Source organism: Helianthus annuus, chromosome 17 (assembly GCF_002127325.2).
Source record: "Helianthus annuus cultivar XRQ/B chromosome 17, HanXRQr2.0-SUNRISE, whole genome shotgun sequence".
Taxonomy (NCBI): Eukaryota; Viridiplantae; Streptophyta; class Magnoliopsida; order Asterales; family Asteraceae; genus Helianthus; species Helianthus annuus.
Window position 1 is genome coordinate 108,255,065 of NC_035449.2, and position 72,089 is coordinate 108,327,153.

At 38.1% G+C, this 72,089-nt stretch overlaps 1 protein-coding gene and 1 long non-coding RNA gene across 6 annotated transcripts; one reads left to right on the forward strand and one right to left on the reverse strand.

Moving 5' to 3' along the window:
* Nucleotides 1-20,931: 20,931 nt before the first annotated feature.
* On the reverse strand, nt 20,932-22,979 carry LOC110922345. The gene is made up of 3 exons (XM_022166663.2): nt 22,692-22,979; nt 21,907-22,366; nt 20,932-21,440 (listed from the first exon to the last, which is right to left on the reverse strand). Exons 1-3 carry the CDS (start codon nt 22,849-22,851, stop codon nt 21,083-21,085), a joined length of 978 nt encoding a protein of 325 aa, XP_022022355.1. The 5' UTR covers nt 22,852-22,979; the 3' UTR covers nt 20,932-21,082.
* A 21,882-nt stretch (nt 22,980-44,861) lies between these two features.
* LOC110920861 lies at nt 44,862-59,769 on the forward strand. Of its 5 annotated transcripts, none has more exons than XR_004885987.1 (7): nt 44,862-45,132; nt 47,893-48,794; nt 48,893-49,413; nt 50,488-50,640; nt 53,401-54,919; nt 55,994-56,146; nt 58,907-59,769. It is a non-coding gene; the product is annotated as an uncharacterized LOC110920861 (long non-coding RNA). The 5 variants fall into 5 exon arrangements; XR_004885986.1 differs by lacking the exon at nt 44,862-45,132 and adding an exon at nt 45,232-46,129 and having other exon boundaries at nt 47,888-48,794; XR_004885984.1 differs by lacking the exon at nt 44,862-45,132 and adding an exon at nt 45,232-46,129 and having other exon boundaries at nt 47,893-49,413; nt 53,401-54,300; nt 54,399-54,919.
* Nucleotides 59,770-72,089: the final 12,320 nt, after the last annotated feature.

Genomic DNA, 72,089 nt, shown 5'->3' on the forward strand with positions numbered 1-72,089 from the left:
GTTTATAATACATGCATCTCGAGGTGGTTCTCATTCTAGTGGTCCCCTATATATATATATATATATATATATATATATATATATATATATAGTGCTCGTGTGAGTGCCCTGTTTTCCCAAAACTCGGTTAGAAGACTTGCCGATTAAGATGTCATCCCGGTTGTTCGTAACTTACCAGGTATGATGTTGATGCTTTTACTCTTCGACCGTTTAAAGCGAGATTTCTTCTTCTTCATCCTCAATGAATCCTTGATAGAGCTTCAGCCGTTGGCCATTGACTTTGAATGGAATTCCATTCCGATATTTAGTTTCTACTGCACCGTGTGGGAAAATATGGGTGATGGAAAAAGGTCTTGACCACCTAGAATTTAATTTACCAGGAAACAATCGCAGTCGTGAATTAAACAATAGAACCTGATCTCCTACTCGAAATTCATTAGGTTTAATGTGTTTATCATGCAAATTTTTCATTCTTTCCTTATAAATTTCAGAGTTAGAGTATGCATAATTCCTTAATTCGTCTAATTCATTTAATTGACAAAATTGATTTTTACCGGCAAATTCTAAATCTAAGTTTACATTTTTAATTTCCCAGTAGGCTTTGTGAGCTATTTCTACTGGCAAATGACAGCGTTTTCCATAGAGGAGCTTATATGGGGTTGTACCTATTGTTGTTTTATAAGCAGTTCGAAAAGCCCATAAAGCATCATCTAATTTATCGACCCATTCCTTTTTATTTAACCCTACGGTTTTTTCGAGTAATCGTTTTAAACCTCTATTAGTCACTTCGGCTTTTCCGTTTGTTTGAGGGTGATATGCTGTTGAGACCCGGTGATAGACCCCATATCTTGTTAAAAAATTTTCGAGTTGATGGTTACAAAAACGGGTACCTCTATCACTTATTAATGCTTTAGGTGTGCCAAAACGAGAGAATAATTTTTTCAGAAATCTTACCACGACTCTTCCATCTTTTGTTGGAAGTGCCTTGGCCTCGACCCATTTAGACAAGTAATCAACCGCCACAAGTATATATTTGTTTCCTTTTGATGGTGGGAAATGTCCCATAAAGTCGAGTCCCCACACGTCAAAAATTTCACAAACAAGAATGCCATTTTGTGGCATTTCATTTTTTGAAGAAATATTACCTGATCTTTGGCAAGCGTCACGTGCCTTTATAAGACTTTGGGCGTCTTTGTAAATGGTGGCTGAATAAAACCCTGAATCAAATACCTTTCATGCGGTACTAGCGACACCGTGATGTCCTCCGTATGGACCTTCATGATAATGGCGGAGAATTCTTCTTACTTCGCTACCATGTACGCACCGTCGGATGAGTTGGTTGGCAGATATTTTGAAAAGATAAGGATCTTCCCAAAAGTAATGCTTTACATCAGCAAAGAATTTTATTCTTTGGTAATGTGGCCATCCTTTGGTGATTATACTGCTAGCTAGGTAGTTAGCATAGTCGGCATACCATGGTTCTTGTCTGTACTCCACCATTTCTATGGACTCTGTTGGAAATTTTTTGTTGATTTGCTCGTCCTTGGTTGCCTCCAAAGCTGGGTCTTCTAAGCGCGAAAGATGATCTGCTGCGGTGTTTTCTGCTCCTCTTTTGTCTTAGATTTCAATATCAAAAAATCTTGGAGGAGTAGAATCCACCGAATCAAACGCGGTTTAGCATCCTGTTTCTTGAAAAGGTATTGAATGGTTGCATGATCTGTATAGACTATTGTTTTAGAAAGAACAAGAGAAGAACGAAATTTATCAAAAGCAAATACCACAACTAGTAACTCTTTTTCAGTTGTTGTGTAATTTTCTTGTGCATCGTTAAGTGTTTTACTAGCATAATAAATTGGGTGAAAATGCTTTTCTTTTCTTTGTCCCAAGACTGCTCCAACTGCAAAGTCACTTGCATCACACATGATTTCGAAAGGTAATTTCCAATCAGGCGCTATCATGATAGGTGCATTGACTAGCATTTCCTTGAGTGTTAGAAATGCTTGATTGCAATCCTTATCAAAGATGAAAGGGGCATCTTTTTTAAGTCATTTTGTTAGAGGCCTTGAGATTTTTAAAAAGTCTTTGATAAACCGTCTATAAAATCCGGCATGCCCTAAGAAACTTCTGATTGCTCTAATGGAGGATGGTGTTGGTAATCGAGTAATAGTGTCTATTTTTGCTTGATCAACCTCCATTCCTTCGCTTGAGATTTTGTGACCGAGTATTATTCCCTCCGTTACCATGAAATGGCATTTTCCCAATTAAGGGCGAGGTTAGTCTCCTCACATCGGGATAGCATTCGTTCAAGGTTATCGAGACATTGGTCGTATGAATCTCCAAAGATAGAAAAGTTGTCCATGAAGACTTCCATTGTCTTTTCTATCATGTGATGGAAGATGGCCACCATGCAACGTTGGAAGGTTGCGGGGGCATTACATAGACCGAATGGCATGCGTCGATAAGCTAAAGTTCCATAGGGACATGTGAATGTTGTCTTTTCTTGGTCTTCGGGTGCTATCGGGATTTGAAAGTAACCAGAAAAACCATCCAAGAAACAATAAAATTTATGACCGGATAATCTTTCTAACATTTGGTCAGTAAAGGGCAAAGGAAAGTGATCTTTCCTTGTTGCTTCATTTAACCTTCTATAATCTATACATACCCTCCATCCTGTGACGGTTCTTGTTGGTATTAGTTCATTTTTTTTGTTAGTTATTGCCGTCATACCTCATTTCTTTGGAACTACTTGGACGGGACTTACCCAAGGACTATCGGAGATAGGGTAGATAAGTCCGGCGTCAAGTAATTTGATGACCTTGTTTTTAACCACTTCTTGTACATTTGGATTTACTCTACGTTGAGGTTGTATTACCGATTTGTAGTCGTCATTCATTAAAATTTTGTGCGTGCACATGGAAGGACTTATTACTTTAATATCTACAAGCTTCCAAGCGATCGAATTTTTGTGTTTTTTCAAAAGTTTAATTAATTTTTCTTTTTCTACACTACTTAACTTAGATGAAATAATTACAGGTGATTTACCATCTTTCTCTAGAAAAGCATATTCCAAATCTTTCGGAAGTTCTTTGAGCTCAAGAGGTGGGTCTTTAGGAGACTCCTTATTTGGTTGCTCACTTCGATCAAGAACTTTAAAAGTTTGTTCTTGGCGACCTCTTCTTCAACAAAGTGGTCAATTTCTTGATTTGTATTGGGTGGTTCATCTTCATCTTCAATTAGGGGGTCCTGATTGCCGAAAGGATATTTCATTGAACGCTCAAGATCGATGCTCCTTTTGAATGCCCCTAATTGAAGAGATAGATTGTTGTACCTCCGGTTTTTCAAAGCTTCGTGGGTTTTTACAAAAGGTCGTCCTAACACTAGAGAAGCGTCATCGAGGATGAGAAAGTCGGTTGGGATTACCATTTGATTTGTTTGAACCAAAACATCCTCAACTACACCGATTGATTTTATTACTTTCCGATTGGATAGAAAAATGGGTATTTGAAGTGGAGAAAAATCAATAATACTTAATTTTTCGAAAATGTAATTAGGCATTATGTTAACACAAAGATCTTTATCAATCGTGACATTACTAATAAAGGAATTTTGAAAAAAAAAACATGGAACCGGTGTAATGTTGACTTCAACTGGATCTTCTTTTATTAGCAAAGTTTGATCGTTAGTTAACTTAATACTTACCGTTTCGTCAATTTTAGTGTTAGTGTTTAACTCTTTTAAAAACTTAGCATGAGTGGGTACTAAACAATGATTTTCAAAAGAAGGTGACAAGAGATTATATTCTTCAAAATTAGACTCTTCTTGGATGTTAATGTTGATGGACTCACCTTTTTCGTTGTTTAACTCATGCGTCAGTTTTTCACTTATTTGTTCTTCCATTTTTATCTCTTCAACTATCTCTTCTTTATTTAATTCTTCTCTTGCGCGGGACTCACCTTTTTCGTTGTTTAACCCTAGCGCGAGATTCTTTTATATAGCGCTCGATAGTTTTAAGGTGTTTTAATATCCTATCGGTTACTTCGGTGATAGAATAAGGATCGGGATTTTCAAAGCTTAAATCCGGTTGTTCGATCCTTGGTTCCTCATAGTACTCATATGAAGTAGATGGTTCATACCATTGTTCTTCATTGTAAGTATATGATGGATAAGGGTCGTAATTTTGTTCTTCATAATATTCAAATGAGGTGGGTTGTTCACGCCATGGTTCCTCATAATAAGTATATGAAGGTGGTGGCTCATATCTTGGTTCCTCAAAGTATGAGTATGAAGGCTCATACCGTGGTTCATCAAAATATGAGTATGAGGGAGAAGGTTCATACCTTTGGTCTTCATAGGATGTGTATGAAGTTGATGGCTCGTACCTGGGCTCCTCATAGTAGGTGTATGAAGTGGATGGTTGAAATGAATCGTAATATTGAACCGAGTGCGGGTTACCACAATTAATGCAATAGTCTCCCCTATAATCATCCCTAGTGCGAGATTCTTTTATATAGCGCTCGATAGTTTTATTAATATCCTATCGGTTACTTCGGTGATAGAATAAGGATCAGGATTTTCAAAGCTTAAATCCGGTTGTTCGATCCTTGGTTCCTCATAGTACTCATATGAAGTAGATGGTTCATACCATTGTTCTTCATTGTAAGTATATGATGGATAAGGGTCGTAATTTTGTTCTTCATAATATTCAAATGAGGTAGGTTGTTCACGCCATGGTTCCTCATAATAATTATATGAAGGTGGTGGCTCATATCTTGGTTCCTCAAAGTATGAGTATGAAGGCTCATACCGTGGTTCATCAAATTATGAGTATGAGGGAGAAGGTTCATACCTTTGGTCTTCATAGGATGTGTATGAAGTTGATGGCTCGTACCTGGGCTCCTCATAGTAGGTGTATGAAGTGGATGGTTGAAATGAGTCGTAATATTGAACCGAGTGCGGGTTACCACAATTAATGCAATAGTCTCCCCTATAATCATCCTCCTCATAGGTGTAGTTGTAGCCTCCTGAGTATTGATCCATAAGAATCACTCAGCAGACCACAACCGAGTCTCGAGACTAGAAAACAAAAATAAAAATGGAAATAGAGGCTGGACACGGCCCCGTGTTCAGTGAGCACGGCCCGTGTTCAGGGTCTGTATCTGGGCGTTTGAATAAAAGTTATTGGTTTTATTGAGCACGGGGGCTTGTTCAGTGAGCACGACCCCGTGTTCAGACTCTGTAGCTGGGTGTTTTATGAAAAATATGCAGCACGGCCCTGTGTTCAGTGAACACGGCCCGTGTTCAGGCTACTGTAAATGCAAACTAAACTAAAATGCAGAAAAATGTTCGCACGTTTTAAAAAGGTTTTAAAAAACGGATCAGGTCGTCGATTTTAAGCTTTCTTAAAATCCTTGTGTCCCCGGCAACGACGGCAAAAACTTAATGTGTGTGTGGTGTTATATTATTTTTTATATATATTTTAAGCCCTTTTACACTTTTTAGCCAAGTTTTAAATTGATAAAACACGATATTTACTAACACTAAACACACAAATGGGCAAGTGCACCCATCATGAGCGTAGTATAGTGTTGGTAAGATACCGAGGTCGTCCAAGGACACAAGAGCTTTTAATACAGGTTTATCCACAACGTCTAATCAAATCAAAAAGTTAGAAAAAGGTTTTAAACTAGAAAAACAAAACTAACTAAAATGCTGAAAAATAAAATAAAAGTAAAACAGATAGACAAGATGAATCACTTGGATCCGACTCGTGTGTAGTGTATGTAACCTTTGATTATTTCCACACTTTTGCACTTTTTAAGAGATTATCTTAGTTATTGTAGTAGGCCCCTCTTTTGAAGGTGAAGTTACCCCCAACCCAGTAGTTTGAGTCAGCAAGGATACAATCCTAAAGGGTCGGATTATTGAAAGATAATTAATTAAGTTATTAATGCATAATTTGGTAGGCCCCCTTTTGAAGGTGAAGTTACCCTCGGCTAAGTAGTCTGAGTTAGCAGGGATACATTCCTAAATAGCCAGGTTAAACTTTTAATAGTAGCTTACTTATGAGGGGATCAAAGAGTTTGGACCCCCGCCATCCAATACCGGTGGGTATTGAAGGAGGTCCTACTAAATTTGACCGAGGTCCTTTGCAGGATCTATACACTAAACAGTGGCAAGACTCTTACCAAACTGTTCCCTTAACCCCCGACCAGGTAGCCAACATATCTCCATATAGACCGTGGAGATATGAATGGTGAAAATCTTTTATTTTATATAGACAGTAAAATAATGCCAAGACACCACGGACAAACGATATGGAAGAATCACCTTTAACATAAGAAACTAGTTATTAAAGTCATTAATACATAACCAAATAAAAAGTGTGAAAAGGTTAAAAATAAAAAGTATTACACTAAATACTTGTCTTCACCAAGTGATGTAAGAGACTTAGGCAAACATGGCCTTTGATTGTCAAGAACTCTTACGATCAATCTTGGATCCCGAGACGACTCACACACTCTATGATGGATGATGGATGATGGATGATGGTGTTGTGATGGTGGTGGTGGGTGGGTGAAGTTTGAGAGAGGTGGTGTGACAAGGGATGGTTTGCAAATGAGCCAAGCACCCCTATTTATAGCCTGAACAGCAGCTCGAGCACGATCCCGTGGTGGGCGCTGTGTCCGGGCTTCTGTGCAGGCTATAAATAGGGGTGCTTGGCTCATTTGCAAACCATCCCTTGGCACACCACCTCTCTCACACTTCACCCACCACCACCACCATCACAACCCACATCCACCACCATCATCCATCATAGAGTGTGTGAGTAGTCTCGGGATCCAAGATTGATCGTAAGAGTTCTTAACAATCAAAGGCCATGTATGTCTAAGTCTCTTACATCACTTGGTGAAGACAAGTGTTTAGTGTAATAATTTTTATTTTTAATCTTTTCGCACTTTTTATTTGGTTTTGTATTAATGACTTTAATAACTAGTTTCTTATGTTGAACGTGAATCTTCCTTATCATTTGTCCGTGGTGTCTTGGCGTTATTTTACTGTCTATATAAAATAAAAGATTTACACCATTCATATCTCCACGGTCTATATGGAGATATGTTGGCTACCTGGTTGGGGGTTAAGGGAATGGTTTGGTAAGAGTCTTGCCTTGTTCAGTGTATAGATCCTTCATGGACCTGGGTCAAATTTAGTAGGATCTCCTTCAATACCCACTGGTATTGGATGGCGGGGATCCAAACTCTTTGATCCCCTCATATGTGAGCTACTATTAAAACTTTAACCTGGCTACTTAGGACTGTATCTCTGTTGACTCAGACTACTTAGCCGAGGATAACATCACCTTCAAAAGAGGGCCTACCACATTATACATTAATAACTTAATTAATTATCTTTCAATAATCCAACCTTTTAGGATTGTATCCTTGCTGACTCAAACTACTGGGTTGAGGGTAACATCACCTTCAAAAGAGGGGCCTACTACAATAACTAATATAATCTCTTAAAAAGTGCAAAAGTGCGGAAATAATCAAAGGTTACACTAAACACAAGTCGGATCCAAGTGATTCATCTTGTCTATCTGTTTTTATTTTTATTTTTATTTTTATTTTTCTGCATTTTTAGTTTTTATTTTCTAGTTTAAAACATTTTTCTAGACTTTTGATTTGATTAGACGTTGAGGATAAACTGGTATTAAAAGCTCTTGTGTCCTTGGACGACTTCGGTATCTTACCAACACTATACTACGCTCACGATGGGTGCACTTGCTCATATGTGTGTTTAGTGTTAGTAAAATATCGTGTTTTATAAATTTAAAACTTGACTAACGTGTAAAAAGGGCTAAAAATATATATAAAAACATACGACACCACACGCGCATCAAGTTTTTGGCGCCGCTGCCGGGGACACAAGGATTTTAAGAAAGCTTAAAATCGACCGCCTAATCAGTTTTTTCAAAACCTTTTCAAAACGCACGCACATTTTTTCTGCATTTTAGTTAGTTTTGCATTCACAGTTGGTTGAACACGGGGCCGTGCTCACTGAACACGGGGCCATGCTGCATTTTTTTATAAAAATACCCAGATACAGAGTCTGAACACAGGGTTTTGCTCACTGAACACGCCCCCGTGCTGCACAAAACCAATAACTTTTATTCAAACGCCCAGATACAGATTCTGAACACGGGCCGTGCTCACTGAACATGGGGCCGTGTCCAGCCTCTGTTTCCGTTTTTATTTTTGTTTTCCGGTCTCGAGACTCTGTTGTGGTCTGCTGAGTGATTCTTATGGATCAATACTCAGGAGGCTACAACTACACCTATGAGGAGGATGATTATAGGGAAGACTATTGCACTAATTGTGGTGACCCGCACTCGGTACAATATTGTGATTATTTCAACCATCCACTTCATACACCTACTATGAGGAGCCAAGGTACGAGCCATCGACTTCATACACATCCTATGAAGACCAAAGGTATGAACCTTCTCCCTCATACTCATATTTTGATGAACCAAGGTATGAGCCTTCGTACTCATACTTTGAGGAACCAAGATATGAGCCACCACCTTCATTTGCTTATTATGAGGAACCATGGCGTGAGCAACGCACCTCATATGACTATTATGAAGAACAAAATTACGACCCTTATCCATCATATACTTACAATGAAGAACAATGGGATGAACCATCTACTTCATATGAGTATTATGAGGAACCAAGGATCGAACATCCGGATTCAAGCTTTGAGGATCCCAATCCTTACTCTATCACCGACATAGCCGATTGGATAATAGAACACATTAAAACTATCGAACGTTGCATACTAGAATCTCGCGCAAGGGAAGAGGAGTCCCGCGCAAGAGAAGAATTAAATAAAAAAGAGATAGTTGAAAATGTAAAAATGGAAGAACAAATAAGTGAAAAACCGACACATGAGTTAAACAACGAAAAAGGAGAGTCCGACAACGTTAAAATTCAAGAAGAGTCTAATTTTGAATAAATTAATCCCTTGTCACCTTCTTTCGAAAATCATTGGTTAGTACCCACTCATGCTAAGTTTTAAAAAGAGTTAAACACTAAAACTAAAATTGACGAAACGGTAAGCATTAAGTTAACAAATGATCAAACCTCGCTAATATAAGAAGACCCATTTGAAATCAACATTACACCGGTTCCATGTTTTTTTCAAAACTCCTTTATTAGTAATATTACATTTAACAAAGATCTTTGTGTTAATGTAATGCCAAACTCCTTTATTAGTAATGCCAAATTAAGTATTAGTGAATTTTCTCCACTTCAAATACCCATTTTTCTATCCAATCGGAAAGTAATAAAATCAATCAGTATAGTTGAGGATGTCTTGGTTCAAACAAATCAAATGGTAATCCCAACCGACTTTGTCATCCTTGATGACGCTCCTGTAGTGTTGGGACGACCCTTTGTAAACACCCACGAGGCTTTAAAAAACCGGAAACACAACAATCTATCTATTCAATTAGGGGCATTTAAAAGGAGCATCGATCTTGAGCGTTCAATGAAATATCCTTTCGGCAATAATGACCCCCTAATTGAAGATGAAGATGAACCACCCGATACAAGTGAAAAGATTGACCACTTTGTTGAAGAAGAGGTCGCCATAGAACAAACTTTTGAAGTTCTTGATAAAAATGAGCAACCAAATAAGGAGTCTCCTAAAGACCCACCTCTTGAGCTCAAAGAACTTCCAAAAGGTTTGGAATATGCTTTTCTACACAAAGATGGTAAATCACCTAGAATTATTTCTTATAAATTGTCTAGCTTAGAAAAAGAAAAATTAATTAAACTTTTGAAAAAACACAAAAATGTGATCGCTTGGAAGCTTGTAGATATTAAAGGCATAAGTCCTTCCATGTGCACGCACAAAATTTTAATGAACGATGACTACCAATCGTTAATACAACCACAACGTAGAGTAAATCCAAATGTCCAAGAAGTGGTAAAAAATGAAGTCATCAAATTACTTGACGCCGAACTTATTTACCCTATCTCCGATAGTCCTTAGGTAAGTCCCGTTCAAGTAGTTCCAAAGAAAGGAGGTATGACAGTAATAACTAATGAGAAAAATGAATTAATACTAACGAGAACCGTCACAGGATGGAGGGTATGTATAGATTATAGGCGATTAAATGAAGCAACAAGGAAAGATCACTTTATATGTCCCTATGGAACTTTTGTTTTTCAGGTTACTTTCAAATCCCGATAGCACCCGTAGATCAAATGTTAGAAAGATTATCCGGTCATAGATTTTACTGTTTCTTGGATGGTTTTTCAGGTTACTTTCAAATCCCGATAGCACCCGAAGACCAAGAAAAGACAACATTTATATGTCCCTATGGAACTTTTGTTTATCGACGCATGCCATTTGGTCTATACAATGCCCCCGCAACCTTCCAACGTTGCATGGTGGCCATCTTCCATGACATGATAGAAAAGACAATGGAAGTCTTCATGGACAACTTTTCTATCTTTGGAGATTCATACGACCAATGCCTCGATAACCTTGAACGAATGCTATGCCGATGTGAGGAAACTAACCTTGCCCTTAGTTGGGAAAAATGCCATTTCATGGTAATGGAGGGAATAGTACTCGGTCATAAAATCTCAAGCGACAGAATGGAGGTTGATCGAGCCAAAATAGACACTATTTCTCGATTACCACCCCCATCCTCCGTTAGAGCAATCAGAAGTTTCCTAGGGCATGCCGGATTTTATAGGCGATTTATCAAAAACTTTTCTAAAATCTAAAGACCTCTAACAAAACTACTTGAAAAAGATGCCCCTTTCATCTTTGACAAGGACTGCAATCAAGCATTTCTAACACTAAAAGAAATGCTAGTCAACGCACTATCATGATAGCGCCTGATTGGAAATTACCTTTCGAAATCATGTGTGATGCAAGTGACTTTGCAGTTGGAGCCGTCTTGGGACAAAGAAAAGATAAGAATTTTCACCCAATTTATTACGCTAGTAAAACACTTAACGATGCACAAGAAAATTATACAACAACAGAAAAAGAGTTACTAGCCGTGGTATTTGCTTTTGATAAATTTCGTTCTTATCTTGTTCTTTCTAAAACAGTAATCTATACAGATCATGCAGCCATTCGATATCTCTTCAAGAAGCAGGATGCTAAACCACGTTTGATTCGGTGGATTCTACTCCTCCAAGAATTTGATATCGAAATCAAAGACAAAAGAGGAGCAGAAAACACCGCAGCGGATCATCTTTCGCACTTAGAAGACCCAGCTTTGGAGGCAACCAGGGACGAGCAAATCAATGAAAAATTCCAACGGAGTCCTTGGAAATGGTGGAATACCGAGAAGAGCCATGGTACGCCGACTATGCTAATTACCTAGCTAGTGGTAAAGTCGCAAAAGGTTGGCCACATCATCAAAGAAAGAAATTCTTTGCCGATGTGAAACATTATTTTTGGGAAGATCCCTATCTTTTCAAAATGTGTGCTGATCAACTCATCCGCCGATACGTACATGGTAGTGAAGTAAGAAGAATCCTCCGCCATTGTCATGAAGGTCCATACGGAGGACATCATGGTGCCGCTAGAACCGCACGAAAGGTATTTGATTCAGGATTTTATTGGCCAACCATTTACAAAGGTGCCCAAAGTCTTGTCAAGACATGTGATGCTTGCCAAAGAACAGGTAATATTTCTTACAAAAACGAAATGCCACAAAATGGCATTCTTGTTTGTGAAATCTTTGATGTGTGGGGACTCGACTTTATGGGACCCTTCCCACCGTCAAAAGGAAACAAATATATACTTGTGGTGGTAGATTACTTGTCTAAATGGGTCGAGGCCGAGGAACTTCCAACAAATTATGGAAGAGTCGTGGTAAGATTTCTGAAAAAATTATTCTCTCGTTTTGGAACACCTAAAGCGTTAATAAGTGATAGAGGTACCCATTTTTGTAACCATCAACTTGAAAAAAATTTAACAAGATATGGGGTCTATCACCGGGTCTCAACAACATATCACCCTCAAACAAACGGACAAGCCGAAGTGACTAATAGAGGGTTAAAACGAATACTCGAAAAAATCGTAGGGTTAAATAAAAAGGAATTGGCCGACAAGTTAGATGAGGCTTTATGGGCTTTCCGAACTGGTTATAAAACCACAATAGGTACAACCCCATATAAGCTCGTCTATGGAAAAAGTTGTCATTTGCCAGTAGAAATTGCACACAAAGCCTACTAGGCAATTAAAAATGTAAACTTAGATTTAGAACATGCCGGTAAAAATCGATTTTGTCAATTAAATGAATTAGACGAACTAAGGAATTATGCATACTCTAACTCTGAAATTTATAAAGAAAGAATGAAAAACTTGCATGATAAACACATTAAACCTAATAAATTTCGAGTAGGGGATCAAGTTCTATTGTTTAATTCACGACTTCGATTGTTTCCTGGTAAACTAAAGTCTAGGTGGTCAGGACCTTTTTCCATCACCCATATTTTTCCTCACGGTGCAGTAGAAATTAAATCTCGAAATGGAATTCCATTCAAAGTCAATGGCCAACGGCTGAAACTCTATCAAGGATTCATTGAGGATGAGGAAGAAGAAATCTCGCTTCAAACGGTCGAAGAATGAAAGCATCAACATCATACCTGGTAAGTTACGAACAAGCGGGTTGACATCTAAATCGGTAAGTCTTCTAACCAAGTTTTTGGGAAACAAGGGCACTCACACGAGCACTAAAAAAAATTAAATTGCCCGCCCATGGGGCCGTGTCCGCACAACTGTCGGGATAAAACCCCTTTTCGAAACAGTTTCTTCATTTCCACACGCCCCGTTTCCCCGAAAACTCTCTAGTTCAGGCGATTTTTCTACAAGATTTCGACGTCTCCTATACTTCTAACAACATCAAGATGTCCAAGAAATTCACGCTGTTCAATGCAAATGAGTTGGATGCTAAAGCAAGATACGACGTGCTTCGAACCAGGCCGGAGGAATACCCACGAACAGTATGCATGGATCTTCTAGGAGCAGCTGGTTGGAGGTCCCACAGGTTAACCCTCTTTTCTCACGAACAATTTTCGGCCTACGTGTCGTGTGTTGAACGATTTACTTTCCTTTAACTCTTTTTACTTTCTGCATTTATTTTTCTTTTTAACTTTGTGACATGGATGTTTGAACAATGGTAATTTAGGATGCTTGCTATGGTTTGGTGTAGTGTTTATTGATAAAACAGGTACATACAAGGCTTAGAGTACTAAACATTAGTGCTACTAAAGTCGGGACAGGAAAACCGGAGAAAGAAACCTATTTTACATCTTTGCAGATTGTCTACACGGGGTCGTGTCCAGCCAACACGACCCCGTGCCCATTGCCCTAGACCTGCTGTTTGTCAAAATTCTGCAGACTTTTGCCAGACACGGGGTCGTGCTCAGCTGACACGCCCCCGTGTCCGCCTTCTGTAAGTTCTCGTTACTGGCACTCTGACCACGGGGTCGTGTTCATCCGACACGGGGCCGTTTCCAGATGCCCAGTAACATAAAAATTTGTTTTTAAACACGCTTGTACACATTCAATCAACCTAAAAACTTATTTCTGGGACACATTAAGGACAATGTGTAATTTAAGTGTGGGGGGGATGCTAAAACCTTGAATTTTTTCATTTTTTTTACTTGTCTTGGTTTAATTTGGGAATTTCAAGTTCTAAAAAGGTTATATTTTTACAAATTTACAACCGATAGCGTCATGATAAAAAGAACCAACATAATAAAATTATGAAACGGCATGGCAAATCTAGTTAAAATTTGATTATATATATATTTGATCACATAAAAAGCCATTCCCACAAAAAGTGAGTTTTGTGCCTTTATTGAGCATACAAATATACATCTTTAAACTAAATGCTCATTTTTCATTTCTTGTGTGAATAGCCGCTTGGTTCTTACGACTCTAGAACTTGCCATGACGATACATTCCCGGTCCTTACCAACTTAAACCCGAGTAAGTAAATGATGGAGGCATTAGGACTAACCCTTTTTATTTCTACACCATTATTTTTCTTTTTACCACCTACCCAAAATCCCCCTAGTTAACCACTTTGAGCCTAAACCTTTTCATTTCTTAACCCAAATCAAACACCCTTTGGTACCTAAAACCCTTTTTTATTTTAAACCCTTTATTTTAGTAACAAAGCTCGGTTTTTCTTATGACTCCTTATAAAAAAATGAAGCCAAAAGAAATAAACGATCAAGTTTATCATAAAGAACTTTGTTTGAAGAATTGCTTCATCAAAATAAAAAGTTGCAAAAATAAAAAGTCCTCTTGATATTTACAAAGGTGTATAGTTAAAAGGGATGAGGATTGATTGCTTTGAAAGCTTATGGTAGGAGTATGTTCCATGTCGCTCTCGAGTGTTTCACTAAAATACATCTTCAGCCGAGTGTTGAGTGATCCCCCATGAGGTATGTGAACTTGTATATAAATGGAATTTTAAAAAAGCATGTTATGCCCTAATAAGTAATTTATCTTATGTAATGTTTTAAATAAATCATGACGAATAGGATTGTAAATAAATAAAAGTAAAACTTAATAAAAGAATCTTGGAAATCCCGACACTCTATGACAAGCCAAAAAACCTTCTCTTCTACCTGTTCCATTTGGGAGCGTAAAGCCACATTATAAAGAGTTTTGCTTGAGGACAAGCAAAGATTCAAGTGTGCGCAAAATACAACATATAAATTACATCAAATGTGGCATAAAACTAACCCTTTTTTAGTACTAATGTTGGAAAAAGTGTGTTTTTGTCTTCCTTTTGTATTTTCAGGATTAAATGAGCTCAAATGAACAAAAGAAGCAAAAAGGCAGCTAAATCTAACATAAATATAAGAAAAGGAAAAAACGTGGCATGCCCGACCCCCTACAACATCTTCCCAAGCAAAAACAAGAGAACAGAAGGCTGAACACGCCCCGTGCTCAATGAGCACGGAGGCGTGCCCAAGTGTCTGCAGAAAAGACAAAGTTGTAGAAGCTTCTATCACCCACCACGGGGGCGTGCCCAGCGGACACGGGGCCGTGGTCAACTCTAAGATTCACAGAATCTAGGAAAATCTTGATGGTACAGATACGCTTCTGCACACGGGGTCGTGCCCAGCGGACACGGGGGCGTGGTCAACTAATGCAGACAAACTGCATTAATGAAGAAAGAGAAGATGGGTGGACACAGGGTCGTGCCCAATGGACACAGGGTCGTGTCTGGGCTTCTGTGCAGGCTATAAATAGGGGTGCTTGGCTCATTTGCAAACCATCCCTTGGCACACCACCTCTCACACACTTCACCCACCCACCACCACCATCACAACCCACATCCACCACCATCATCCATCATAGAGTGTGTGAGTAGTCTCGGGATCCAAGATTGATCGTAAGTGTTCTTGACAATCAAAGGCCATGTTTGCCTAAGTCTCTTACATCGCTTGGTGAAGACAAGTGTCTAGTGTAATACTTTTTATTTTTAATCTTTTCGCACTTTTTATTTGGTTCTGTATTAATGACTTTAATAACTAGTTTCTTTTGTTGAACGTGAATCTTCCTTATCATTTGTCCGTGGTGCCTTGGCGTTATTTTACTGTCTATATAAAATAAAAGATTTACACAATTCATATCTCCACGGTTTATATGGAGATATGTTGGCTACCTGATCGGGGGTTAAGGGAATGGTTTGATAAGAGTCTTGCCTTGTTCAGTGTACAGATCCTGCAAGGACCTGGGTCAAATTTAGTAGGATCTCCTTCAATACCCACTAGTATTGGATGGCGGGGGTCCAAACTCTTTGATCCCTCATATGTAAGCTACTATTAAAACTTTAACCCGGCTACTTTGGACTGTATCCTTGCTGACACAGACTACTTAGCCGAGGGTAACGTCACCTTCAAAAGAGGGGCCTACCACATTATGCATTAATAACTTAATTAATTATCTTTCAATAATCCAACCTTTTAGGATTGTATCCTTGCTGACTCAAACTACTGGGTTGAGGGTAACGTCACCTTCAAAAGAGGGGCCTACTACAATAACTAAGATAATCTCTTAAAAAGTGCAAAAGTGCGGAAATAATCAAAGGTTACACTAAACACGAGTCGGATCCAAGTGATTCATCTTGTCTGTCTGTTTTTATTTTTATTTTTATTTTTCAGCATTTTTAGTTTTTATTTTCTAGTTTAAAACATTTCTCTAAACTTTTGATTTGATTAAACGTTGAGGATATACCGGTATTAAAAGCTCTTGCGTCCTTGGACGACCTTGGTATCTTACCAACACTATACTACGCTCATGATGGGTGCACTTGCTCATATGTGTGTTTGGTGTTAGTAAAATATCGTGTTTTATAAATTTAAAACTTGACTAACGTGTAAAGAGGGATAATATATATATATATATATATATATATATATATATATAAACATACGACATCACGCGCGCATCACCTCGACTTGACCATCTTAATTACTTACTCCAATTTTCGAGGAATTTTATTATTGGAATCAACTAGTCTACCACGCTTTAGGCATGCAATTGACTCATTACAAAAATATGTGGTTATCCTCTTGTGACACAAACATAACTGGAGCATAAGCAGTTGATTATGTGACTTATTAGTCACCCTATTTAGGTCGGTGAACTTGTCTGGTAATTTGTTCTTTAATATTGGTAAATAAATTATACTTTAAACTTCTAGTTCATACTTTATAGTCTGAGGATCAAGATGACATGATAATTCATTTCACTTTTCACTTTCCAAGTGCTTGTTATCTCCCCCTAATGTTGGGAACATTCATTCACTAAAGTGAAAACCGATGAGCCATAAACGAATTTCTCACTAATGGCTTTAATTATTTAATCATAGACGATTATTTATACCCACATATTCTCAAACTTTTTAAAAGTCCTATTTGTGTGTGGTGTGGTGGATGAGTTTCAATATATGTCGCACAACCAAAATCTTTGACGAGAAATCTTTGGTTCCTGACCAAAAAGCAACTGTATGGGGAGAATTATAACTTATTAGCTTGATGTGAATTGATGGTACTATATATAAAATTACATGTACCTAAATGAACTTTTGATCCTCTCATGATTATTGGCTTTGTAAACAATAATAGACGTTTAGTGATCATCTCAACAATAACACTTATTCCAATGATTGTTAATAACTTGGGCATCAAATTAACTATTATCAAATAAATATACTAATCTGGATTAATATGCTTGCTATCACATTAGCTAAGCCACAATCACACAAGCTTCAGGTTATGGATTTGATAACCATTTAGACGATGCATTGATTTAAAACACTAAATGGTGTCATGTTGCGATATGCATATCCTTTAATCGCTTCTAGAATATTTAGGTATACACACCCTCATTTATTTTGCAAATATATAATTTCCCTTGAGAGCAAACATTACATGCTAATTATTATCTTGAAGAATCTTCCAGTTCCTTCCAGTTCTTTAATATGTTTCACATCATCAATGACTCGGGATGGTCTGACCAGTCATGCCATTGAATTAAATAATCACAATCCATAAACTTTTGGTTTATGATCGTATATGTTTTAGTTGCAATCGTGTTTATTCAATACACGATAGGAAGTATGAGAGAATAATGTAATATTATTTCAACATTCATGGTATAACATGTTTCCCATGTTTTATGTTCGTATAATCATTCCCTAAGTGTGCCACTTTTTGTGGTCGATTTTAATATTAAAATGGTTGTCAACATGAGGATTATTACAATTTCCTCAGTTACCATGATCATGACCTTTATAACAATCATTGTACACTATTAACATGATTGATCTTATTACATGATCATCATAACAATTTCCTCAATTACCATCATCACGAAATTTACACCAATTATTATATCGTCACATTCTATTCAAGAAATAAATTATACTCATACAATATTCATGGTGGCATTAGAATTTTCTTAGTTATGTATATGATCATAATCTTTGAATTGATCATTATATCATCACATTCACATCAGGGAATGGATTAGTATCACAGAACTAACCTTTGAATTTAGTCCTTCTACTTTATTAATTATAGTATAAATAAAATCAAATCAAATCAAATATAAATACATTTTTTCTCTTTCACTATCTCTCTCACACACACACTTTGAACTCTCTCTCTCTCTCTAAACAAACACCAACCACCACCATCAAACCCACCACCACCCACAATTCACCTGCAAATCTGCAATCACTAACACAATTTCATGCAATCAATAACACAATCCACTTGCAATCACCCTTAAATCACAATTTCCACCAAAAGAACAAAATCATGTGACAAATTGGTAACCTTCTTCAACAAAAAACTTAAAACAATGCAACTTAAAACAACCATTTATTACTAATTTCAGTATTATTTCACCTTCATTTATCTAATCATCCTCTTCAACAAAAACCCATCTCTCTCTTTCCTCTTTCACCCATGAATTCAAGCCATCTTACCTCAAAATCTTGAACCACTTGATAGTTTTTAGTCTGATTCTCCCAAAAAAATCACTTGATAGTTTTTAGTATGATACTCTTAAAAAACACCCTCAAATCTTGAAATTCCCGAATTCTAAAACCATCACCCCCGTCGCTTCAACTCTTTTCCGGCAATGGTCCGATTTACCGTTTAATAACCTTCATTTCTTTATCCGTCTTCACAATGGTCCGATTTACCGTTAGATCTGTAGATGCATCATGTGATGTAGACGTTGCCATTGACCTCGCCGGAGACCTTATTTTGTGTAAAGACAATTTGGTTCATTTGTTCAAACCTGTAACTATGGTTGGGGTTTTTCTAAAATAGGGTTTTGTCACAGGTAGAGAGAGAGGTAGGGGTGAAATGGATAGATGGAGAGTATTTTTTTTTATAAGGCGACGATGATGCTATGGCGGCGGTGGTGCTATGGTAGAAAGAGGCATCAGGAATTAGAGAGGGATATATATATATCTATTTAGGTCTGTATATGTATATTTTTTGTTTTTTGTTTTTTGGTTTTAGTTGTTTATTTTTTAATTTTTGTTATTTGTTTTTTTTGGTTTTAGCTGTTTATTTTTTAAGTTTATATATTTATTTGAGTGTAAAAAGACATAAAAGCCCTCATGTGATAATCACATGATCTGACTTAACTTAAATTTTTAACCTGGGGTTAGTGCTAAAGGACGAAATGTGTAATAAGTTTTTCAAATAAAAGATTGTGGCTGTAATTATTGAAGATAAAGGTCATCAATTGCAATTTGATACAAACATAAAGGACGAAAAGTGTAATTTACCCTTTTTAAATTCATTTTCAATATTTAATCATTAGTAAACTTTCATTGTGGTTTGGTCGTTTTAACGGTTTTGTCCAAATCCTTTAGAATAGTCATTTTACTCCCCGATCTATGAAGCCCATCACGATTTCACTCCCCGCCCCAAACAGCATCCATTTTAAACGTTAAAAACTGTCATGTTTCAGTCTAGGTTTTGGTCTAGTTATGGTCATAATTGTCCATGGTGTGTTATGCACGTGACAATTTTTAACGTTTAAAAGGGATATTGTTTGGGGCAAGGAGTGAAATCGTGATGGGCTTCATAGATCAGGGAGTAAAATGACTATTTTTAAAGGATTTGGACAAAACCGTTAAAACGACCAAACTAAAGTGAGCAAGATGGAAGTTTACTCTTTAATCATTACAAGGGGCATTATAGCATTACACTCCTTCTTAATTCAAGCCTCTTTTGCTGACTAGAAGCCATATATCAAATAATACCCAAGAGATGGGCTTAAAGTTCAAGCCCCACTACACATGATGAAAATTGTAACCAATAGTCACAATTCACAAGATAATAAATGTTGAACTAAGGTTATCATATATAACTAGGGGTGTGCATGGGTCGGTTTGGGTTTGGTTTTGACCTAAAACCATAACCATAACCGCGATGTCAGTTAATGGATAACCATAACCATAACTGATCGGTTATGGTGGTTATGGTTATTCGGTTTTTATGGTTTTAGCGGGTCGGTTATGGGTGGTTAACCGTGTATTTAGCTTAGTTAAAAATAGCTTAATTTTTTTAACATGGAATAAATTATTATTGCATATTCGTATATATTAGTATATTACATAGTATAAAAAATGCATATATATTAATACCAATTATTATTGAATATTGAAATAAAGTGATATGATACATTCCATAAATTTAAATAAACATCCAACCAAAACCACAAAACGATACGAAAAACCTATAAATACTAAAAATCTTCCATAAACAACATCAAATATTAAAACTATGGTTAAATATCCTAAATCCTACAAAAATTTATTACATGTTGGTTCGGTTCGGTTATGGTGGGTATGGAAAAAATGATAACCATAACCGACCCGCTACTTTCGGTTTTCAAAAAAACCATTAACCAACCCACCCTTTTTTTATTTGGTTCGGTTTTTTCGGTTCGGTTTTGTCGGTTAATTCGGTTATGGTTCGGTTAATTCGGTTTTTTCACACCTCTATATATAACCACCGATATATTATATATATTAGAAATCAAAATTTATTGAATGAATGAGATTGGTTGTAAAAATTAAGATTAAGTTTTAGGTTTAACCTTAAGTTTAAAAAATTATTAACTAATGGTATAAGTTTTATGTAATGTAAGGTTATTAGTGTAATAAATATTAAATTTTGTTTATAGAATTTAGATCAAATTATAGATATTTCATGTTTAAGAAAAGGTCTTGACTGATATCCCCTATATATATTGTATTTACTTGGGAAAATTTCGTATATCCCTTCTTAAGTTTTATTTTTTATGGTGATATAGTTCTAACAACTAAGTAAACATCAGAAATAATAAATTATTCCATGATGGTTCATATAGATGATAATTTTGGTATAAGTATTCATACAATAGTCTCTTTTGACTTCTAAAAGTCAAAATATATATATCTTTCTTAAGGGTAACAACATAAATATTAATAAATATTTAGATAGACTGGGTTTTACTTGCATGTTGTGAACTTGCAAGTAACGTTTCCGGGACTCCCCGAGTTCGCCCTCAAGAACCGAAGGGCGGTCATGAGAACTTGTCGTGTGGATCCTCCCATTAAGGCGGTGTTTAAGCGTCCGACAACATCTAGAGGATGGTATGGGAACCGGAGACTATTGTAGGAGTTGAGAAGTGCAGCTGTACTTTCCCTTAATAGCGTTTTGTAGGGATCTCCTCTACCCATCATGCTTCCTCGAAGGGTGATATCATTCCCATATTTCTGCCCCGCTAGTGGTCCAAACACCAAAGCAACTTTTAGGTCGGGGCTTAGCACCCGCCAGTAACACTTGTACTCAGGCATCATCCACATTCTGAAAAATAAATGTAAAACGAGTGTTTGAAATCAGCGACAAGTTCCGGGTGTCTATAAATTACCATCCTGCCGACAAACTCAATCACATATTTATTTTGGTCAAAGACAATATTAAACCTAACCCCCCCCCCCCCCCCCCATATGTTTAAAATTGCGTAAATCAAACCTAACTTGGTTTATTCGTTTATCCTTAAATGAGTTGTCGGATTGCAATGAAGGTGTAAACATGTTAAATGGATTATTTGATTCTAATAAATAGATTAAGAGATTGATGGGTTCCATTAAAAGGGTGAGGAGATGGGACATGTTTATTTAAAAGAAGTGAATCCATTTGATTCTTGTTGTCTTATTTGATTAAAAAAGAATTTAATTATTTATTATTGCTAAAAACTATAATTAATAATAATAAAAATGCCAATAATAATAGTGATTAACATTGGCAAGAAATTACCCGTTATACTTACCGGTATGAGCAGGCCGAAGCTTCCAAGAAGGGAACCGGGGGCGGCTGAGGAATCGGTGCCCGGTTGGTTGGGGGCGGCTGAGGAATAGGTGCCCGGTTGGTTGGGGGCGGCTGAGGAATAGGTGCCCGGTTGGTTGGGGGTGGCAATGCAGGCGTCACTGGTTTAGGCAAAGGTGAAGATGACCGGGGACAGTTGGACATTGGTTGGGCAGGTTGTGAAATCAAATGGTCAACCGTGTATATCTCGGTATCGAACATTTGAAACACCAGATTCAAGCTTTGAGCTGGACCGGCAACTACACGACAACCCTGCCCATCACCGGAAACTTGTGCCCGACAGGCACTCATATCGGGTACACCATCGAACCGCATTACGTAGTTCCCTATCCAATTTGTGGTTTCTTCACTAATCACCTTGACTTGCCCGTTCTGCCCCGGACAAGCAATTGATACTTTTATTCCTATAAAAACAATATTAATTAAAAATAGTTTAAAAAAATTATAAAGATAATGAATGGAAGAAGATTAAGAAGTATAAATACATAGACTTCATGACAATAATAAACATACACGTGACAACAAGGATCAAGACAATCCTTCCATCACATTTCTAATGCTTCTTTCTTTTTTTGCACTATCTAATATAACAAAAATAGCCAGATATATCATTTTAACTAGTAAAACACGATAAATGTTTTGGGAGAAACAAACATTTTTGTCATATGATCATCTATATTGATTTTACATATTACAGAAACTCAAATGCCATAAGATAATTATACTTACCAGATAAAGGGAAATCAAAGAGGGAAAGTTGGCCATCTTTGCATCGGTCACAGAAGACGGATCCACTGACCATGGCATCTCCTTTGGCTCCACCAATGACTGCACCCAGAATCACAATGGTTGTCACCAGACCAAGACCCATGGTTGTGACCACACCCATGAACCCACTTGACGATAGCTCAAAAGGAGATTAATCTAGAGAACACGGAGAGAGAGGGAGAGAGAGTTGTAAATGTGAAGTTGAGGGTAGAAGGAGTTAATAAATGAATTATGAAACTCTCAACTGTCCTCCAATTAATGAAATCTTGAAAATCATGTAAATGTCGACCCTTTTTCACATGGACAGATCCATAATTTATAAGTTGTATTGCATAAAGTACAAGAAGTGATGATACCATCAAATCTTGAGAAAATCATGAAATCTTAATTATACACTTTTTTGCCATGGTAGAATTAGGGTGTTCGTGTTTGGCATAACACATATGTAACTAACTAATTAGATCATTCGGAATGGATTATATGGTTTTAGGTTTTGGATTGTGTTTACATTACTACGGTTTGAACCGAATAGTTTAAAATTTAAATATTTATTTTGAGGCTATTTTTCACACATATACACATAGGGAGGACATATGATTACGATCAAATAAGAACATAATATTTAGTAACAATGCGTATAACTGCTTGTGACCGCTTATCTCAAGATGTATTTTATCCATATCTCACTTCATCACAAATGAGTATTGAGTGACAAGACAATTCTTCCTTTTACAACTCCCCACTATGTGTTTGTATATGGTAGAGGGTTGTTTCTGTTATGCGATTAGAATATAGACACTGGTAATTACTTAACATGTAGATTTTTTTAAACAGAAAAATATATAGCAGTATCATGCTCAAATTAAATATAATAAGATAATTGTATTTTTTTTTAAATATTAACGCATTAAAAAATCACGATCATTCAAAAATCTAGAGGAGATGTTGGTTTTAATAGTCAACAATTTGTTTGAAATGATTGTACCGTCTGTTTCATTTCAAAAGTTGTAATTACCTGAAGTATAAAAATTATGAAAAATTGTCTTGTTGTCTTCCTTATATTATGTATTACAATATAGCGTGTGTGTACACGTATAGTGGAGGTGTGCCCGCATGATGCTATGAAGAACACAAACACTGGTAGTCACGTAACATATTATTTAAGAAAACTATAGCAATATCGTATGCAGATACAAAATGCAAGAGTGTGAAGGATATGAAAGAATATAAAGCATTAATCTAGCAATCCAATGGTTATTAAATGTTCCTAAAATCTTAAAATCACGCAATAAACACAAATGTTGAAATGGCAAAAAGGAATAGCTACAATCGTTGACTTTTAAACCAACTTTTCTAACAATTTTTAAACGGGCATAACTTTTCATATGTTTATATATATTTTTTAACAAAAGTTAAACCATAAAAACAAACAATTTATTCTCTTTAATTTGAGTATTGTATTGTTATAATTTGTTTTCCTAATTTATAAAGAAATAACATGCTACATGATTACATGCAATTATGTGATTACATGGATACATGGCATTACGTAATTACATAATATGCCTTATTTTCAGAATAGTTATAGTGTAATGTGATTTTATGTACACTATGTCATCATCTACCATTACGTATTTACGTACTCCCAATACGTGATTGTATATAAACAATTATACTCGTGGCTTGAAGTACATGTGTCATATTCCTGTGGCTTCCTAACTTCATATGAAAATTTTACTTTGTATGGAATCTGGCCACTACATATATAGGGGAGGATTTACTTTTTGAAAAACGTAAGAACACTTCTCACGCAATCATTTATTTCCATTGTATCTTAAATAAAATGGTAAAGTGATAATTGGTCATAGCTGAATCATTCACAACATTTTGCCCTGCTCTTATATCAATACGTGACCTGGAACCATTATTCAATCGATTCTAGATCCATACGATTTTGACATATTCAAGTATGTCCTTGCTAATCGTTTGTTTTCAAATCAATCGCAGTCTTAATTCGACCTATTCCAGATCCATACGACCTTCAACCATAGCAAATTTGGATCCATATGATTTATGCAGATTCAGTTATGTTCATGGTAATCTTTTGTTTTAATTTGAAGTATTATGCCATGTTTTCATTACGGATCTCAGTTAATTTACACTCGAAATCGTTAATTTCATTTGCGTTTTTGTTCTTACTATCCCTGTTTTGTTGATTCAAATTGTTTTCGAATATGAATTAGATAATTAGTAGAGATTTTGCAACATTCTTTTCAAGTGATTACGCGTATGGTTTCAAATTTTTTGTCCAGTTGTTTATTCGAATTTGGGTTTTGTATTAAACTTCATATCTTTCTTCGTTATGTGCTGTTCAATTTCATTATTTTATTCCATAGATGTTAGCTTCCTAACTTCTTGGTAAGAGGTGATGTGTAGAAGGTATACCTATTATATGTTTTTCTTCATGAAGTTAAGCTTTTAGAGAGTACTATAGGTTATGAGCTGGAAGTGAATTGGTGAATTGCATTATACATTGAAGTTTAATTTTTGTAAACTTTTGTTAGTTTAGTGACTGTAATTAAAAGTAGGATGATGTGTGGTCGAAAACTGGTGTTTGTTTATGTTTAAGTTGGTGTTTTCACATGACTTTTAGTTTCGAATAGCCTACTTTTGATTGGAGTTGTGTTTTGCAGGTCGAACGGAGTTTAAGGAGCTATTTGGGAGCTATACGGAGCATCGGGAGAGAAATCGGGTCAACCGGGAGTGAGAAATGGCGAAAACATAAAATAGGAGATAGGAGCATCGTCGCTGACGCCCTCCTGGGCCGTCAGCGACGCCGTCTGGTATGTTCCGTCGGGATACAAGTGCGTAGACTGGAGTTTTAGCCGTCGGAGAAAAACCTAAACAAACATGCACCGTCGGCGACGCCCCTTTCTGCATTAGATCGCGAAATTTGATTTCCAATCAATGGGGGACGAGTAATTATATCAATTCTTTTGACCATTTCTTGAGGAGTAACACATATTTTGAGTTTGAAACTTGTTCTTGGAGCCAAGAAACCACCAACCATCAATTCCAATCCATCCAATTCATCCATCAACAACCAAACTCGTCATCATCATCACTTCCTAACCCTAATCACCACCATCCCATCATTCCATTCTCCATAATCATTCATCCCAAACCCTAATCACCATCTCCATAATATTCGAAGCTTCAAGATGTCAAAGTTGGAGTTCTCAACTTTCGTTGATCGTGTTCATCCTACCATGAGCGGTTAATTCTTGTGGGTTTCACCCTGGTGTAGACTTTTGTAAGGTTTAGGGTTTACTATTTGTTTGATACTTGGTTTGTGACAATTTGAATTGCATTTGAAACATTGGATAATTGTCTTACGTTTGTATTGAATTTACAAATTGTCGAATGAGTTATGAAATTTGGCTTTGTGAAATGAATATGCGTATTTATGCCTTGCCTTGTGTTAGGATTTAATTGTCCGAGGTAACGAAGTGCATTGTGGTCTGTTTTGAATGTTGATAGCAATTGGCACCTAAGCCTTGTGGTTCTAAAACCGTTAATAAGCTAATTCAGCTAAACCAAGTTAAAACATGTAGTAACCCCAGGTCTTTCAATTGTTGAACTGGGTGTGAACCTTGTTCTCATATATTGTTTAAAATTGTTAATCAAGTTTTCATGCATTATTTCAAATTCCTAGTAGTTAAATAATCGAAACAAATTTGTTTGTTAATTCCAACCCTCTTTCAAACAAACAAATTGATAATTTTCTTAGCAAGCTTCATAATTTGTGACAGCAATACTTAAAATCAATCAAGTTCGCACACAAACCATAAAGTCTTCGTGGTTCGACCCCTTACTACCACTAACACATTGTTAAGGGTAATTAGGGCATATAAATTTTATCTTTGACCGGGGCGCGACATTTTGATCAAATTTTGGCGCCGTTGACGGGCAGTTAGTGCGCTTTGTGTTTGGATATTGTTTGATTTTGTGATTAACTATTTAAGGTGTTTGTTTCTTTTTGCTACCTTCTTTATTTTCTTGTTACGTGGGTGTGTTACGTGTGCAGGTTACAGGTAGTGCATGCATACGAGGAATTCTGGGAGGATGTTAGGATCCGAGGCTCTCATGATTGTGTTTGTTTGTATGAACTTGACAGATCAATGAATTTGTAACAATGTAAAGTGCAGCGGAAATGGATTCAAACTGTATAAACGCAATCAAGGAAGAAAATAGTTTGATAAACAAGTGCTTTTCATTGAGTTGAAAGATTGGAAATACAAAGCAAATGATTATAGCATGTTTACAGAAACTAAGCTCCCCCTCAGCCAGATACCCCAAGGTTGGTTGCACAAGATGAAAGGATTGGACTGGAGAAGAAGAATCTACTCAGTCAATCAAATGTAACAGTACAGGGTATTGTTACATTTATAGGCAGTCCAAACCACTGAAGCATCTTGGCTGACATCACCATGATAGTGACATCTAACGACCTAACAACCAATAAACACTGTTCTATACAAACTACTGATATGCAACATCTGATAATCAATATAATACAAACTTGAGATAACTACTGCTTCACGTTCCACTGTTGTAGCCTGAGCACTGATGTTGAACTTCAGTGCTTTCTTCAAAGGCGATCAGTCTTTGAGTGGGCAGTGCTTGAGTCTTCAGCAGTACTTAGAAAACAGCAGTAGATAGAGCAACAGTGTTTGTCTTCAACAGTCTTTTAGAGTATCATCAGTGTTTAGTTCATCAGTTGTTGTATTGAGCAGCACTTAAGATTCATCAGCTGTCAGAATACCACTGTCAAGGGGAAAGCAAAGAGTAAACTGCTGCTTATTGATAGTCCACTGATGTGATCTGGTTTTGGCTTTACATTATCTGTTCCTCTGTTAGGGTTCAATCCCAACAATCTCCCCCTGGAACAGATAATGCCAAAACCCTTCATTATTCAGGACCTTTATTACTCATCAAGAGTGCCTTAGCTTGATCCTTGAATTCAGCTTCAAATTCCTTGGCACTCTGGTCATCTTCATCCCTACACAGTGAAAGTTCAAGGAGATCCTGCAAATCTTCAACACTTAGGCCTAGTGCTTCTTTCCTTGATATGTACTTCACTTCGCCATTGGCTCTGACTAGGGTCAATACGTGGGTCTTTTGATCAGACATCCACTTTAGTATTTTTAAGCCAAGTGGGTTTCTTGGGAGACACTTATTTGCAGATGAGTTGAGGGAAGATGGCCTTGAAAACACATGCAGACTTTCAGACATTCTTTTGAAAGCTTCTTCAATGACTTTGTCTGCTGCAGCTATGTCTTCTGCAGTTTCTTGTTCAATAAGTTCTTGTCTTTCAATTTCTGTCTTGTCTTTTGCAGTGTTTGGAGATGCAGGTCTGTTCAGTACCTTCATAAAAAGGTTTTGAAGCTTTCATGAGCTGTTTTCTTTCAGACCCATTTTTAAGATGGTGTCCTTGAGATACTCTGCTTCCTTTTCTTTGACCTCTTCTTCAGTCAGCTATTTACCTTCATCTTGATTTGACCCAAGAGTAGGATTGTCTGCTGATTTTATCATTGTTTTGAGGTTTTCAATTTTCTGTTCAAGCTTCATCATTTGTTCTCTTTTCTTTGAAGCATCTGAAATAGTTTTCTTTCTTTTCTTTAGCCTCTCATAGGCTTCATCAGTCTGCTGCCTAGACCATTTTGATATGGCTTCAGCAGTGTCCATCTTAGCATCCACCAGCTCCCTTTTCTTTCCTTTGTATTCAGCAGTGAGGTCAGCAATGAGTTTTTCGTATTTGCTCCAGTTTGGAGCATTCTTCCTTTTTGAAGGATCATTCTTGATTCTTTGAATCCTTTCTGCCTCATGCTTTAAAGCTACTAATGGCCATTCCTTAAAGTGTTGTTCTTCAGCAGGATAGAATTTTTCATTCATAATGAAGGCTAGAAGTTGTTTTCTTAACTTCTTCTTTTGATCAGCCTTTTCTTTGTTTAACTCTTGTACAAATTCTTCTATCTGCTTTACTTTTGAAAGATAGAACTCCAGTCTTTTAGCAATGCCTTCTTCGCTTAGACTTTCCTTTTCACTGTCAACCTTAGCTTTTACTTTAGCTTGCCTTGCCTTTATTTTGAGATAATCATCCATATCCTCTGGTGGCATGTAGCCTATGAGTGAGGAGAATCTTCTTTTTGAAGGATCTTCTTCTGTAAAGAATTGCCTCATCTCATTTTTTAGAGCTTCAATTTCCAATGGATATTTTGCAGCATTAGGATCATGTGTTCCCTCATTGGCAGGTATTGGCTTTCTTTTTCTACTGAGAAGCTTTGGTTGTGATGTAAGAAAAGTGAGAGTAGTGGTGGATGGCTGACTAACAACAGTTGAAACAACTGGTGTCTTAACTGCTGTTGTCATTACAACTGCTGATGTATCAGCAGATGCCTTCTGCTTTTGAGCAGGGGTTATTGTGGTGGTTGTTTGAGTGGTGATCAGTGGTTGACTAACAGTAGTTGAATCAACTGGTGTTTCAACCACTGTTGCCATTACAACAGATGTTATAACATCTGTTGTCTTCTGCTTTTTGGCAGGGGGTGATGATGGTTTGGCTGTTTGTGATGGTAGTGGTGGTTTTTGTGTTGTAGACACAGATGGTGGTGGAATAGTGGTTGTGATGGTATGTGATAGAGTGGTGTGTGTTGAATGTGTGTGTGTTGATGTCATGGCAGCTGTTTGGCTACTGTCAGCAGTTTTTGTAACTACTGATGTATCAGCTGTTTGAGTTGAAGTTTTTGAGGTTTTGGATTCTTCTAGTTCAATATACAACCCATCCTCTATTCCTTTCTTTCTCAACTTGATTTTCTCCCCCTTTTTGGCATTATCTGCAAAGGGTGTATTCATGAAGAGGATGGGAGATGGAGCTTTTTCACTCTGGGCAGTCTTTTGTATGCTAGCCTTTATAGCCTTGATATCTGCTTGAGTGTCTTTGAACCTGGATTCCACCATGTTGGTCAGCATTTGTACTTGAATAGCATGCTTTTTATCAGCCATGTGTTGCTGTTTTTCAAGCATGGGTTGGAAAATATTCCAAAGCTCATTTGCAGCAAATGCATGTTGTGCAGGTGCTTGAGCAGGAACTGCAGTGGCTTGTGCTTTCTGAGCTTTTAAAACCTCTTGCACCATATCTTTAATTTCAGCAACTGAATCTTCAAGTTTTTCAACTCTTTTCGTTAATTCCTGATAATTTGAATCATCACCTACGTGAGTATGATCATCTGAATCCCCACCAGTGGTGGTTGTACCAATGTGTGACTTTGGAACAGAGTCCCAAAAATCATCCATTGATGCCCCTTTTTCTTGGTACTGGGGACTTCTTTCTTCGGCACTCGATAAACCTTTGATGGTACCAGTGGTTAGAATCAACTCATTGGTGGTTACCGATGTTGCCATGGAAGAAATTGCCTTCAAGGGAGTCTTATTAATGTAACAACTGTCCAACTGAAGATCTGTTGACCCATCAGTTGTAGTTGCTGCTCCACTTGAACTACCACCAAGAGTTACTTGTAACTCAGGGGGTGTAACCTCCTCAGCTGTTGTTGGGATAGCAGAGGTATAAGCTTCAGACCCAGTCACTTGTGGAGGTATACTCTCAGTAATGGGTGATAGAGAGGAACTGGTTTGTGTCTGTGCAATATCAACTGCATGCAACAGGGGTATTATTGATTGTGGCATTATGATTGGTGAGGGTATGGGTGTTGAAAGAGACATGTCCTTGGGATCAGGACTGTGGAAGATAGATCCAAGTGGATCCAGAGCTTCATAATTTGGTGTCCCTGTGGTTACAACCTGATCCTTTTGTGAGGATGCAGGAGGAGTTTGAGGCTGGGGTTGAGATCTTTCTTCCAACTGCTGTGAGGAAGTAGCAGCAGTGGTTATTGGTGACTTTTGTGCTGTCACTGGCATTATCTCTGGGATCTCATCTTCCAGAGATGCCTTTGATTTGGGTTTGGTGGGTTTTCTGGATGTTTTTCTTTTTGTCTTTTTGGTGGCAGGTGTGGGTTTCAAAGCAGTGGGTGTGCTGCTTTGATCACCTGGAGCAGTGGGCTCAGCAGAGGTTGCCTGAGGATCAGTGACAGTTTCTAAAACCTGCTCAGGCACCTTTGCTTTTAGCTTTATTGGTGCCATCATTCTTGAAAATGTTTCAATTGTTAAACAGTTTATTTTGAAAGAGACACCTTGTTTGAGCAAATCTGTATTTTTCTTTACAAATTTTTGTTCAAAATAGTAGCTTAGAAATCTTGGAAAGAGCAGAAATGCCTTATTATTAACGTTTCTTACCAAATCATCAAATATTTCCTGGGAGTAATTATAGTTTTTATCATTTAAAATTGCATACCCCAGGCATTGGATTTTTGTTGGTATTTCATTAAAAGACGTTGTTTTATTAGAAACACACATTAGTAGTGTGTGAAATAAAAATCTGGGTGCAGAAGGGAAATAACCCTTTTGTAGGGTATCCCTATTCGGTTGTTCTGCATAGCCCCTGTTCATGAAATCCTTTTTCAACTCGTCTTTAGTAAATGAGGTTTTTCCTTTCAAATCATCAAGTTCTGTCACACCCCGACCACGTAAAACATCAAATCGTGGCGGAAACGTCGGGGAGTGTTGTAACAGAATTATTGTTCCACAACCAAGGTAATTAAAATAATATTTTATTCATCACCCAAGGGTGGAATACATTGTTCAAAACAAGAACCAACATGTTACATTGTCTTAAAACTACAGAAATAAAGAGTATATAATGTCATTAAACTAAGTGTAGCTCTGTTTTATGTCACTAAGGCCCGAGTCCACCCTAGCGTGTCACGATCATCATCCTATGCATTAGCTCCTGAAACACATGTGAATAGGTACCTCAGCATAAAAATGCCTGTGAGTAACATAGGTTTTGTGAAAGTAGGATTCATGACTTAAGTTTAAGAAAAGTGTTTAATAAAAGTTAGTCATGAATCTTGTAAAATGTTTTGTTTTATAAATCATTTGAAAAGCGATGAAATCAAATGATATGTATAAATAGAAGAATAACGTATGGTTAAAAGAATAACCAAGTAAAAATAAGTTGTATAAAACAAGTTGTTTTTGTAAAACGAAGTCTTGTGAAAATGTGTTATTTGTGTAAAAATGTATAAGTCCAAACTAAATGATTTAAATAACGCTATGACATGTAATACAATACAAGCACTTATATATAGGAAGTACCAGCGGCGTATCCACCATGCTTGTATCATACTACACACATATCGTTACTTAAGTCATTAAACAAACCACCAATGTATAAAGTCCATGTTTAAACCAACCATCAAATGTTCTTGTCTAAACCATTGTCATATGTTTAAAACCCAAAATGTAGTCATGTAGTTAAGTGTAAACAAAAGTTATGTATGGTAAGTAACAAAATGAGAATACTTAACCATAAGTAAAAAGGAACAAAACAAAGTATTTTGAATAAATCAAAAAGTTATGTTTTGCCAAGTAAAAGCTTGTTTTATTGATACAAACATTTATGTGGTAAGTTAACGCATTACATTCAAGCCTTGAGACAGCAGGATAACCTTAGAGTAAAGGTTATCAAAGTAAAATGTTTTCGGATTCAGTCATTCCTTTCACCCAAACAAACCTAGGGTGTCAGGAACGGGATTTGTCAAGTCCTATGGTACCGTTACTTACTACCGAGCGGCGTAGCTAATGTTAATGCATGTAGTAAAGAACCGTTTATGCAAACCAAATGTCATACCAAATGTAAACAAGTTATGTGAAACAATGTACTAAGTATGCTAAGTAAACATACAAAGCAGAAAAGTCATGTAAAACAATGTGCTAATATACCATGTAAACATATATCGCAAAGTAATGTAAGGTAAATCAATGTGCTAGCATGTTAAGTAAACATACATAGCAAAACATAATGACATCATGTACTAATAGTGTACTAATGAACATAGCAAGTATAAGTTGTGAAAACATGGAAAGCATGAAAGTAACAAGTAGGCACATGTGTTTCACCCCAAAATGTTTGAAAAACAGTAAAAGAGGGGTCTATGTACTCACATAGACACCTTGAAAGCATTTGAAAGATGGGGTTCTATGTACTCACTTGAGATTGCTTAGAAGTCGTAGGATAACCACCAAGCAATGCTAGTAGATCACGAAATCAAACGGCACCTATATAGGTATTTACATTAATAAACGGACCTATCGGAGGATCGGGTAGTACGAGGGTTCGTAAACCAAATAAGTATGGGAACTTATGTAATATGGTTTAACAAAGCCTACATACTAAAACGAAACCTATCCTAAGTGCTTTTGACCCGTTACGACCCGCTTAGGTAGCTTATGCTACTTTAACGCGTCGTTTGCGTAAAAACGCGTTCGGAATGCCTAACTAGCCCTATGACAAGCAAGATATGCCTTAGCATGTTTAATATTGTTGTTAAATCAGTTTAGACACCAAAAATTATGTTACATAGGTTTAAAATGAATTTTGGCGTAAAAAGGGTATTTTGGTAATTTACCTAAGGCATAAGAACTACTTATCATACAACTACTTAAACGTCGTGACCATAAGGTATAACCTCGGAAGGTTATTCCCTACACAACTATGGTCACCCAAAATGTTTGGTCGGATCCTAAAGATCGACCAAATGGGTCGGGTTCGTAAGCATAAGCGATTGATTAGATCGCTTACCTTTACGACCCTAAACAAGCACAAATCTAAAAGCGACGAGCTAAACATGCTAGAACATGTTTAGTAATGTTAGAAAACAGGTTTGGTATTAAAACAAACGGTTTTAATACCCTAGAGTAGTTTGGTTACAAAATACGCAAGAAAACGCATTTTGGCCGAAACTACGACTCGTCACTGAGCCTAGATAGCGTGGTAATCAGTAGGTATAGTCACTAGCGATATAACCATCGTGATTACGCTCATGTTATGAAGTTCAAACGAACTTCGCGTTGACCATAAACTGGTCAATGCTGAAAGTCAAACACAGTTTGACTTTAACGCTAAAACGAACGAAAAACGCGAAAGAATACTTACAGAAGGTCTCCGCAAGATTTGAACCCGATTCACTCTCAGGTAGGAATTATATAAACTTCCACTTAGAGAGCTTTGAATCAGATTTCAAATGTGAGGGAAAATGAGCAAGACATGGGGGGGTATTTATAGGAAACATGGAACCGTTAAGATCGTTTCTTGTTCCCCAAGCGTTAAATCTGAGCCGTACAACACATACCCACTGAAATACAAACCCATGGGAGCCCCTAGGATTGATAAAAACCATTTGCAAGTGGTTTTGGGGTGTTAAACAGCTGTAAACAGCTGTTTGCACAATTTTGTTGAACTGGGACATGCTTACGGACCGTAAGCAAGTCCATACGGTCCGTAAGGACCTGGCTTGCTGGCAGAAACTTTCATTAATTGGCAGAACAGGCCCCCGTGTTCCCAAACTTGATTTTTGATGCATTTTGGCACGTTTAAGCCCCGTTAACCCCATTTTAAGGCTCTAAAATGAATTTAAAGTATAGGGACTTGAAATATGCTCAAAAATATGCCGGATGTCGGTTCGTTTGGCCGTACGATTGCGTTGTTCGGTTAATTACGACGGAAGTCGTAACGGACGCAAAAATGGTCCAAATTGCGCGACGATTGGATTTTTGACAAGCTAATCACTAAAACATAATATTTTAATGATTAAATAAATTTTTGGATGTCCGGATGTATTCAGAACGTAAGTTATGCGCGAAAATGCAAACTTATGCACTTTTTGACGCTTTTAGTCCCTGAATGACCAAAAAGTTTATTTTAGCACACCGAACCCCTCAAAGCCTATTTCTAAGCTATGTAAAGGATATTTAGGGTGTGTTTAACTTATGGGCATGTTCCGGAATGTTCATTACAGTTCAAATCGGCATACTTTCGCAGTTTGTCAATTTTAGTCCCTGTAAGCGAATAAACTTGATTTTGCCATACCAAAGCCTTCAAAACTTATTTCTATGTTATGTAAAGGTTATTTAAGATATGTTAAGCATAATTTGATGTTCCGGAGTATTTGTTGCATATAACCGATTACGTTTTCGCACCAGTTTGCGTATAAATCTCCAGAAAGTGATATAGAGTTTAAAATCGAATAAAAGTCAAAACATGAAAAACATCAAACACAAACAAACAAACATAGGGATCAAATAACTTTATTTCATTGATAACTGAACTGTTTACAATGATTACAAGCACAGATGTCACAGTCTCCCCTACTTGTGGAAATTTCGTCCCGAAATTTGTTTAGAGGAAACTCGTGAGAATAGATGTGGATACTTTGCTTTCATTTGATCTTCACGTTCCCAAGTAAACTCAGGTCCACGTTTAGATTCCCAGCGAACTTTAACCAACGGAATGCGCTTGCGTTTAAGCCATTTGACTTCACGATCCATAATTTCCACAGGTTTCTCAACAAAATGTAGTGTTTTATCAACACGGATTTCGTCAAGTGGTATGTGGAGGTTCTCATCAGCTAAACACTTTTTGAGATTGGATACGTGGAAAGTAGGATGAACATTTCCAAGTTCAGGAGGTAATGCAAGTCTGTAGGCTACCTTACCTATTCTTTCGACGATCTTGAATGGTCCAACATATCTAGGTGCAAGTTTTCCTTTCTTTCCAAATCTGATCACACCTTTCCAAGGTGAGACCTTAAGTAATACACGATCACCGACTTGGAATTCTAAGGGCTTGCGTCGTCGGTCCGCGTAACTCTTTTGACGGCTTCGAGCTGCCTGTAAGTTATCACGGACTTTCTTAACCTTGTCAGTTGTCTTTAGAATGAGGTCAGGTCCAGTAAGCTAAGCCTCACCTATTTCATTCCAGCAGACTGGTGAACGACATTTTCGACCATAGAGAGCCTCGAAAGGAGCCATGTTGACGCTGGAGTGATAACTATTGTTGTAGGAGAATTCAATCAATGGAAGATGTGAATCCCAACTACCACCAAAATCGATCACACAAGCTCTAAGCATATCCTCCAATGTCTGGATTGTTCTTTCAGTTTGGCCATCTGTTTGTGGATGATAAGCTGTGCTCAGATTGAGTTGGGTCCCCATAGCAGATTGCATGGTTCTCCAAAATCGAGAAGAGAAGCGAGCATCTCTATTAGAAATAATGTTCAAAGGAACACCATGTCGAGATACAATTTCATCCACGTAGATTTTGGCCAGCCTTTCAGCAGAAAAATCCTCACGGATTGGCAAGAAATGCGCTGACTTTGTAAGACGATCAACAACTACCCAGATGGCATCATGACCTTTCTTAGTGCGCGGAAGTTTAGTAACGAGATCCATAGCAATGTTTTCCCATTTCCAAACTGGAATCTCTGGTTGCTCCAGAAGACCATAAGGATGTTGGTGTTCAGCCTTGACCTTGAGACAAGTAAGGCACTTTGAAACGTACAAGGCAATGTCTTTCTTCATACCAGGCCACCAATACCGAGTACGAAGATCCTTATACATCTTATCTGAGCCAGGATGAATAGAATAACGAGACTTATGGGCCTCATCCATAAGCTGAGTGCGAAGATCATCTTGGCTTGGGACCCACAAACGGTCCATGAAATAATACGATCCATCTTCCTTCAGCACAAGATCAGGCTTAATGTGATAGGGTAATTCCTTACCCATCAAGTCTTGTGAAACACAAGCCTGTTGAGCCTGGGTAATGCGTGCTTGGATATCAGATCGAGCTTGAATAGCAGATTGAACATGAACATAATGAAGCATAGTGCGTTCCTTACGACTCAATGCGTCAGCCACAACATTCGCTTTACCAGGATGGTAGCGAATTTCGCAATCATAGTCGTTTAGGAGTTCGACCCAACGTCTTTGCCTCATGTTGAGTTCCTTCTGGTTGAAGATATGCTGGAGACTTTTGTGGTCAGTGAAAACCACACATTTTGTGCCATACAAATAATGTCTCCAGATTTTGAGAGCGAAGACAACGGCACCCAACTCAAGATCATGAGTGGTGTAGTTTCTCTCAAACCTAGCGGATTTATGCGTCGGGCACTAAGTCACCCCGAGGTCCGTTCAGCTGGACCTGGGGCTTGGCTCGCTACACCCAGATAGATCTACCGCTCCTGTCCCTCGGTCCTACTACGAGGATTAATGGCCTCAAGTTGCGCCTACCCACTCACATGATCTAAGTAGTAACCCTCCTTACGCTAACCATACCATGTATCAAGTATTCATAATCATAGTAACATGTATTTCACCCCCGCAGTTTATGAAACTGAAAACAGTTAAGAGAAAAGGGGGACATGAACTCACAGTGAGTGCGTCACAATACCAAGTAATCCAAATATCCAACTGCTGCGCAACGACCTACATGTGCTAATTCTATTAGACGGATGGCCGTGCCTTAGCTTTATAGTTTACATTTTCGGGAAACGGTTAGACAACCGTTCCGTGTATATACTTGGTAGAAAATCTCCTTCCCAAGGATGGGGGAATTAATACATGCGTGTTTATAATATTAAGTCTCACTTAATATATTTTATTTCTCATTCCAAAATATAATTATTTTTCTCAAAAATAATATATTTTCTCTTCGTGTAATACTTTCCAGAAAAAAAAAATAGGTTGACAACATACGCGTTTATGAATATTTCCGTATAAAGCGTAAGTTATGTTTTGGCGATTTAGTGGTAATAGTAATTACCGTTGTAACTTATATGTTTGTCGTATAAGCGTTGGTATTATTTTGGGTTCGACAAAGTTAGTAAATATTATTTTTACTCTAAAAATAATATTTATACATTTTCACAAAATAATCATAAACAGTGTTGTGAAAAATATATTTATCGAATATATATTTATCGCGTTTAGTTTTTGTGAAAATCCCACCTCCGATTATTAAATAAATAAAGTCATGGCGAAATATATTTTGAAAACATTTCAAAATTGTTTAACACTTGTAAATAATTCTAAGTGTTAGATTTTTAGAAAAATTTCGCCAGAGTTTCCCCTGTAACTGGAGGTGGCCACGTTATTAAGCGTATCATTTTCTTTTACAAATCATTTCAACACTTCTTTTAAATCAACCAATCAATTTCCAACACATTAAACAAGTTTCAACAAATCATACTTGCCAACTTGTATGTAAGATCGCATTATTACATGAACTTGAAATTTTTCTAAAAACTATTGTGTAGATCTCGTTATATTTAGTGGATCTATGTATATAATAGTTTAGTCTTGTAAAAACCCCGTTTTTAGAACAAATCTTCCTTTACAACTTCCCGGCAACTTTTATAAAAAAAAATTGTTATTTGTCGGATCTTTCGTTTCACAAGTTTCTATACACTTGTAGTTTAAAAATCACCTTTGTTAACATGTTATCCAACTTATATAAAACATGATTTTCTCGACACCCGGTTCTACGAATATACCACTTGTACATACGTAGATCGGCTCGTTTTAAATACTATTTTACATGTCAAAACACTTTTACACAAGTTCATGTTTCCCGTGTGGTGGAGTTTCACCTTTTAACCCTCGTACCGCTAGAAACAAGCTTATGTCAAGATTCGTGATCTTAACAAAGTCGGGTTAAACGATGATAAGAGCCACCACATCGTAGATCGGGTCTCTACAACCAACATATTCCAATACTACGACTTTTACACGCGTTATATGCTTTTAACCAACAATATTCGAGTTTTAGTAGACTTTATAGATTCAAAAGATGGGTTTCCGACTTTTAACCGTTAAAAATCCTTTTAACCACTTTAGATACGATCAAGAGCGAGTTTTAAACATTATACCTCTAGCTCGGGGCTAGGGAAGAATCTAGTCGGAAAAGGCGTGGATAAAAGCAAATGAACGAGGTCCTTCAACTTCCGCTTGCTTCAAGCTTCCTCGTACGTGACCCGAACACCTTGTATGTGCTTGGAACTTGCAAGATGAAAACCGAAACGGATGGATGGATGTGAGGAGCTCTCGGCCGAGAATAGGGAGGAGAGGAGAGAGTAGAATGTTGGTGTTTTGTGGTGTGAAGTCTAATGTGTTATGTGGTGATTTTATAGACAAAAATTGTGCCATCGTCCAACGGTTTCTTATGTCTCTAGATATCCACGAAATCTAATATAATAATCAAAAGGTTGTACCCTTGTTCCATTAGAATGGAACCGGCCCAAAAAGGGGGGGGGGTACCCGGTTGGATCTTGATTGTTCAGTTAGAGTTCAGTTTAGTTAAGTCGGTTACTTTTAGAGATTAACCCCGTTAGTTGTTTAATGCGTTATAATGCGGGTGTTAGGGTAATCAGGGACCCTAACTGGCTCAGAAAAATACCAATAATATTTCTGGCAATATTTTTATGTTCCGGGTATAGTCCGGTTGTTCGGTCGGATAGTAATTCGTTAAAGTGCTTAAGTAATCCTTTAAGCGTTGTAAATAATATTTTTAGCGACACAATTTATTCTGCAAAGTGTCAGGAATATTTCCTCATGTTTTGGCACTTTATTAATTAGCTAGAAGCTAGTGTGTTGATAAAAGTACTGTGTTTTGTGCTTAGAGTACGTTTTAGGCACATCCAATCTCTATATCTTATTCCTAGAGACGCAATTATACAACCCTTGTATCCGTACACACACTATGGGTGTAGTAAAATATTTCTGGCTCATTCAGGCCTTTAGAGGCAGTGTCTGCCTGATGCTGGCTATATCAGCATGTTCAATAGGTTATCCGTTCAAATGCTACTGTGCTTTTGTGCATCATGTTTGTCACTAGAGTTCAGTAAGTAAATAATGTAGTGACGGAAAAATCAAAGTATGATGCAGATATGTACAAGTATCAACAATCAAGTAGCAGTTTATCAGAAATCTCAGTTAAGCACAGTAATTAGGCAACAATTAATAGTTAATTAAGTCGTACGGATACCTGGTTTTGTGAGGGTTGTCACATTCTCCCCCCGTTAAATAAATTTCGTCCCGAAATTTTAAATTCTGCTTGTAGAAGCAGGGTTCTCAGGAAACAAGTGGGGGTATTTCTCTTTCATTCGGTCTTCACGCTCCCAGGTGAATTCAGGACCATGTCTAGCATTCCAACGAACTTTGACGAGCTTGACACTGCTCCGGCGGGTCTTGTTAACTTTCCAATCCGTGACCTCGACAGGTTCTTCAACGAAGTGGAGCGTGTCATCAATATGAATTTCGTCGGTAGGAATGGCAACGTTAACTTGGGTTGGACTTCTCTTCAGATTAGATACATGAAATGTATCGTGAACATTATTCAGTTCGGCAGGTAGATCCAACTTGTATGCTACGGTCCCAATTCTTTCCAAAACCTTGAAAGGGCCAATGTAGCGCGGATTCAACTTCCCACGCTTCCCAAAGCGTGCCACACCCTTCCAGGGTGATACCTTCAACAAAACCATATCCCCAACCTCAAACTCCTGAGGTTTCCTTTTCAGATCTGCGTAGGTCTTCTGACGGTCACGAGCCGCGCTAATGCGATCTCGGATTTGCGCAATCTTATCTGTAGTTTCCTGAACTACATCGGGACCTACCAATTGTCTATCACCTGCGTCAGACCAACAGAGCGGCGACCTGCACTTGCGCCTATATAAAGCTTCAAATGGCGCGGCACCAATACTGGTGTGGTAGCTGTTATTGTATGAAAATTCAACCAGGGGTAAATGCTTATCCCAGCTACCGCCTAAATCCATCACACATGCTCTCAGCATGTCCTCCAACGTCTAAATCGTCCGCTCACTTTGACCGTCGGTCTGCGGGTGAAAAGCAGTGCTCGGATTCAACTTTGAGCCAAAAGCTTCCCGGAAGGATTGCCATATCCTCGATACGAACCTCCCGTCTCTATCAGAAATAATCGAGAGAGGTACTCCATGGCGTGTAACAATCTCTCTCATGTAGATTTCAGCCAATTTGCTTGTATGATCCTTCTCGCGGATAGGCAAGAAGTGTGCTGACTTTGTTAAGCGATCCACTATCACACAGATAGTGTCATGGCCTCTTGGCGTCCTTGGCAACTTCGTAATAAAATCCATGGAGATTTCTTCCCACTTCCACTGGGGAATTTTTGGTTGCTGCAGAAGTCCCGAAGGCTTCTGGTATTCCGCCTTAACTTTGGCGCAAGTTAAACATTTGCTCACGTAAATAGCAACATCGCCTTTCATCCTAGGCCACCAGTAATAATCTTTAAGATCCTGGTACATCTTATCCGCTCCAGGGTGGATAGAGTACCGCGACTTGTGAGCTTCATCAAAAATAATCTCTCTTAAACCACCAAACAGAGGAACCCAAATCCTTTTCTCAAAACATAACATTCCTTCCCTGTTTGGCACCAATATCTTCTCCATCCCACGTAGATATTCTTTCTCAAGGTTCTCCTCCTTGAGAGCTTCCTTCTGTGCTACACGAACGCGCGAGGAAAGGTCGGTTTGAATTATCATTTCCATAGCCCTAACCCTTATGGGCTTGATCCTTTCCTTACGACTTAGGGCATCGGCGACCACATTCGCCTTCCCTGGATGATACTTGATCTCACAGTCGTAATCGTTCAACAACTCGACCCATCGCCTTTGCCTCATGTTCAACTCCTTCTGATTGAATATATGCTGGAGGCTCTTGTGATCTGTGAAGATTGTACACTTCGTACCGTAAAGGTAGTGTCTCCAGATCTTCAAAGCAAAAACCACTGCGCCTAGCTCCAAATCATGTGTGGTATAGTTCTTTTCGTGCACTTTTAGTTGGCGTGATGCGTAGGCTATAACCTTTTGACGTTGCATCAACACACAACCCAATCCTTGACGTGATGCGTCGCAGTATACCACAAAATCGTCGGTGCCTTCTGGCAGAGCTAAGATTGGCGCGTTGCAAAGCTTATCCTTCAATATCTGAAACGCCTCATCCTGTTTGATTCCCCAATCAAACTTCTTATCCTTCTGCGTGAGGAGCGTTAACGGTTGAGCGATCTTAGAAAAGTTCTCGATGAACCTTCGATAATAGCCAGCCAAACCCAAGAATTGTCGAATCTCGGTTGGCGTTTTTGGCGTTTCCCAGTCTTTGATCGCCTCGATCTTGGTGGGATCCACGTGGATTCCATCTCCATTCACCACGTGCCCAAGGAATTGCACCTCACGTAGCCAAAACTCACACTTAGAGAACTTGGCATACAATTGTTCCTTCTTTAGTAGCTCCAGAATGGCTCTAAGATGCTGCTCATGCTCAGCCTTTGTCTTCGAATAAATCAGGATGTCATCGATGAATACGATCACAAACTTCTCCAGGTATGGCTTACAAACTCGGTTCATCAAATCCATGAACACTGCAGGTGCGTTTGTCAAACCAAACGGCGTAACCAGGAACTCGTAGTGTCCATATCGAGTTCTGAAGGCTGTCTTTGGGATACTCTCCTCCTGTATCCGTAGCTGATGGTATCCAGATCGAAGATCGATCTTTGAATAGAAGCTTGAACCTTGAAGCTGGTCGAACAGATCATCGATTCTTGGCAGGGGATACCTATTCTTGATTGTCAGCTTGTTCAACTCTCTGTAGTCGATACACATACGGAAACTACCGTCCTTCTTCTTCACAAACAAAACTGGAGCTCCCCAAGGCGAGAAGCTTGGTCGGATAAAACCCTTGTCTAACAACTCTTGAAGTTGTGTCGACAATTCTTGCATCTCAGACGGAGCAAGTCTATAGGGTGCCTTAGCCACAGGCGCGGCGCCTGGAACTAAGTCGATGCGAAACTCCACTTGTCTCTGAGGCGGCAATCCAGGCAAGTCTTCTGGAAAGACTTCTGGGTATTCCCTCACGACAGGGATGTCTTTGATCTTTGGCTCAGCAGCCTTCTTATCCACAATGTGTGCTAGAAAAGCTACACATCCTTTCTTCAAACACTTCCTTGCTTTCAGGCAGCTAATCATCCTTAAAGGCGTCTCACGCTTTTCCCCATGAACAACAATGGTCTCACCATCGTCGGTCGGGATACGAATAATCTTCTCGTGGCAAACTATCTCTGCCTTGTTACTCGATAACCAATCCATCCCTACTACCACGTCGAAGCTTCCCAACTGGACTGGTAGTAGATCGAGAGCCAACTCACGCTCTCCCAGCTCAATTACGCAACCTCGAATCACCTCGTTAGCTTCTACTAACTTCCCATTCGCTAATTCGATCGAGTATGGAATATCTAACTTACTAGCAGCGAAACCAAGCATGTTTCTAAATTCTAACGATACGAAGCTATAATCGGCACCGGTATCAAACAAAACGGATGCATAGCGTTGGTTTACAGGGAACGTACCAGTGACAACGTTGGGATCCTGGCGCGCTTCCCTGGCTTCCATGTTAAACACTCTTCCGCGTGCCTGGTTTAATTCTGGGCAATTCCTCTTGTAATGCCCTTGATCTCCACAATTGAAACATCCGGGCCTCTTCCCGTTTCCACCATTGTTTCCAGCTTGATGGTTTCCCTGGTTCCGATTCATGGCGCCCGCTTGGTTAGCATGATTAACACGGTTCCCATCACCTCCCTGATTTCCTTGTGGGCGGTTCCCAGCACCACCACGGTTATTCCTATTCCCATTTCCTCCTTGGCCTCCCCGGCCAGCATTAGCCCAACAGAAATCCTTCGTATGACCAGTCTTCCCACATGATTCACAAACTCTCAGGCTGCAACGACCAGAGTGATGTTTTTGGCATGAGTTGCACTTGGGTTGTGCACCCATGTATCCCTTCCCTTTCTTTTTACCACCAGCTGTATCTTGAGCTGGCGCATTCGATTCTCCCTTCTTAACCACCATCCCGGTGCTTTCCTTGAAACTCGAAAACTTTCGCTTATTACCACCAGATGACTCCACATGAGTCTCCTTCTTCTTGGGCTCAACCTCATCAAACTTGTTCAACCGAATCGCCTCTTCGGTGAGAGCCACACTCATATCAATCGCTTCTGTGATAGTTGCAGGTTTGGAAGAAGTCACCATGCTGATTATTTGAGGAGCCAATCCCCAAATGAATCGTTCAATTCTCTTGAACTCAGGCGTAACCATGTAGGGTACCACATGCGACAAATCGTGGAACCTCTGAACATACTCAGCTATCTTGGGACCTTCCATCTTTAGGTGCCAGAACTCGGTCTCTAACCTCTGAATTTCCGCGCGAGAACAGTACTTCTTGCGCATAAGCTCTTTCAACTCTGTCCACGTTAGTGCGTAAGCTGCGGCTTCTCCTAGGGTCTGAACCTGTAGATTCCACCAGGATAGGGCTCCATCCACAAATAGCCCTGAGATGTAGGTGACTTGCTGATCCAATGCGCACTTGCTCATGCGAAGTACGGACTCGGTCTTCTCTGCCCAGCGGACGAAAGCAACAGCACCACCTGTGCCGTCGAAGTTTATGGGCTTACAGTCCAAAAATTGTTTGTAGGTGCATCCATGAGGAGGATTTTGGTTGCCGTTAATGTTCGAGCTACTTCCGCTTGGTCCTCCTTGCGAGGCAGCATATTGAGCAATGGCGTTAGCGATAACTTGCTGTAGTTCTTCATGAGTAGTGGGCATCGGCTGCGGTTGACGTCTTGGTGCCATCTTCTAAAGATGCGTACGTCGATTAGGCCATAATAAACATACGTATACAGTAATAGTAATAGCATATAACATCTCATGTTATCAATATATCACACACAACATCCCATGTCCCAACATCCCATGTCACAAATATCATACACACATCCCATGTCCCAACATCCCATGTTGCAAATATCATACATACAACATCCCATGTCCCAACATCCCATGTTGCAAATATCATACATACAACATCCCATGTCCCAACATCCCATGTTGCAAATATCATACATACAACATCCCATGTCACAAATCATAAATAAGCAATCAAGTGAATCAGATATGGTGAGAATACGGCGATCGTTATATATATCGAGACCATAATGTAGTAAGGGTATCAGTACGTCACTGTATCATACAATCACAAATCAAGTAGGGGCTACATCACCCCTGACAAAAACAATATCACATCAGTGTTAATGAAATAATTTTAAGAATAAAAGAATTAGGAGCGTGTAAAACCCCAAATAAAATAAGTATGGAGAAAAGGTAATAATGATGAGAATCGATGGAAAGTGCTAATATTGATGTTGGGCTTGTAGGCCATGTTCATTTGAACAAGGCATTATTGAAAGGATGCGCATAGGCGGGTGCTCAACAAATCAATGGAAGCAATCAATGAAAGCATTACATGAACCCATGAAGAAACGGGCCGACTCGGGCCACAAACCGTTGGCATACACGACGAAGTCAAGGTTAGTAAGATGTTTAGCTTGTGATTATGAGTAAGTATTGATATAAATAAATGATTATAGTATGCCTATAATGATATGTTGTCCTCTCGTGTAAACATTAAGATAATTAGAAGTAACATAGTAATGAGATGCTAAGTAGATCTCAAAGCGAATAAAATGAAAGATTGTACATGATGTATGAGTAGAATGAAATAAATCAATTTATTTCGATATATGAAGGTAATATGCTTAAATAGGAAGTTAGAGACAAGCCGTAAATTTAAAAATCAATACGAGTAAGGATTGTATACTTTTGGATTAAGTTCAATAAATGAAATGCTAGGGATGATATGTGCTAGAAACTAGCAATATGAAATGAAGGACACTAATAAGAGCTCTGGAACTTGAAAGGGGTAAGAGTAGAATTGGTTTGATTCGAATAAGGAAGGTTTCGGGGACGAAACCTCTTTTAAGGGGGGTAGACTTGTAACACCCCAAAAACGGGTTTGGTAATTTAAACCCGGTTAATATAAAGGAACGGGTAAATACCGTTAGGGGTAAAAGTGAACCCGTAAATGAATATTAACTAGGAATAATTAACCTAGTTGAATATTAGTATCGTTGGTATTAAACGAGGGGTTGTAGCCTTATTTAATTAAAACGAAACATGGGGACCAAAGTGAACAACTTGAAAGTTGTTTTCTTAAAATGTCTAAGTGTTTTATATAATTAGATAAGTTTAAAAGTATCAAGAAAGTTTATAAAACTTGGAAAAGGGTTATTAGGTGACAACAATAGATAGCATGGGGGTTGAATGTGTAAGATTGATAAATAACATAATAAAATTAAAAATCCAGTAGTTGGGTGCGTGGTGGGTATCGCGACCAGGAGGGGGAAAGAAAGGGTGAAACCCTACTTGTTCAATCAAGGTCAAAATTCAGCAAATTAATGGTGGTTCTTGACACAAATCGAATGCATGAGACTGGATACAACTTAATCTAAGTATATTGATCATAAGGTAAGTTGCAATTTATGATTTGATGATCTTGTATGAAGTGGTTTAGGTTTAATCCGTGAAATTGTGTGAAATTAATCATGTATATGTGTTAGAATCACCGTGTAGAACATGAACTATGTAAGATTCTAAGCAATTTGATGTTTTGGGATAAAACCCACTTGTGCTAGTAAGAATGGTGAGATGAATGAATTACCATGTTTAATTCTTGTATATTTTTTGATGTATGGCGTGCTATATGATCGATTCTTACTAGTTAGATTGAGTAGGATTTGAAAGAAATATGATGTAGTGTTATTGTTGAGGATTGGAAACAAGTGGTAGAATATGAGCATGAAATACTTGTACATTGTGCCTTTTTGTTGTACGCCCACAAAGTGTTTGATAAAATGCCTACACGCAACTTGAATTGATTCAAGTTTGTGTTAAAAAGTTAGTAAATTCGTCATTTTGACAGCCCTAGATAGCCATCTTGTAAAGGCCGTATCTCATTCGTTATTAGGAATTAGACAACGAGCCTTATATCGTTGGAAAGCTTGTTTCGCATGTTACAATTCTTATTTGGTCACAAGATGCTGGTTATGAGATTTAGTGGGTCAAAACAGCATGAAAAGTTAGTAAATTCGTCATTTTGACAGCCCTAGATAGCCATCTTGTAAAGGTCGTATCTCATTCGTTATTAGGAATTAGACAACGAGCCTTATATCGTTGGAAAGCTTGTTTCGCGTGTTACAATTCTTATTTGGTCACAAGATGCTGGTTATGAGATTTAGTGGGTCAAAACAGCATGAAAAGTTAGTAAATTCGTCATTTTGACAGCCCTAGATAGCCATCTTGTAAAGGCCGTATCTCATTCGTTATTAGGAATTAGACAACGAGCCTTATATCGTTGGAAAGCTTGTTTCGCATGTTACAATTCTTATTTGGTCACAAGATGCTGGTTACGAGATTTAGTGGGTCAAAACAGCATGAAAAGTTAGTAAATTCGTCATTTTGACAGCCCTAGATAGCCATCTTGTAAAGGTCGTATCTCATTCATTATTAGGAATTAGACAACGAGCCTTATATCGTTGGAAAGCTTGTTTCGCATGTTACAATTCTTATTTGGTCACAAGATGCTGGTTACGAGATTTAGTGGGTTAAAACAGCATGAAAAGTTAGTAAATTCGTCATTTTGACAGCCCTAGATAGCCATCTTGTAAAGGCCGTATCTCATTCGTTATTAGGAATTAGACAACGAGCCTTATATCGTTGGAAAGCTTGTTTCGCATATTACAATTCTTATTTGAAAGTCGAAGTCGGATTAGGTGATTAAAAAGGGGGAAAATGACCCCGAACAGCTGCTGCGTGAAGAAAAAAAATGCGGCAATGAAAATAATGTGTTTTGTGAACTTAAAACATATGATTTTCTAGTCACCAATTTACTAAACACTAAATATTGCTTCGGGTGAATGTTACAGTTGTTAAGGTGTGTTTAAAGCGTTACTATGTGTAAAATTGGCGTTAATGTACAACATGGTTAGCCTCTCGGATATGATTGTAATAGTAGAGAAGTCAGGCGTATTGTAGTAGATAATCTATGTGTCGCGTATGATGATAATTGAGTTGCTTGAATAAGGAACAAGGTGACTTTTAGTCTATATGCCTTATGTATGTGGTATTTGGTTAATAAAAAGTCAAGTAATGTATGAATGGAAAGAAACGAATGTAGTATGAATGAGCATGTGTGCTAACCATAATGTAATTGTGATGACATGAAAGAATAGGAATCACATTAGCAAGGACTCGAAAACGGAAGGTTAACGGGTCAAGCAGAGGCGAGGAAACAAGCGTGAACACTAACGCTCGAGGTAAGTGACTTTCGATTCACTTCTTAGTATACATATAGAGTTTTCTTGTTATGGTTGAATGGGATGATTGATGTATATAAAATGGCCAACAAGTAGGTATGTATGAATGCATTTAGGAAAATTACGTAAGTACATGCACGTGTGAGCTAAGGTATGCACGGGTGTAGTTATGATTCATTTTATGAATGTATGTAAGTATGGAGTTATGTATGCATGTATGTATATATGTAGGTATTGGTGTATGTATGTACGTAAGTAGTTATGTATGAGCATGAGCATTATGTATTTGAATATGAAAGTACATACGTGTGTAGGTACGAACGTATATATATATGTGGATGCAAGTAAGTATGTATGTATGTGAGTAGGTATGCGTGTATGTAGTTATGTATGTATGTATGTAAATACATATGCGAAGATGTAATCATGTATGTATGTAATTAGATGCGTGGGTATGCAAGTAAAGGTATGTATGTATGTAGATGTGTATTATGCGTATGCGAAGATACGTAGGTATATATGAATGTATATAGAGAAGTAGTAATGCATGCGCGAATGTAGATATGGGGTTGGTATAGAAGAAGGTACGTATGAGTATATGCAGGTATGTAGAAATATAGGAGGACATGTACGTATGTAGACGCATATGTATACATGTAAACATGTACATGTGCATGATTTAGATACGTAGAATTTTAACGTTACTAATTATGCGTTTGAGGTTGGTATGTGATGCAGGAACAAGTACACCGGATTCTTACGAAACTTAAACCGAACCCGGAATAAGAGGATGAGAAAGAATAATTGGATGAATTAATGTTAAATTGACGAACATTATTCAATCTTTAATTACATGAGATTAATGTTATATGATGTTGCCTTTGACTAATGGTTAAGTTGTATGTGATGCCCACAGGTGTTACACGGACTTCTTCTGCTGCTATGGAAGTGAAGCGGACGTAGATCGAGTCAAGAGCAAGGATTGTACGGATAGATTGGTCACATAGTTGAAGTATATAACGTTTGGAAATCTAAATTTTAGTATGAATGTTGTAAAATTCTTTTATAGTACGTTTAACATTTTTAGGATTTGGATCCTTAGTGAAAGAAATGTTGTCAATACGGAAGAAAATTTTAAAGCTCTTTTTCCGCTGCGTTATTTTTAAGGTTAAACGTGTTAGGGTGTAACAAGTTGGTATCAGAGCCCTGGTTTGAGAGAATCAAGTACAAGAGGATAGGTACTTGAACTCGAACCTGTGTGCTCTTATGACAAGAAACCCGTACAATCCGAGACTCGACCAAGATCTAAAGGTAGAAGCAAAGGTAAGTATGTGCTTAAGTATGTATTGGAAGATAACTAACTATATGTTATGTGTAAGGTAAGCATGGTTGCTTGGAAAGAATGATTTGTGGATGCGGTCTAGCACCGACGCCAAGGTATGTAATTTGACATATTGACCCAAGTACATATGTTTAATATATGTAAGTACATGTGATGGTAAAACCTAACAATGAAAGGAAAATTTTAAGTGAAAAATAATGTTAAGAATGGTAATGAAGTTTTGGAAATGTTACACGTGCCGAAACCTAATTCTTCGGACATAAGGTGACAATTACACGAAGACACGCAACTAGTGTGTGGATTGTGTACCTGGCCAGTACACAAGAAACGCATGACTTTCGTGAGCCCGTGATAATTGTTACAGGTGTGTCCGTTAGAATTAAGTAGTAGGTGGACGTGAGGGTGAAGAGAAATGTAAGACTCTAAAAAATGAGAGTATGAAATGCTATGTTAGAATCCGCGAGACGGATTCGAAACATGAAATGCTATGTTAGAATCCGCGAGACGGATTCGAAACATGAAAGAAAGGTATGAATGCAATGCTTGAATCCGCGAGACGGATTCAAGGGATGAAAAGCGTAGATGCAATGTTTGAATCCGCGAGACGGATTCAAAGAATGAAAGATGTTAATGCAATGCTTGAATCCGCGAGACGGATTCAAGGAATGAAATGCATAAATGCAATGCTTGAATCCGCGAGACGGACTCAAAGAAAGAAAGATGTTAATGCAATGCTTGAATCCGCAAGACGGATTCAAGGAATGAAATGTATGAATGCAATATTTGAATCCGCGAGACGGATTCAAACATAATCACAATTAAAGGTACAAATGATAAGTATGAATCCGTGAGACGGATTTAAGGATGAAAGAATGACCATAAATGATATGCAAAACTTAAAATTCGAGTCAAGAAAAGAAAACTTTGATTAAGCCACATACTAGACACGTTGTTAATTGACTCGTGTGAGTCGGAATGAACGACGGGATGCAACCTGAACGATAACTTAAATATGGTCGGGAAGAGGAAGTTTTGCAAAAAGGTTAATGAAATAATTTTAAGAATAAAAGAATTAGGAGCGTGTAAAACCCCAAATAAAATAAGTATGGAGAAAAGGTAATAATGATGAGAATCGATGGAAAGTGCTAATATTGATGTTGGGCTTGTAGGCCATGTTCATTTGAACAAGGCATTATTGAAAGGATGCGCATAGGCGGGTGCTCAACAAATCAATGGAAGCAATCAATGAAAGCATTACATGAACCCATGAAGAAACGGGCCGACTCGGGCCACAAACCGTTGGCATACACGACGAAGTCAAGGTTAGTAAGATGTTTAGCTTGTGATTATGAGTAAGTATTGATATAAATAAATGATTATAGTATGCCTATAATGATATGTTGTCCTCTCGTGTAAACATTAAGATAATTAGAAGTAACATAGTAATGAGATGCTAAGTAGATCTCAAAGCGAATAAAATGAAAGATTGTACATGATGTATGAGTAGAATGAAATAAATCAATTTATTTCGATATATGAAGGTAATATGCTTAAATAGGAAGTTAGAGACAAGCCGTAAATTTAAAAATCAATACGAGTAAGGATTGTATACTTTTGGATTAAGTTCAATAAATGAAATGCTAGGGATGATATGTGCTAGAAACTAGCAATATGAAATGAAGGACACTAATAAGAGCTCTGGAACTTGAAAGGGGTAAGAGTAGAATTGGTTTGATTCGAATAAGGAAGGTTTCGGGGACGAAACCTCTTTTAAGGGGGGTAGACTTGTAACACCCCAAAAACGGGTTTGGTAATTTAAACCCGGTTAATATAAAGGAACGGGTAAATACCGTTAGGGGTAAAAGTGAACCCGTAAATGAATATTAACTAGGAATAATTAACCTAGTTGAATATTAGTATCGTTGGTATTAAACGAGGGGTTGTAGCCTTATTTAATTAAAACGAAACATGGGGACCAAAGTGAACAACTTGAAAGTTGTTTTCTTAAAATGTCTAAGTGTTTTATATAATTAGATAAGTTTAAAAGTATCAAGAAAGTTTATAAAACTTGGAAAAGGGTTATTAGGTGACAACAATAGATAGCATGGGGGTTGAATGTGTAAGATTGATAAATAACATAATAAAATTAAAAATCCAGTAGTTGGGTGCGTGGTGGGTATCGCGACCAGGAGGGGGAAAGAAAGGGTGAAACCCTACTTGTTCAATCAAGGTCAAAATTCAGCAAATTAATGGTGGTTCTTGACACAAATCGAATGCATGAGACTGGATACAACTTAATCTAAGTATATTGATCATAAGGTAAGTTGCAATTTATGATTTGATGATCTTGTATGAAGTGGTTTAGGTTTAATCCGTGAAATTGTGTGAAATTAATCATGTATATGTGTTAGAATCACCGTGTAGAACATGAACTATGTAAGATTCTAAGCAATTTGATGTTTTGGGATAAAACCCACTTGTGCTAGTAAGAATGGTGAGATGAATGAATTACCATGTTTAATTCTTGTATAATTTTTGATGTATGGCGTGCTATATGATCGATTCTTACTAGTTAGATTGAGTAGGATTTGAAAGAAATATGATGTAGTGTTATTGTTGAGGATTGGAAACAAGTGGTAGAATATGAGCATGAAATACTTGTACATTGTGCCTTTTTGTTGTACGCCCACAAAGTGTTTGATAAAATGCCTACACGCAACTTGAATTGATTCAAGTTTGTGTTAAAAAGTTAGTAAATTCGTCATTTTGACAGCCCTAGATAGCCATCTTGTAAAGGCCGTATCTCATTCGTTATTAGGAATTAGACAACGAGCCTTATATCGTTGGAAAGCTTGTTTCGCATGTTACAATTCTTATTTGGTCACAAGATGCTGGTTATGAGATTTAGTGGGTCAAAACAGCATGAAAAGTTAGTAAATTCGTCATTTTGACAGCCCTAGATAGCCATCTTGTAAAGGTCGTATCTCATTCGTTATTAGGAATTAGACAACGAGCCTTATATCGTTGGAAAGCTTGTTTCGCGTGTTACAATTCTTATTTGGTCACAAGATGCTGGTTATGAGATTTAGTGGGTCAAAACAGCATGAAAAGTTAGTAAATTCGTCATTTTGACAGCCCTAGATAGCCATCTTGTAAAGGCCGTATCTCATTCGTTATTAGGAATTAGACAACGAGCCTTATATCGTTGGAAAGCTTGTTTCGCATGTTACAATTCTTATTTGGTCACAAGATGCTGGTTACGAGATTTAGTGGGTCAAAACAGCATGAAAATTTAGTAAATTCGTCATTTTGACAGCCCTAGATAGCCATCTTGTAAAGGTCGTATCTCATTCATTATTAGGAATTAGACAACGAGCCTTATATCGTTGGAAAGCTTGTTTCGCATGTTACAATTCTTATTTGGTCACAAGATGCTGGTTACGAGATTTAGTGGGTTAAAACAGCATGAAAAGTTAGTAAATTCGTCATTTTGACAGCCCTAGATAGCCATCTTGTAAAGGCCGTATCTCATTCGTTATTAGGAATTAGACAACGAGCCTTATATCGTTGGAAAGCTTGTTTCGCATATTACAATTCTTATTTGAAAGTCGAAGTCGGATTAGGTGATTAAAAAGGGGGAAAATGACCCCGAACAGCTGCTGCGTGAAGAAAAAAAATGCGGCAATGAAAATAATGTGTTTTGTGAACTTAAAACATATGATTTTCTAGTCACCAATTTACTAAACACTAAATATTGCTTCGGGTGAATGTTACAGTTGTTAAGGTGTGTTTAAAGCGTTACTATGTGTAAAATTGGCGTTAATGTACAACATGGTTAGCCTCTCGGATATGATTGTAATAGTAGAGAAGTCAGGCGTATTGTAGTAGATAATCTATGTGTCGCGTATGATGATAATTGAGTTGCTTGAATAAGGAACAAGGTGACTTTTAGTCTATATGCCTTATGTATGTGGTATTTGGTTAATAAAAAGTCAAGTAATGTATGAATGGAAAGAAACGAATGTAGTATGAATGAGCATGTGTGCTAACCATAATGTAATTGTGATGACATGAAAGAATAGGAATCACATTAGCAAGGACTCGAAAACGGAAGGTTAACGGGTCAAGCAGAGGCGAGGAAACAAGCGTGAACACTAACGCTCGAGGTAAGTGACTTTCGATTCACTTCTTAGTATACATATAGAGTTTTCTTGTTATGGTTGAATGGGATGATTGATGTATATAAAATGGCCAACAAGTAGGTATGTATGAATGCATTTAGGAAAATTACGTAAGTACATGCACGTGTGAGCTAAGGTATGCACGGGTGTAGTTATGATTCATTTTATGAATGTATGTAAGTATGGAGTTATGTATGCATGTATGTATATATGTAGGTATTGGTGTATGTATGTACGTAAGTAGTTATGTATGAGCATGAGCATTATGTATTTGAATATGAAAGTACATACGTGTGTAGGTACGAACGTATATATATATATGTGGATGCAAGTAAGTATGTATGTATGTGAGTAGGTATGCGTGTATGTAGTTATGTATGTATGTATGTAAATACATATGCGAAGATGTAATCATGTATGTAATTAGATGCGTGGGTATGCAAGTAAAGGTATGTATGTATGTAGATGTGTATTATGCGTATGCGAAGATACGTAGGTATATATGAATGTATATAGAGAAGTAGTAATGCATGCGCGAATGTAGATATGGGGTTGGTATAGAAGAAGGTACGTATGAGTATATGCAGGTATGTAGAAATATAGGAGGACATGTACGTATGTAGACGCATATGTATACATGTAAACATGTACATGTGCATGATTTAGATACGTAGAATTTTAACGTTACTAATTATGCGTTTGAGGTTGGTATGTGATGCAGGAACAAGTACACCGGATTCTTACGAAACTTAAACCGAACCCGGAATAAGAGGATGAGAAAGAATAATTGGATGAATTAATGTTAAATTGACGAACATTATTCAATCTTTAATTACATGAGATTAATGTTATATGATGTTGCCATTGACTAATGGTTAAGTTGTATGTGATGCCCACAGGTGTTACACGGACTTCTTCTGCTGCTATGGAAGTGAAGCGGACGTAGATCGAGTCAAGAGCAAGGATTGTACGGATAGATTGGTCACATAGTTGAAGTATATAACGTTTGGAAATCTAAATTTTAGTATGAATGTTGTAAAATTCTTTTATAGTACGTTTAACATTTTTAGGATTTGGATCCTTAGTGAAAGAAATGTTGTCAATACGGAAGAAAATTTTAAAGCTCTTTTTCTGCTGCGTTATTTTTAAGGTTAAACGTGTTAGGGTGTAACAAGTTGGTATCAGAGCCCTGGTTTGAGAGAATCAAGTACAAGAGGATAGGTACTTGAACTCGAACCTGTGTGCTCTTATGACAAGAAACCCGTACAATCCGAGACTCGACCAAGATCTAAAGGTAGAAGCAAAGGTAAGTATGTGCTTAAGTATGTATTGGAAGATAACTAACTATATGTTATGTGTAAGGTAAGCATGGTTGCTTGGAAAGAATGATTTGTGGATGCGGTCTAGCACCGACGCCAAGGTATGTAATTTGACATATTGACCCAAGTACATATGTTTAATATATGTAAGTACATGTGATGGTAAAACCTAACAATGAAAGGAAAATTTTAAGTGAAAAATAATGTTAAGAATGGTAATGAAGTTTTGGAAATGTTACACGTGCCGAAACCTAATTCTTCGGACATAAGGTGACAATTACACGAAGACACGCAACTAGTGTGTGGATTGTGTACCTGGCCAGTACACAAGAAACGCATGACTTTCGTGAGCCCGTGATAATTGTTACAGGTGTGTCCGTTAGAATTAAGTAGTAGGTGGACGTGAGGGTGAAGAGAAATGTAAGACTCTAAAAAATGAGAGTATGAAATGCTATGTTAGAATCCGCGAGACGGATTCGAAACATGAAATGCTATGTTAGAATCCGCGAGACGGATTCGAAACATGAAAGAAAGGTATGAATGCAATGCTTGAATCCGCGAGACGGATTCAAGGGATGAAAAGCGTAGATGCAATGTTTGAATCCGCGAGACGGATTCAAAGAATGAAAGATGTTAATGCAATGCTTGAATCCGCGAGACGGATTCAAGGAATGAAATGCATAAATGCAATGCTTGAATCCGCGAGACGGACTCAAAGAAAGAAAGATGTTAATGCAATGCTTGAATCCGCAAGACGGATTCAAGGAATGAAATGTATGAATGCAATATTTGAATCCGCGAGACGGATTCAAACATAATCACAATTAAAGGTACAAATGATAAGTATGAATCCGTGAGACGGATTTAAGGATGAAAGAATGACCATAAATGATATGCAAAACTTAAAATTCGAGTCAAGAAAAGAAAACTTTGATTAAGCCACATACTAGACACGTTGTTAATTGACTCGTGTGAGTCGGAATGAACGACGGGATGCAACCTGAACGATAACTTAAATATGGTCGGGAAGAGGAAGTTTTGCAAAAAGGTTAATGAAATAATTTTAAGAATAAAAGAATTAGGAGCGTGTAAAACCCCAAATAAAATAAGTATGGAGAAAAGGTAATAATGATGAGAATCGATGGAAAGTGCTAATATTGATGTTGGGCTTGTAGGCCATGTTCATTTGAACAAGGCATTATTGAAAGGATGCGCATAGGCGGGTGCTCAACAAATCAATGGAAGCAATCAATGAAAGCATTACATGAACCCATGAAGAAACGGGCCGACTCGGGCCACAAACCGTTGGCATACACGACGAAGTCAAGGTTAGTAAGATGTTTAGCTTGTGATTATGAGTAAGTATTGATATAAATAAATGATTATAGTATGCCTATAATGATATGTTGTCCTCTCGTGTAAACATTAAGATAATTAGAAGTAACATAGTAATGAGATGCTAAGTAGATCTCAAAGCGAATAAAATGAAAGATTGTACATGATGTATGAGTAGAATGAAATAAATCAATTTATTTCGATATATGAAGGTAATATGCTTAAATAGGAAGTTAGAGACAAGCCGTAAATTTAAAAATCAATACGAGTAAGGATTGTATACTTTTGGATTAAGTTCAATAAATGAAATGCTAGGGATGATATGTGCTAGAAACTAGCAATATGAAATGAAGGACACTAATAAGAGCTCTGGAACTTGAAAGGGGTAAGAGTAGAATTGGTTTGATTCGAATAAGGAAGGTTTCGGGGACGAAACCTCTTTTAAGGGGGGTAGACTTGTAACACCCCAAAAACGGGTTTGGTAATTTAAACCCGGTTAATATAAAGGAACGGGTAAATACCGTTAGGGGTAAAAGTGAACCCGTAAATGAATATTAACTAGGAATAATTAACCTAGTTGAATATTAGTATCGTTGGTATTAAACGAGGGGTTGTAGCCTTATTTAATTAAAACGAAACATGGGGACCAAAGTGAACAACTTGAAAGTTGTTTTCTTAAAATGTCTAAGTGTTTTATATAATTAGATAAGTTTAAAAGTATCAAGAAAGTTTATAAAACTTGGAAAAGGGTTATTAGGTGACAACAATAGATAGCATGGGGGTTGAATGTGTAAGATTGATAAATAACATAATAAAATTAAAAATCCAGTAGTTGGGTGCGTGGTGGGTATCGCGACCAGGAGGGGGAAAGAAAGGGTGAAACCCTACTTGTTCAATCAAGGTCAAAATTCAGCAAATTAATGGTGGTTCTTGACACAAATCGAATGCATGAGACTGGATACAACTTAATCTAAGTATATTGATCATAAGGTAAGTTGCAATTTATGATTTGATGATCTTGTATGAAGTGGTTTAGGTTTAATCCGTGAAATTGTGTGAAATTAATCATGTATATGTGTTAGAATCACCGTGTAGAACATGAACTATGTAAGATTCTAAGCAATTTGATGTTTTGGGATAAAACCCACTTGTGCTAGTAAGAATGGTGAGATGAATGAATTACCATGTTTAATTCTTGTATAATTTTTGATGTATGGCGTGCTATATGATCGATTCTTACTAGTTAGATTGAGTAGGATTTGAAAGAAATATGATGTAGTGTTATTGTTGAGGATTGGAAACAAGTGGTAGAATATGAGCATGAAATACTTGTACATTGTGCCTTTTTGTTGTACGCCCACAAAGTGTTTGATAAAATGCCTACACGCAACTTGAATTGATTCAAGTTTGTGTTAAAAAGTTAGTAAATTCGTCATTTTGACAGCCCTAGATAGCCATCTTGTAAAGGCCGTATCTCATTCGTTATTAGGAATTAGACAACGAGCCTTATATCGTTGGAAAGCTTGTTTCGCATGTTACAATTCTTATTTGGTCACAAGATGCTGGTTATGAGATTTAGTGGGTCAAAACAGCATGAAAAGTTAGTAAATTCGTCATTTTGACAGCCCTAGATAGCCATCTTGTAAAGGTCGTATCTCATTCGTTATTAGGAATTAGACAACGAGCCTTATATCGTTGGAAAGCTTGTTTCGCGTGTTACAATTCTTATTTGGTCACAAGATGCTGGTTATGAGATTTAGTGGGTCAAAACAGCATGAAAAGTTAGTAAATTCGTCATTTTGACAGCCCTAGATAGCCATCTTGTAAAGGCCGTATCTCATTCGTTATTAGGAATTAGACAACGAGCCTTATATCGTTGGAAAGCTTGTTTTGCATGTTACAATTCTTATTTGGTCACAAGATGCTGGTTACGAGATTTAGTTGGTCAAAACAGCATGAAAAGTTAGTAAATTCGTCATTTTGACAGCCCTAGATAGCCATCTTGTAAAGGTCGTATCTCATTCATTATTAGGAATTAGACAACGAGCCTTATATCGTTGGAAAGCTTGTTTCGCATGTTACAATTCTTATTTGGTCACAAGATGCTGGTTACGAGATTTAGTGGGTTAAAACAGCATGAAAAGTTAGTCAATTCGTCATTTTGACAGCCCTAGATAGCCATCTTGTAAAGGCCGTATCTCATTCGTTATTAGGAATTAGACAACGAGCCTTATATCGTTGGAAAGCTTGTTTCGCATATTACAATTCTTATTTGAAAGTCGAAGTCGGATTAGGTGATTAAAAAGGGGGAAAATGACCCCGAACAGCTGCTGCGTGAAGAAAAAAAATGCGGCAATGAAAATAATGTGTTTTGTGAACTTAAAACATATGATTTTCTAGTCACCAATTTACTAAACACTAAATATTGCTTCGGGTGAATGTTACAGTTGTTAAGGTGTGTTTAAAGCGTTACTATGTGTAAAATTGGCGTTAATGTACAGCATGGTTAGCCTCTCGGATATGATTGTAATAGTAGAGAAGTCAGGCGTATTGTAGTAGATAATCTATGTGTCGCGTATGATGATAATTGAGTTGCTTGAATAAGGAACAAGGTGACTTTTAGTCTATATGCCTTATGTATGTGGTATTTGGTTAATAAAAAGTCAAGTAATGTATGAATGGAAAGAAACGAATGTAGTATGAATGAGCATGTGTGCTAACCATAATGTAATTGTGATGACATGAAAGAATAGGAATCACATTAGCAAGGACTCGAAAACGGAAGGTTAACGGGTCAAGCAGAGGCGAGGAAACAAGCGTGAACACTAACGCTCGAGGTAAGTGACTTTCGATTCACTTCTTAGTATACATATAGAGTTTTCTTGTTATGGTTGAATGGGATGATTGATGTATATAAAATGGCCGACAAGTAGGTATGTATGAATGCATTTAGGAAAATTACGTAAGTACATGCACGTGTGAGCTAAGGTATGCACGGGTGTAGTTATGATTCATTTTATGAATGTATGTAAGTATGGAGTTATGTATGCATGTATGTATATATGTAGGTATTGGTGTATGTATGTACGTAAGTAGTTATGTATGAGCATGAGCATTATGTATTTGAATATGAAAGTACATACGTGTGTAGGTACGAACGTATATATATATGTGGATGCAAGTAAGTATGTATGTATGTGAGTAGGTATGTGTGTATGTAGTTATGTATGTATGTATGTAAATACATATGCGAAGATGTAATCATGTATGTATGTAATTAGATGCGTGGGTATGCAAGTAAAGGTATGTATGTATGTAGATGTGTATTATGCGTATGCGAAGATACGTAGGTATATATGAATGTATATAGAGAAGTAGTAATGCATGCGCGAATGTAGATATGGGGTTGGTATAGAAGAAGGTACGTATGAGTATATGCAGGTATGTAGAAATATAGGAGGACATGTACGTATGTAGACGCATATGTATACATGTAAACATGTACATGTGCATGATTTAGATACGTAGAATTTTAACGTTACTAATTATGCGTTTGAGGTTGGTATGTGATGCAGGAACAAGTACACCGGATTCTTACGAAACTTAAACCGAACCCGGAATAAGAGGATGAGAAAGAATAATTGGATGAATTAATGTTAAATTGACGAACATTATTCAATCTTTAATTACATGAGATTAATGTTATATGATGTTGCCTTTGACTAATGGTTAAGTTGTATGTGATGCCCACAGGTGTTACAAGTACTTCTTCTGCTGCTATGGAAGTGAAGCGGACGTAGATCGAGTCAAGAGCAAGGATTGTACGGATAGATTGGTCACATAGTTGAAGTATATAACGTTTGGAAATCTAAATTTTAGTATGAATGTTGTAAAATTCTTTTATAGTACGTTTAACATTTTTAGGATTTGGATCCTTAGTGAAAGAAATGTTGTCAATACGGAAGAAAATTTTAAAGCTCTTTTTCCGCTGCGTTATTTTTAAGGTTAAACGTGTTAGGGTGTAACAGCAAAGTCCGGGGGTAATGATCGAAAAGGCTGAAAAGATGAGGATGTCTGACCATGGTATGGACCTAGTGATAGTTGAGCTCTCTCGAGCTCCTGGAGTCGCTGTGTATGGGACTCATGCTGATGGACAAAGGACATCAAGACGTCCTCTATGGTATGTCCCATATGGAATGGATGATATGGATCAGTGGGTGGCATCGGAGAGGAAGGTGACCAAAGCAGTGGCGTGCTGGTGGGATCGAATGGTGCTACATGAACAGAAGATGGAACAGGTGTCATCTGGGGTACGAAAGGCATAGGCATCGGTATGTGCCCAAAAGGGTGGGCTGAAGAGCCCTCTCCAGGCCCCGCTGGAGGTACAAACGGTGGGATCTGAAATGAAAAAATCAGTATGATGTGCATCAGTGTGATGTGGTGGAAGCGGTGGAACATCCTCGTCAGCCGGTATCCAACCGTGCTGAGCCTCCTCATCGGGTGGATCCATATGCTCTGCAAATAGAGCGTGCTCAGGCTCAATGGGTGTGACACCTGTGTCACCGCGACCATCAAACAAATACCAAGCCGATGAAATATTGTATTTCATACTTGGGATCTTGTATAAATATGTGTATGTTTTGCACATATCAATTATTGTTCAATTTCAAACTCTAAATTGCTTTCTAGAGCATTATACGCAAACTGGTGCGTAAACGTACTCAGTTTAATGCGACAAATGCTCCGGAACATCAACATATACTCAACATACCCTAAATAACCTTTACATAACTTAGAAATAAGTTTTGAAGGCTTGGGTATAGCAAAAACAAGCTAATTCGCTTACAGGGACTAAACTTGACAAACTGCGAAAGTATGCCAATTTGAACTATAACGAACATTCCGGAACATGTCCATAAGTTAAACATACCATAAATATCCTTTACATGGCTTAGAAATAGGCTTTGAGGGGTTTGGTATGCTAAAATAAACTTCTGGGTCATTCAGGGACTAAAAGTGTCAAAAAGTGCACAAGTTTGCACTTTCGCGCATAACTTACGTTCTGAATACATCCGGACATCCAAAAATTTATGTAAGCATCCTTATATTATGCCTTAGTGTTTGGCATGAGAAAAATCCATTCGTCGCGTCATTTGGATCGTCTTTCACACTTATGCGCATTCCGTCGTAATTAAGCGAACACCGCGATCGTACGGCCAAACGAACCAACATCCGACACATTTTTGAGCATGTTTCACGTCCACAATGTTTAGGCATCATTTTAGGGCCTTAAAGTTGGCTTTACGGGCCTTAGAAGTGTCGGAAATGGCTTAAACACGCAACAGGGACCAAAACTGTCATTTTTCAAAGTATGTGCAGATCAGACGGGCTCAGGCGGCCCGCCTGAGTTTTTGCATATCCTGATGCGGGCCGCGTGAGGATGTCTGACAGAAAGATTTTGCATTAAATGCAGAATCTGGCCTTTCGTTCGATCAAGAGGCGATGCCTTTTCACCCAATGAAGGGCCAAGAGCCAAGTTCAGTGAATTTAACCCCTGGACACATGTACGCACGAGATCAAGGCACGATATTCGATAAAACGATCCTAACGGTTCCACTTTTCCTATAAATACCCCCCCCCCCCCCTTAGTGTAAAAATCACAACAATCTGATCTTGAAGCTCTAAGTTGAAACCATTGTTTCATACCTGAGCTATTTGATCTAGATTAGCACTCGGGGACCCTCCGTAAGTCTTCTTTCGCTCTTTTATTCGCTTTTCGAGTCCGAAAGTCAACGTTTTGTTGACTTTCTGCATTGACCAGCTTATGGTCGATGCGAAGTTCATGGAACTTCATAACGTGAGCGTGATCACGATGGTTATGGTCCGTAGTGACCATACCTACTGATTACCCCGTTATCTAGGCTCAGTGACGAGTCGTAGTTTCGGCCAAAATGTGCATTCTTGCATATTTTGTAACCAAACTACTCGTGAGCATCAAAGCCATTTGTTTTGATGTCAAACCTGTTTTCAAACTTAGTTAAGCATGTTCTAACATGCTTAGCTCGTCACTTTTAGTTTAGTGCTTATATAGGGTCGTAAGGTAAGCGATCTAAACCATCGCTTATACTTTCGAACCCAACCCATTTGGTCGGTCATTAGGACCTGACCAAACACATTAGGTGACCATAGCTATAACCTTCCGAGGTTATACCTTGTGGTCACGATGTTAGGCGTTCCAGACGCGTTCTACGCGAACGACGCGTAAGGTAGCATAAGCTACCTAAACGGGTCGTGATGGACCGTAAGCACTTAGGTTAAGTTTCATTTTAGTATGTAGGCTTTGTTAAACCATATTACACGAGTCTCCATACTCGTTTGGTTTTCGAACCCGCGTACTGTCCGATCCTTCCGATTTGGTCCGGTATATTAACATAGCTACCTATTAGGTGCCGTTTGATATCCCGTGATCTTTAGCATTATCTGGTTATTATACAAGAACTCCAAAGCAATCTCAGGTGAGTACATTGAACCCCTCTTTTACTGTTTTCCAAACTGTTTTGGGGTAAAACACATGTGCCTACTTGCTACTTTCATGCTTTCCGGTTTTCACATCATATACTGCTATGTTCGATAGTACATATATAGTACATGATTTCATTGTGTTTATGCTATGTATGTCCATCGTGTGCATACTTAGCACAACACTTTACATTACATTTTCATGCTCTGTATGCCCATTGTGTGCGTACTTAGTACATCGTTTTACATCACATGCTATGTATGCCCATTGTGTGCATACTTAGTACATTGTTGCACATTGCATTACTGTTGCATATGCTCATCCAGCATATGAACACATCACACTACATTTTGAACCGTTGTACTCTACAATACATTTCATGCTACGTACGCCCATTGTGTGCATACGTAGTACATTGTTTCACATTGCATTACTGTTGCATATGCTCATCCAGCATATGAACACATTACACTACATTTTGAACCGTTGTAACCATTTGACTATGTGAACCGTCTTAACCCTTCAATTTCATGAACCGTCTGTAACCATTGAACCGTGTAAACCAGTTGTATCTGTTGACATGGATTACATTTTTGACAATAGACATTTGACTATACATGAACATTTCTACCGTTGTTAAACATTTCATCTTGACGGTTTGGTTTGAGTAAGTGATTTAAGTAACGAGGCATGTGTAATATGATACAAGCATGGTGGATACGCCGCTGGTACTTCCTATATATAAGTGTTTGTATGGTATTACATATCGTAGCGTTATTTGAATCATTTCAATTTGAAACATAGAACATTTTATACAAATAACACGCTTTTCACAAGACATTGATTTACAAACAACAAATATTATACAAACTCTTTTTACATGGTTATTCAGTTAACCATGCATTGTTCTCTTATTTATACATATCATTTGATCTTACCGTTTTTCAAATGATTTACAAGACAAAGCAAAATACGAGGTTCATGACTAAACATTTTCTCAAACTCAAGTCATGAATTCCGTTTTCACAAAACCAATGTATCTCACAGGCATTTTTATGCTGACGTACCTATTTTCACATGTGTTTTCAGGAGATGATGCATAGGACTTATCAAGACATACTTAGGCGGACCTGTGCCTTAGTGACTTAAAACGAGACAAGAACTAGTTAATTTATGTTATGTACACTTTGATTCTTGTTTAGACAATGTAAACCTTCATGTTTGATTTATAAAACGAAACTTCATTCGCCATGGATTTGAAACAATTGATTCTGTTACAACACTCCCCGACGTTTCCGCCACGTTTTGTATGTTCTACGTGGTCCATGAAATAATACGATCCATCTTCCTTCAGCACAAGATCAGGCTTAATGTGATAGGGTAATTCCTTACCCATCAAGTCTTGTGAAACACAAGCCTGTTGAGCCTGGGTAATGCGTGCTTGGATATCAGATCGAGCTTGAATAGCAGATTGAACATGAACATAATGAAGCATAGTGCGTTCCTTACGACTCAATGCGTCAGCCACAACATTCGCTTTACCAGGATGGTAGCGAATTTCGCAATCATAGTCGTTTAGGAGTTCGACCCAACGTCTTTGCCTCATGTTGAGTTCCTTCTGGTTGAAGATATGCTGGAGACTTTTGTGGTCAGTGAAAACCACACATTTTGTGCCATACAAATAATGTCTCCAGATTTTGAGAGCAAAGACAACGGCACCCAACTCAAGATCATGAGTGGTGTAGTTTCTCTCAAACCTAGCGGATTTATGCGTCGGGCACTAAGTCACCCCGAGGTCCGTTCAGCTGGACCTGGGGCTGGGCTCGCTACACCCAGATAGATCTACCGCTCCTGTCCCTCGGTCCTACTACGAGGATTAATGGCCTCAAGTTGCGCCTACCCACTCACATGATCTAAGTAGTAACCCTCCTTACGCTAACCATACCATGTATCAAGTATTCATAATCATAGTAACATGTATTTCACCCCCGCAGTTTATGAAACTGAAAACAGTTAAGAGAAAAGGGGGACATGAACTCACAGTGAGTGCGTCACAATACCAAGTAATCCAAATATCCAACTGCTGCGCAACGACCTACATGTGCTAATTCTATTAGACGGATGGCCGTGCCTTAGCTTTATAGTTTACATTTTCGAGAAACGGTTAGACAACCGTTCCGTGTATATACTTGGTAGAAAATCTCCTTCCCAAGGATGGGGGAATTAATACATGCGTGTTTATAATATTAAGTCTCACTTAATATATTTTATTTCTCATTCCAAAATATAATTATTTTTCTCAAAAATAATATATTTTCTCTTCGTGTAATACTTTCCAGAAAAAAAAATAGGTTGACAACATACGCGTTTATGAATATTTCCGTATAAAGCGTAAGTTATGTTTTGGCGATTTAGTGGTAATAGTAATTACCGTTGTAACTTATATGTTTGTCGTATAAGCGTTGGTATTTACTCTAAAAATAATATTTATACATTTTCACAAAATAATCATAAACAGTGTTGTGAAAAATATATTTATCGAATATATATTTATCACGTTTAGTTTTTGTGAAAATCCCACCTCCGATTATTAAATAAATAAAGTCATGGCGAAATATATTTTGAAAACATTTCAAAATTGTTTAACACTTGTAAATAATTCTAAGTGTCAGATTTTTAGAAAAATTTCGCCAGAGTTTCCCCTGTAACTGGAGGTGGCCACGTTATCAAGCGTATCATTTTCTTTTACAAATCATTTCAACACTTCTTTTAAATCAACCAATCAATTTCCAACACATTAAACAAGTTTCAACAAATCATACTTGCCAACTTGTATGTAAGATCGCATTATTACATGAACTTGAAATTTTTCTAAAAACTATTGTGTAGATCTCGTTATATTTAGTGGATCTATGTATATAATAGTTTAGTCTTGTAAAAACCCCGTTTTTAGAACAAATCTTCCTTTACAACTTCCCGGCAACTTTTATAAAAAAAAATTGTTATTCGTCGGATCTTTCGTTTCACAAGTTTCTATACACTTGTAGTTTAAAAATCACCTTTGTTAACATGTTATCCAACTTATATAAACCATGATTTTCTCGACACCCGGTTCTACGAATATACCACTTGTACATACGTAGATCGGCTCGTTTTAAATACTATTTTACATGTCAAAACACTTTTACACAAGTTCATGTTTCCCGTGTGGTGGAGTTTCACCTTTTAACCCTCGTACCGCTAGAAACAAGCTTATGTCAAGATTCGTGATCTTAACAAAGTCGGGTTAAACGATGATAAGAGCCACCACATCGTAGATCGGGTCTCTACAACCAACATATTCCAATACTACGACTTTTACACGCGTTATATGCTTTTAACCAACAATATTCGAGTTTTAGTAGACTTTATAGATTCAAAAGATGGGTTTCCGACTTTTAACCGTTAAAAATCCTTTTAACCACTTTAGATACGATCAAGAGCGAGTTTTAAACATTATACCTCTAGCTCGGGGCTAGGGAAGAATCTAGTCGGAAAAGGCGTGGATAAAAGCAAATGAACGAGGTCCTTCAACTTCCGCTTGCTTCAAGCTTCCTCGTACGTGACCCGAACACCTTGTATGTGCTTGGAACTTGCAAGATGAAAACCGAAACGGATGGATGGATGTGAGGAGCTCTCGGCCGAGAATAGGGAGGAGAGGAGAGAGTAGAATGTTGGTGTTTTGTGGTGTGAAGTCTAATGTGTTATGTGGTGATTTTATAGACAAAAATTGTGCCATCGTCCAACGGTTTCTTATGTCTCTAGATATCCACGAAATCTAATATAATAATCAAAAGGTTGTACCCTTGTTCCATTAGAATGGAACCGGCCCAAAAAGGGGGGGGGGGGTACCCGGTTGGATCTTGATTGTTCAGTTAGAGTTCAGTTTAGTTAAGTCGGTTACTTTTAGAGATTAACCCCGTTAGTTGTTTAATGCGTTATAATGCGGGTGTTAGGGTAATCAGGGACCCTAACTGGCTCAGAAAAATACCAATAATATTTCTGGCAATATTTTTATGTTCCGCGTATAGTCCGGTTGTTCGGTCGGATAGTAATCCGTTAAAGTGCTTAAGTAATCCTTTAAGCGTTGTAAATAATATTTTTAGCGACACAGTTTATTCTGCAAAGTGTCAGGAATATTTCCTCATGTTTTGGCACTTTATTAATTAGCTAGAAGCTAGTGTGTTGATAAAAGTACTGTGTTTTGTGCTTAGAGTACGTTTTAGGCACATCCAATCTCTATATCTTATTCCTAGAGACGCAATTATACAACCCTTGTATCCCTACACACACTATGGGTGTAGTAAAATATTTCTGGCTCACTCAGGCCTTTAGAGGCAGTGTCTGCCTGATGCTGGCTATATCAGCATGTTCAATAGGTTATCCGTTCAAATGCTACTGTGCTTTTGTGCATCATGTTTGTCACTAGAGTTCAGTAAGTAAATAATGTAGTGACGGAAAAATCAAAGTATGATGCAGATATGTACAAGTATCAACAATCAAGTAGCAGTTTATCAGAAATCTCAGTTAAGCACAGTAATTAGGCAACAATTAATAGTTAATTAAGTCGTACGGATACCTGGTTTTGTGAGGGTTGTCACAACTAAAACATAATATTTTAATGATTAAATAAATTTTTGGATGTCCGGATGTATTCAGAACGTAAGTTATGCGCGAAAATGCAAACTTAAGCACTTTTTGACGCTTTTAGTCCCTGAATGACCCAAAAGTTTATTTTAGCACACCGACCCCTCAAAGCCTATTTCTATGCTATGTAAAGGATATTTAAAGTGTGTTTAACTTATGGGCATGTTCCGGAATGTTCATTACAGTTCAAATCGGCATACTTTCGCAGTTTGTCAATTTTAGTCCCTGTAAGCGAATAAACTTGATTTTGCCATACCAAAGCCTTCAAAACTTATTTCTAAGTTATGTAAAGGTTATTTAAGATATGTTAAGAATAATTTGATGTTTCGGAGTATTTGTTGCATATAACTGATTACGTTTTCGCACCAGTTTGCGTATAATTCTCCAGAAAGCGATATAGAGTTTAAAATCGAATAAAAGTCAAAATATGAAAAACATCAAACACAAACAAACAAACATGGGGATCAAATAACTTTATTTCATTGATAACTGAACTGTTTACAATGATTACAAGCACAGATGTCACAGTCTCCCCTACTTGTGGAAATTTCGTCCCGAAATTTGTTTAGAGGAAACTCGTGAGAATAGATGTGGATACTTCGCTTTCATTTGATCTTCACGTTCCCAAGTAAACTCAGGTCCATGTTTAGATTCCCAGCGAACTTTAACCAACGGAATGTGCTTGCGTTTAAGCCATTTGACTTCACGATCCATAATTTCCACAGGTTTCTCAACAAAATGTAGTGTTTTATCAACACGGATTTCGTTAAGCGGTATGTGGAGGTTCTCATCAGCTAAACACTTTTTGAGATTGGATACGTGGAAAGTAGGATGAACATTTCCAAGTTCGGGAGGTAATGCAAGTCTGTAGGCTACCTTACCGATTCTTTCGACGATCTTGAATGGTCCAACATATCTAGGTGCAAGTTTTCCTTTCTTTCCAAATCTGATCACACCTTTCCAAGGTGATACCTTAAGTAATACACGATCACCGACTTGGAATTCTAAGGGCTTGCGTCGTCGGTCCGCGTAACTCTTTTGACGGCTTCGAGCTGCCTGTAAGTTATCACGAACTTTCTTAACCTTGTCAGTTGTCTTTAGAATGAGGTCAGATCCAGTAAGCTGAGCCTCACCTATTTCATTCCAGCAGACTGGTGAACGACATTTTCGACCATAGAGAGCCTCAAAAGGAGCCATGTTGATGCTGTAGTGATAACTATTGTTGTAGGAGAATTCAATCAATGGAAGATGTGAATCCCAACTACCACCAAAATCGATCACACAAGCTCTAAGCATATCCTCCAATGTCTGGATTGTTCTTTCAGTTTGGCCATCTGTTTGTGGATGATAAGCTGTGCTCAGATTGAGTTGGGTCCCCATAGCAGATTGCATGGTTCTCCAAAATCGAGAAGAGAAGCGAGCATCTCTATTAGAAATAATGTTCAAAGGAACACCATGTCGAGATACAATTTCATACATGTAGATTTTGGCCAGCCTTTCAGCAGAAAAATCCTCACAGATTGGCAAGAAATGCGCTGACTTTGTAAGACGATCAACAACTACCCAGATGGCAACATGACCTTTCTTAGTGCGCGGAAGTTTAGTAACGAGATCCATAGCAATGTTTTCCTATTTCCAAACTGGAATCTCTGGTTGCTCCAGAAGACCATAAGGATGTTGGTGTTCAGCCTTAACCTTGAGACAAGTAAGGCACTTTGAAACGTACAAGGCAATGTCTTTCTTCATACCAGGCCACCAATACTGAGTACGAAGATCCTTATACATCTTATCTGAGCCAGGATGAATAGAATAACGAGACTTATGGGCCTCATCCATAAGCAGAGTGCGAAGATCATCTTGGCTTGGGACCCACAAACGGTCCATGAAATAATACGATCCATCTTCCTTCAGCACAAGATCAGGCTTAATGTGATAGGGTAATTCCTTACCCATCAAGTCTTGTGAAACACAAGCCTGTTGAGCCTGGGTAATGCGTGCCTGGATATCAGATCGAGCTTGAATAGCAGATTGAACATGAACACAATGAAGCATAGTGCGTTCCTTACGACTCAATGCGTCAGCCACAACATTCGCTTTACCAGGATGGTAGCGAATTTCGCAATCATAGTCGTTTAGGAGTTCGACCCAACGTCTTTGCCTCATGTTGAGTTCCTTCTAGTTGAAGATATGCTGGAGACTTTTGTGGTCAGTGAAAACCACACATTTTGTGCCATACAAATAATGTCTCCAGATTTTGAGAGCGAAGACAACTGCACCCAACTCAAGATCATGAGTGGTGTAGTTTCTCTCATGTACCTTCAATTGTCTAGACGCGTAGGCTATGACTTTGTTCCTTTGCATCAGAACACAGCCAAGACCCAATTTCGATGCATCACAGTAAACAACAAAATCATCATTGCCCTCAGGCAAAGTCAGAATAGGTGCATCACAAAGCTTCTGCTTCAAGTTCTGAAACGCTTCTTCTTGCTTAGAACCCCATTCAAAGGGTTTGTTCTTCTGAGTTAGAGCAGTTAGAGGAACTGCAATCTTTGAGAAGTTCTCGATGAAGCGGCGGTAATAACCCGCAAGACCAAGAAAAGAACGAACCTCAGTAGGAGTAGTAGGCGTATCCCAATCCTTAATCGCACTGATCTTGGAGGGATCTACATGAGTACCTTGTTCGTTGACAATATGTCCTAAAAATTGAACTTCCTTAAGCCAAAGTTCACACTTGGAGAATTTGGCAAAAAGTTGCTCTTTCTTTAGGAGTTCCAGAGTAAGACGAAGATGGCGCTCGTGATCAGCTCGTGTCTTAGAGTAAATCAAGATGTCGTCGATAAAAACGATGATGAACTTATCTAAATAAGGCTTGCAGACCCTATTCATTAAGTCCATGAAAACAGCAGGAGCATTGGTCAAACCGAATGGCATGACTGTGAACTCATAATGCCCATAACGAGTGCGGAATGCTGTTTTGGGAATATCCTCTTCATGCACACGAAGTTGATGATACCCAGAACGAAGGTCGATCTTCGAAAAGAAAGTAGCACCCTGTAACTGGTCAAAGAGATCATCAATGCGAGGTAGGGGATATCGATTCTTGATGGTAAGCTTATTCAGCTCACGATAATCGATACACATTCTGAAGGATCCATCCTTTTTCTTGACAAAAAGAACGGGAGCACCCCAAGGTGAAAAGCTAGGACGGATAAAACCTTTGTCAGAAAGCTCCTGAAGCTGCTTAGACAACTCTTGCAATTCAGACGGTGCAAGACGATATGGAGCTCTGGCAATAGGATTTGCACTAGGTACAAGATCAATACGGAACTCGACTTGGCGTGCTGGGGGTAGACCAGGTAACTCTTCAGGAAACAACTCCGGATAATCCCGAACAACAGGAATATCTTGCATAGACTTACCTTGGTCTTTATCTGCTATAACATGTGCCAAGAAGGCCACATAGTTCTTTCGCAGATACTTCCGAGCTTGAAAACAAGACATAAGCTTGAGGCTACTATCAGGTTTCTCACCACGAACCTGTAGTATCTCACCTGACGAAAGTGGCACACGAACAATCTTCTCAAAACAAACTACCTCTGCGCGATGCTTAGCTAACCAATCCATACCCACAATAATGTCAAAGCTTCCAAGTTGCATAGGCGTGAGGTCAATAGGAAAAAGGTGGTTGCTAAGGTTCAGCTGGCAGTTGCAAAGAATAGAATCAAGGACAATGGGTTCACCACTCGCAACTTCTACTGTCAAAGGCTTACCTAGTTTCGTTCTAGACACGCGAAGCAAGGGCTCAAAAGATAACGACACAAAACTCTTATCAGCCCCTGAATCAAAAAGAATAGACGCAGGTTGATTATTGACAAAGAACACACCGTTCACCACCTCGTTGTCTGCTTGCGCCTCAATAGCATTCATGTTAAAAGCTCGTCCACGAGCCTGAGCCTGAGCTGGGTTCGCATTTATCAACCTTGGACACTGGTTACGGTAGTGGGTCAGATCCCCACAGTTGTAACAGGAACCTGGTGGGAAGTGAGGTCGTGCTGCTTGACCTTGTTGCTGAGCAAGAGGCTGAGCAACTTGTTGAGCCGGGTTCTGAGCTGCCCGATTCTGATTGACAGGAATGCGGCATGTAGCAGCAAGATGACTAGACCTTCCGCAGTTGGTGCATTGACGGCACTGGTGGTGTGGTTGATGATGTCCGTTACACTTATTGCACAGAGGTGCATTGCCAAAGTATGGTTTCTTGGCAAGAGGTTGCGCAGGCTGATTTTGAGCAGCTTGAGCCTGAGTAGTAACAGCATAGTTCTGGGAAGCCTTCCGCTTCCTAGAACCCTTCGAAGAACCCGCATCACTCCCCTTCTTGTTTTTACCTTTCTTGCTATCCTTCTTGTCAGACTCCTTCTTCTTACCCTTCTTGTCACCCTTCTTGTGCAACTTACCCTTTCGAATCTGCGACTCAGTCAACGTTGCAGATAGTTCGATTGCCTGACGAACAGTAGTAGGTTTACTACCGGTAACTATGTCTTGCACAGAGTCAGGTAGACCATCGATGTATCTTTCGATAGCCTTATCAAGTGGGGTAACCATCGTTGGGCATAATAAACTCAACTCTTCGTACCTGTCAGTATATGCCCGGTGCTCGCCACTAAACTGCTTCAGATCGTCAAACTCCCTTTCCAACGCTCGCAATTCATGACGAGGACAAAACTCACTCATCA

Excerpts from the sequence above, each read along its gene's own strand:
- LOC110922345 (XM_022166663.2), bottom strand. The coding sequence starts at position 22,851 with ATGGGTGTGGTCACAACCATGGGTCTTGGTCTGGTGACAACCATTGTG. Across the intron at positions 22,367-22,691 it reads CTTTGATTTCCCTTTATCTG|GAATAAAAGTATCAATTGCT; the intron begins GTAAGTATAATT and ends TTGTTTTTATAG. Across the intron at positions 21,441-21,906 it reads GCTTCGGCCTGCTCATACCG|AATGTGGATGATGCCTGAGT; the intron begins GTAAGTATAACG and ends TTTATTTTTCAG.